General features: G+C 38.4%; 5 protein-coding genes across 6 annotated transcripts; 3 read left to right on the top strand and 2 right to left on the bottom strand.

Moving 5' to 3' along the window:
* Window positions 1–409: 409 nt before the first annotated feature.
* LOC117288363 (testis-expressed protein 49-like) lies at window positions 410–2,614 on the bottom strand. The gene is made up of 3 exons (XM_033769200.1): window positions 2,172–2,614; window positions 1,497–1,635; window positions 410–665 (listed from the first exon to the last, which is right to left on the bottom strand). The coding sequence occupies exons 1-3, from the start codon at window positions 2,434–2,436 to the stop codon at window positions 617–619; spliced, it is 453 nt and encodes a 150-aa protein (XP_033625091.1). The 5' UTR covers window positions 2,437–2,614; the 3' UTR covers window positions 410–616.
* A 300-nt stretch (window positions 2,615–2,914) lies between these two features.
* On the top strand, window positions 2,915–13,640 carry LOC117287807 (T-complex protein 1 subunit epsilon-like). Its single transcript, XM_033768328.1, has 11 exons — window positions 2,915–3,137; window positions 5,029–5,089; window positions 5,825–5,989; window positions 6,269–6,467; window positions 6,934–7,126; window positions 7,472–7,621; window positions 8,707–8,826; window positions 9,706–9,891; window positions 11,129–11,266; window positions 12,380–12,560; window positions 12,833–13,640. The coding sequence occupies exons 1-11, from the start codon at window positions 3,033–3,035 to the stop codon at window positions 12,958–12,960; spliced, it is 1,626 nt and encodes a 541-aa protein (XP_033624219.1). The 5' UTR covers window positions 2,915–3,032; the 3' UTR covers window positions 12,961–13,640.
* Window positions 13,641–19,630: 5,990 nt separating this feature from the next.
* Window positions 19,631–24,713, bottom strand: LOC117287806 (NAD(P) transhydrogenase, mitochondrial-like). 2 transcript variants are annotated; one of them, XM_033768326.1, is made up of 3 exons: window positions 24,554–24,713; window positions 23,022–23,824; window positions 19,631–22,447 (listed from the first exon to the last, which is right to left on the bottom strand). In XM_033768326.1, the coding sequence occupies exons 2-3, from the start codon at window positions 23,800–23,802 to the stop codon at window positions 20,025–20,027; spliced, it is 3,204 nt and encodes a 1,067-aa protein (XP_033624217.1). In that variant the 5' UTR covers window positions 23,803–23,824; window positions 24,554–24,713; the 3' UTR covers window positions 19,631–20,024. The 2 variants fall into 2 exon arrangements, with proteins under 2 accessions (XP_033624217.1, XP_033624218.1); XM_033768327.1 differs by having other exon boundaries at window positions 24,596–24,713.
* A 1,887-nt stretch (window positions 24,714–26,600) lies between these two features.
* Window positions 26,601–41,335, top strand: LOC117287804 (isocitrate dehydrogenase [NADP], mitochondrial-like). The gene is made up of 10 exons (XM_033768323.1): window positions 26,601–26,812; window positions 30,897–30,994; window positions 33,157–33,322; window positions 34,391–34,551; window positions 35,115–35,258; window positions 35,925–36,058; window positions 36,726–36,880; window positions 37,693–37,805; window positions 38,548–38,738; window positions 39,117–41,335. Exons 1-10 carry the CDS (start codon window positions 26,707–26,709, stop codon window positions 39,196–39,198), a joined length of 1,350 nt encoding a protein of 449 aa, XP_033624214.1. The 5' UTR covers window positions 26,601–26,706; the 3' UTR covers window positions 39,199–41,335.
* A 176-nt stretch (window positions 41,336–41,511) lies between these two features.
* Window positions 41,512–49,271, top strand: LOC117287805 (phosphopantothenate--cysteine ligase-like). The gene is made up of 6 exons (XM_033768324.1): window positions 41,512–41,884; window positions 43,242–43,332; window positions 44,093–44,233; window positions 45,355–45,569; window positions 46,424–46,609; window positions 48,195–49,271. Exons 1-6 carry the CDS (start codon window positions 41,684–41,686, stop codon window positions 48,369–48,371), a joined length of 1,011 nt encoding a protein of 336 aa, XP_033624215.1. The 5' UTR covers window positions 41,512–41,683; the 3' UTR covers window positions 48,372–49,271.
* The last annotated feature ends 1,936 nt before the right edge of the window (window positions 49,272–51,207 follow it).

The following is a 51,207-nucleotide window of genomic DNA, read 5'->3' as shown; positions in this document are numbered from 1 at the left end:
GTGTATAATGGCTTTAAGGCTAGTCATAAGTTTGGACGAGTAACTCGACCCAACTCAAGATAAGTCTAGTCTAAACTCTTTGTGAAATCAACCCAGGATTGACAGAGCTGACAAAATGATAGCAGACGGTGGTCATGTTTTGGGTGATCAGCCGTATACAATTTATATATGATAAAATAGCAAACCTGTAAACGGAATGCGATTTGGCGGTCGTAACCAATAACTGTTTCGGTCATTGGCCAGTGCTTAACCAATGGGCAACTCAACCGAAACGGTTATTGGTAACGACCGCAAAAACGCACCCCAGGCCTAGAATTTCACGGAGACCATGGCCTCTGTTGCCCTAGTCTTGGCCCTGGTGCCCTCAATAATACCAATGCTTAAATGTTCAAAAGTTTCCCATAGACTTTAAGATTTTCCAATGGAAGTGCCCTCTGCAAAATCAAAAATGGCCTTGCCCTCTTAAAGATGAAATTCCAGGCCTAGCACAAACATTGAGTAGGTTTGTAACAGGCTGTATATTGCTGCACCAACCCACCCCATGATGAAAGTATGAGAAGTGAATTTGAAGGCCCGAATCTGAGTGTCATCTTGCTTCAGCGGCAATCATAGAAGACTAGAAGAGCGAGAATTCTCTGTTGGTCAAACTCATTTCATTTACAAATCTGAAAAAGAGATAGAAAAATTGAATTAGAAAGGAAAACGTTTGCTGTTGTGGATAATTTACTTTGATTAAAGTCATAACGTTAAATTTAAGCTGTTCTTTCTTTCTTTGTTGACGTCTTTGATAAATGTATTTGCTTTTATCTTGATGAGCAAGATTTGGGAACAACCATTATTTTAGTTTCACAGTAACTCGATGAAATAATTTTTTTGTCAATAACTTCTTGGTACATATAGGGAGTACCCAAACCTTGTTCATAAGGATGTCCGTCACTTCGTATCTTGCGAAAGGTACAAAGTGTCCAGCGGTCAATGACCCAAACCTTGTTCATAAGGATGTCCGTCACTTCGTATCTTGCAAAAGGTACAAAGTGTCCAGCGGTCAATTTCACAAAGATAGTCCTAACTTAGGACTAGTACTATGATATGACTCTTTTACACTTTTACACTTTCAATCGCAGGCCTGATTCTTCATGGAGGCAACAAAGGCGATTGCCTCCATGCCCCCTGGTCATTGCCTTAGTGCCCATGAAATGCTCCAGTAGAAATGTTGGTACTCTTGCTCTTTCAAAACGATGCATACAGGCCTTTCTTTGAACTTCCTTTTCTTATATTTTTGAGTTAAGGCCGAGTAACAAAAACGATAACGGTAACGATACAAATAGAACGCATTCTATTGGTTGAATTGCTCCACGCAGAATACACACACGCTTATTCAACCAATAGAATGTGTTCTTTTTGCGTCGTTATCGTTATCGTTCTCGTTAGCGCTGCAGTGGGACCGGGCCTTTAGGCTGTTTTGCCATGTGAAGAGTTCTAGTTGTGACAGAGACCTTGTCATTTCACTGTTGACCATAACTCTCCTTGGTGTGTACGTCCATGGTTCCCTTTGACTGATCGGACTGTCTTTTTGGCTCCACCATCCTGGTACTTGAGAAGTTGTCATGGTCGGTCGGTTCAACTCATTGGGAGCTGGAAAAAAAGAAAAAAAATTGATCGTTTATTATTTACGTTAGTTTTAAACATTGACATAAAGGAAGAGAGAAATTGTATTCGAACTATACACACATACATAGACAACTCCTAGAACAATAAGGCTCATTCCGCTATCGTTTGTGGAGACTAGACGATAGAGGAACAAACCTCATCGTTTTAGGGAGTACTACTACACACAGAGCTTTCCCAGTATAGTAAATATTTCAGTATGCAGGTTTGAGGATGATGGTACCATACACAACAATTTAATAACAGATGTTAAGTTAGGAAGCATCAGGGAAGAATACAAACAATGACAAAGCACATATTATTTTTGCAATCTTTTCACATTTTTGTTTCTTCAATTATAACTTAAGCAATGGAGTTATTGTTAGGTTAGCGTGGTTAGGTTTGGTGCTCTGCCAGTCTGCTATTTTATTTACAAACAGCTGTTGTTTATAATATGATGTCATAAATAAATTAATTTAAAATTCGCAGAGTTTGAAACATGTTGATGCGTGAACTCTGCTCACCACTGGCTGTCCGTGTATGCTTGTGAAGTCGCTCTGTAAATTTCACATACGATCCACCATGTTCTTCATAACTTCCAGGTTTAATCACTTTGTTGTATTTGTGCATGTCGATCGGGGGTAGCTTTGATGTGGGCGGCCTGAAAGTTACATAGGAACCTTTGGGAATGTCTTGAACAAGTTGATAACGGTAGTCAGGATTGGGCTGCAAAACCTTCTCTCGAATGGGATCTTGATACCCAAGATGCGTCAAATTGAAGTGAGACATGTTGGGTCACAGCTGGATTGTTGGTAGTTAAAATCACTTGAGTAAATTTATTGATATCAGGCACGTATTATCTTCACATGAATTTGCAAAAAGATTTGCTGGTGAACAAATCCGTGCAACAACAACACGGCGCAACACACACCAATCTCGCGTCTCCCTTTGATGTTCCCAAGGAAACACCAGGGTCAGTGAACTTTGCTAACCTCATGAATATTCATATTTCTACGCAAGTCTGACACCTAATTTTGCTGTTGTTGCGGCATGTACAATTCTAAGCATAGGGTACCAGACTATCTTTGACTCTTTCAGTAATGGTTTTATTTATTAATCCCATCTATTCCTAAATTTAAAGAAGAAATAAATGCATCAGAAAAATATTAATTAAAAGCACTTTGGTTATTGCAAAAAAATATTTCTGCCCTTATGATTTAGGGATGTACCAATGATTTTGCAAAATTTGCCTGCGGTCGGTCGCGGTGGCCATTTTGTTTTCGAGATCTTTCTACCGAATGGGTTACATGTGAATTCTGAAAGAGGTCAATTAAATCCTGTTCCATCCTTTTCGTCTGTGGCTGAAATATCTTCAAAATCTCATCATGACTTCCGTCGGATCTCTTGCATTCGATGAGTTTGGTCGGCCGTTTTTCATCGTCAGAGATCAGGACCAAAAGACCCGTTTGACTGGGATCGAAGCTCAGAAGGTATGACACTTTTGTGTATGTAACTCATGCACATAAATTCGGCAGACGTACATTTTTGTTTGGGGGAAATTCATATTTTGGGTGTGGGAGGGGGGGGGGGTGCAGGTATTTAGTAAATAGCACGATGTGTGTATGCCTATAGTAATGAATTAATAGGTTTAATAATTAGGGCCTAGCATGAAACGCTCTCCAACATTCCATGTTTACGTCAATCAATTAATGGGAGACTTTCTGGGACGATAGAGGGCAGCAGACTTACGGGTAAATCCATTGTTCTCAGAATTATGCGCATGTTCAGAACTACGTAAACAATGGAAATTTACCCGGTATGTCTGCTGCCACCTAGCGTTGGAAAGTCTCCTATTGATAACAAGTCAATTACAATTTTGAATTGGCGCAGTAAGAAACTAGTCAACTCGCCCTGGAAAAGTTTCCCGTATGGCGCCACCACTTTTTCATTCGATGTGAAATAATATAGTATCTAATTTACCTCTATTAGATATCCCTTTTTGTAAAAATGAGTGAAAAAGTGGTGGCGCCATATGGAAAGTAATCCCTTTGTTTGTATTGTTGTATTGTAATGTAGGCCTACTTTTATTTATTTTAAAAATGTTTATTTTAAAAATGTTTGTCAACTTGTCAATTTAAAGCCATTTAATTTTAAAACCCCAAAATTACTGTACTTGATTGGGGTGATAGGATTATGACGACGTCTTTTACTATGTAACTTTATTTTATTTTCTATTTACATTTTACTTGTTTGTAAATTTAGTATTTATATGTAGACCCAGTAATTTGGCATTCCCTTTTTCGAAATTTTGACATTTTCTGTCATACTAGCGCCCCAGCGAAACCCAGCTTAGTTAGAGAAACCAACATTTTCTCTAAATGTCACACAAAAAACTGCCTAAATTGACGAAAATAACCAACGAATTACCTTCAAAACTGCCTACTGGCCTCTACATATGTTGAAGATCAGTTTAAGATGCAATGCAACACCAAGATTGAAATTGTACTTCGTCTTAGACTTATTTTGGTGCTCAAAAATGATGATTTCTGAGCATTCCGCTGGACCATCCATCTCTTCAAGCCTAACTAGAACCAGGTTTTTTTGCTGTGCACGGATGTGCAGTGCATTGTGGGTCCGGATCATTTATGTATATTTTTTTCCAGGACGAACGCGTGGACATGTTTTGTACACAAAACACGGATTGCGTATTTTTTTTTCTTTCTATGACGAACGGACGTGTGCAGATAATGGGTTAATCACCCACGTTCGTCCTGGAAAAAATATAAATCAATCATCAATGACCCGGACCCACAATGCACTGCACATCCGTGCACAGCAACAAAATCGGTTCTAGTTAGGCTTGTTTTGTTTCTCTAACTATGCACTAGTATGATAGATAATGTCAACATTTTGAACAAAAAGGATACAGCGCCCCAGTTACTGGGTTTAGTATTTATGTTAAAAACGTTATAATTTGCACTTCATTTGTTTAATATTTGCTTGAATTTAAAAACACTTTGTTCAATTGATTCACTTGTTTTACATTGAAGTATATATTTTTTATTTATTTTTTTATTACTTGCTTTTGTCTTGCTTTAAACATAATTTATGTCATTACATTTTCATTTCTTTTTGTAATGTTTGTAAAAATTCAATTAAACTGTCTTACTTATTAATTTTGAAAGCTGTTTTTGACAACATTATTTACTTTTAAACTTTCTTGCGGTGATAGGATGGTCATTAATTTTACTTGTTTATTATTTACTTGTTTATGTGATATCTCTTGGCTTGATAATCCAGCTATAATTCACAATTTTCAATTGAAAATATTTATTTCTATTTATTTCTATTACACTTATTTCTATAATTGTTTCTTTTCAGTCGCACATAATGGCTGCCAAGAGTGTAGCATCAACATTGAAGACATCTTTAGGACCAAATGGTAAAATAAATTGAACTCCTACACTTGTAATTTGTTTACCCAAACACCAATTGTGTAAGCACTGTAAACTTTGTACTTTCTCAAGTTCTGTGGAAAATATTCACAGGCATATTACTAGATTCAAACCCACAACCTTTGCAGTTTTGGGGCAGATTCCTTACCAACTAGACCACCAGATTGCCCCAAAGCTAGAGGCAGTTGGAAAGCTTTTGTATGAAAAAAAGTTGTGATTGGTTTTTGTATAAGCATGGAATTCAGGATTCCTTTCCTATCAGTTAAATGATATTAAAGGCCAGACACCATGCAAGAATAAATTCACCTCGAACCATTGTCAGGCTTGTCCTCATGGCCTAGCGCACTGATGTAGGTGAAACATCAAACTGTCATTCAGACATCACTTTAAAAGATGATTTCTAAATGTTACAGAATTTTTGGCAGTGTTGAAGACCGAAAAGTACTAAAAAGTCGCACAAGTTGTGTACTTTCAGATGCTTATTTTCGAGACCTCAAAATTTAATTCTGAGGTCTTGAAATCAAATTCAAGTTTTTTATTGAGAAATTACTTCTCTGTCAAAAGCTACGTACTTCAGAGGGAGCCGTTTCTCACAATGTTTTATACTATCTACAGCTCTCCATTGGTCGTTAACAAGTTAGTTTTTATGCTAACAATTATTTTGAATGATTACCGATAGTGTCCAGTGCCTTTGAGTTCTGTATTTTTGATTTGATATCAAGGTCTTGATAAGATGCTGGTAAGCCCAGATGGTGAGGTCACAGTAACAAACGACGGAGCCACCATTCTCAGCAAGATGGATGTTGAGCATCAGATTGCTAAACTTCTTGTCCAACTCTCCAAGTCACAAGATGATGAGATTGGAGATGGTACTACTGGAGTGGTCGGTGAGTACAGTTTAGTGATGAGATTTCTCCCCAATTTCTCCCTGTAGATTTTTAGTTTTAACACCCTATGAGGAAAATGTGAATTTCTACTGGAAATTTCGCCGTTTTTACCTCTGTGAAGTATCAGGCCTGGTTAGAACACTGGTCATCCCTCGCAGTTGAGTCTGTGGCAACCGATATTTTCAAGAAATTTTCTCGGGTCATTTCACCTACATACTGTTTGACGAAGAACCCGGTACATTATAACTAGTCTTTGATTGTCAATTTGTTTATTTGCAGTACTCGCTGGAGCCCTTCTTGAACATGCAGAGGGTCTTCTAGATCGTGGCATTCATCCAATCCGCATTGCTGACGGCTATGAGATGGCTGCCCGTAAAGCTGTCCAGAGACTTGAGGAAATCAAGGAAGCATTTGTGGTCAGCAAAGATCACTTGGAGCCACTAATCGAGACAGCTATGACCACACTTGGATCAAAGATGTAAAGTTTTAATGAGGACTCTTTTTTTTTTTTTTTTTTTTCATTTGAAACACAAACCTGAAGACTTATGACATACTTGGTTTAAGTAACTTCAAATGATTTAAGAGTTTGAGGTTGGATTTTTGTACCGGCATGGAATTCAGGATTCCTTTTCTATCAGTTAAATGATGTTAAAGGCCAGACACCATGCAAGATTAAATTCACCTCGAACCATTGTCAGGCTTGTCCCCATGGCCTAGCGCACTGATGTAGGTGAAACATTTAGCAGTCGTACAGCCAGAATGTTTTACAATTTATTTCTAAATTTAACAATATTTTTGTTAGCAGTGCCTTTTAAGACTGAAAAGTACTACAAAGTTTTGTGTCTTCAGCCACTTTGTAATATTTTGAGATTTTTAGAGAGAATATTTCTATATTTATTATAGATTGATGTTTTATCAGCTATTTTTATATTTTATATTCCTAGTGTGAACAAGTGTCATCGTCAGATGGCTAAAATTGCCGTGGATGCAATCATGACCGTTGCAGATTTCGATCGTAAAGATGTAGACTTTGAACTGATCAAGGTCGAGGGAAAGGTCGGAGGTCAACTTGAGGACACCATGCTGGTCAAAGGGGTCATTATCGACAAAGATTTCAGCCATCCACAGATGCCCAAGGTAATTTATATTGAATTTGGATTTTTGTATATTTATAAGCAAGGAATTCAGGATTCCTTTTCTATCAGTTAAATGATATTAAAGGCCAGACACCATGCAAGAATAAATTCACCTCGAACCATTGTCAGGCTTGTCCCCATGGCCTAGCGCACTGATGTAGGTGAAACATTATTAAGCATTCAAGTCGTTTTCTAAATTAAGCAATATTTTTAACAGTGCCTTTGAAAGATCAATCGTCTTGGTTACTGTTATTTTTAATTCAAAACTTGTTAAAAATATTTCTTTCCTTTTTCCTTGTATATGGCAATGGAAATAATTTTAAGTTTGTCAATTTTTTTTCTTCAGGAAATCAAAGATGCTAAGATGGCGATCCTGACGTGTCCGTTTGAGCCTCCTAAACCCAAGACGACTCACAAGTTGGATATCAAGTCAGTCGAGGACTATAAGAAGCTGAAGGAGTATGAGAATAAGAAATTCACTGACATGGTGGAGCAGGTACGTACTCAATGTGAATATTGAGTGTATTAAGAGTGACAGGCTGTGTTCAATATGATGGCTATGGCTACATTTCTGCGTTGGAAGTATAGGACGTCCTTAACAACACCCTTAGCAACAGCCGTAGCTGTAGCCGCCAATTCGGATACGGCCACACTGACAGCAAAATGGCTAGATAGCGCAGTTGGTTAAGCATCGGCACATTACTTCCCGAATCAAGTCTCGCTCTAGTCAAGTTTCTTTGTTCAACCGGAAATTATTTCAAAATTTGCCAAGTCAATTTCCCTTGTATTTCATTAATTTAAAAGTTGCATCCCTCTTAGGTGATCCCCTGGCTGCCGCTTCCCAGGTTGTATCATAAACTAGGTTGTGGTCCCTCAATTAACGGCAGCCACAGGTTGCTTGGTGATCTGACTGGCACCCTGAACAAAGATATTGACAAAATAAGGAGACCGCCAACGTGGGGCTAGTTAGCTCACCGGTAGAGCGCTGGTACGTTACACCTGAGGTCGCAGGTTCACATCCCGCTCTAATCAATTATTCTTTGTTCAATCCCTTGTGGTTTACTACTTGATGAGAGTGACGCATGGAATTCAGGATTCCTTTTCTATCAGTTAAATGATATTAAAGGCCAGACACCATGCAAGAATAAATTCACCTCGAACCATTGTCAGGCTTGTCCCCATGGCCTAGCGCACTGATGTAGGTGAAACAGGTGTTGGTTTTTTGCCAGGAGTGGACAAACCCTCCGAACACTGCGTAGGTTTTTCTATCTACGTCTATCTAAAGTGTTATTAACATTTTGATCATTATTGCAATGTTAATTTTTAGGGGAGGTTTTGCGGTAAACCCATGTGAAAAACTCTTTTGAGCTGTGTTGGTTCTGACAAGAACTGGTGGTTCCACACCTGAACCAATACTACTGTAAAGAGATTTACACATGGTGTTACCGCAAGCCTCACCTAGTTATTCTTACACCGTGCAAAGTTTCAAATCCTACTTATTATACTCATTGATAATATTTAGTGTTGGTTTAAAGTAGATATGATTTCAATTTGATTTTTTTCTTTGTATTTCTAATCAAGGTGAAAGCGACAGGAGCTAATCTCGCCATTTGTCAATGGGGATTTGATGACGAGGCAAACCACTTACTTCTACAGAATAAACTCCCAGCTATCAGATGGGTAGGAGGACCAGAAATCGAGGTAAATTGAATTCATTTCAACAATTTGAGTAAGAAAAGTTTTTCCTATTGTGAAGGATTTTATTCACTAATGCTGTAAGCATTATTATTGAGATTATTTTGGCATGTACAACGGATTTACGCGACTCCTAAAACATTGCCCTGTGATTTTCACTTTTCACTAAAAAACGAGGCGACTAATAAAGTAAATTATATTACATACATCTTCATTCACAGTGAGTAGGGATCCATGTCATGTTTAAAATCTTGATCTACAAAAGGTATCAAAACCTTTTAAGCTTTTGAATAAAACAAGATGTTTTGTCGTGTTGTGTTGAATTTTTTTTTACAAGCATGGAACTCAGGATTCCTTTTCTATCAGTTAAATGATATTAAAGGCCAGACACCATGCAAGAATAAATTCACCTCGAACCATTGTCAGGCTTGTCCTCATGGCCTAGCGCACTGATGTAGGTGAGACATTTAGCAGTCATCGGCATGTCAGTCAGGTCTTAATGACCTGAATTCTTAATATTTGAGTGAGAAATTTTTCTCAAAAACTATGTCACTTCAGAGGGAGATGTTTCTCACAAAGTTGTATACTGTCAACAGCTCTCCATTGCTCGTTACCAACTGAGTTTTTAACACTTTTTTAACACTTTTTTTTAGTAATACCCAATAGTGTCATGTGCCTCTAAGGGCAGGGGATTAGATGCCAACATCTACGTTTGAATCCTGAAGGTTCTAAAGTTTAAAACCCTACTTAACAGCTATATTGTCAATTGCCATGCATTTTATATTCACAATGGGTTGTAAATGACACAAATGTTTGTTATTGGTCTTCCCATGAATGAAAACTTAGCTTTTCATCGTGACTTATTTGCATCTTGTTATTTTCTAGTTAATAGCCATTGCAACGGGTGGCCGCATCGTCCCACGCTTCCAAGAGCTCACCGCAGAGAAACTGGGTAAAGCAGGCATCGTGAGGGAGTTGTCATTCGGCACAACCAAAGATCATATGTTGGTTATCGAGGATTGTCATAATTCTAGAGCCGTGACCATCTTCATCCGCGGTGGAAACAAAATGGTAAGATGGATTATGATTAGGCCTGGGTGACTAGTGTCGAGGTCAGGACTATTGACTGCTTAGTCGAGTCTCGACTACTGTTTTTCAACAACCCGGTTAATCGTGGTGCCACGATTACTAAAAAAAACATAAGTATTGTTTGAAGCTTTGCATGGTGTGGAGAAATAAGAAGAAACTATAAATAAATAGTGAACTGGAGGGTACAACCATGTGTAAATCTCTTATGGTGAGTGTTGGCTCTGAAAAGAGCCGGTTGGGTCTCCACGTTTCGAACAGTATACTCTGCTCTTCTTCAGGAGACTTCTTCTTAGTTTCTTCTTACTAAAAAAGTTGTGTGAACCAATCGTGTCTGTCACGACTATTCACACAAATTTAATTTACTAACGAAACTGAGGGCTCCCCTTTTTTCTGTCTCTGCCATTAATGGCCAGTCCGGTTTTTTTTTTAAACAGCTCTTGGTATTTCGGTATCAAACAATAACTGTGACTATTCGGTAATACCAATTACCGCCCAAGCTTACTCTAGATGATAAATCACCAAAATATTCTTGCTTAGTTGCTGTTTAATGACACTAAGCATGGAATTCAGGATTCCTTTTCTATCAGTTGAATGATATTAAAGGCCAGACACCATGCAAGAATAAATTCACCTCGAACCATTGTCAGGCTTGTCCTCATGGCCTAGCGCACTGATGTAGGTGAAACATCAACTTTATGAGTTGACTGATTCAAGTCGCATAATTAGTTAATTTTTCTTGGTTAAGGCTATCTTAATCATTGGACTTTCGCAGGTCACTTCTTTTTAATGTTAAGATATATTTAGATCTTAGCACGTATCTACCAAACAAGGTACTCAAGGCGCTGAGTATATACAAACTTTCAGAAAGATAGGTGATTGCAGTGATGAATTCTTAGACCTTCTAAGGGTTTACAAGGTGCTACGGCGCATACAGCAGCCACAGCCAGGAACACCGGGGCGAACCCCTTCTCTTTTCGATAAGTGCTCTGGGTTCTTTTACATGCGTTACACAACACGTGGAACCAATGGCCTAGGACGAAGGACGAAGCAATGGTTAAGTGTCTTGTTTATGAACACAAGTGTCACGGCTGGGGATTCGAACCCACACTCTGCTGATAAGAAACACCAGAGTTTGAATTTGGTGCTCTTAACCACTCGGCCACGACACTTCCACAAGTTTTGATGCTGAAGTAATTATTAATTGTCATTCAATTTTCAGATCATTGAAGAAGCTAAGCGTAGTTTACATGACGCCCTGTGTGTAATCCGCAATCTAGTCCGTAATAATCACATTGTATATGGAGGTGGTGCTGCGGAGATTGCATGTGCTCTCGCTGTCAGTAGAGAAGCAGATAAGGTGAGTGCCCCAAAATTGAAATTGTCTCTAGACAAACTTGAGCCTTTGTGGCTGGTGGTATGGGACTGTTCTTGTTAATCAGGGGGAACAATAAGATGGATATTAATTAAGTTTGTCTTTTCGGTTTTTTTCTTTTCTTCTTAAGGCAATCCACTACAAAAAGCCTTGGCTTAGTAGGATTGTTCCTCCACAATATGTTTGTTTTTTTTTTTTTTTTTTTCATTTTGTTATGTACTGTTCAAGATTGAAATAAATGTTATATATTGAAATAATTAAATTTAATTTAAAGGCAGTGGACACTATTGGTAATTACTCAAAATAATTATTAGCATAAAACCTTTCTTGGTGACAAGTAATGGGGAGAGGTTGATGGTATAAAACATTGTGAGAAACGGCTCCCTCTGAAGTGCCATAGTTTTTGAGAAAGAAGTAATTTTCCACGAATTTGATTTCAAGACCTCAGATTTAGAACTTGAGGTCGCGAAATCAACCATCTAAACGCACACAACTTCATGTGACATGGGTGTTTTGTTTCTTTCATTATTTTCTCGCAAGTTTGGTGACCGATTGAGCTCAAATTTTCACAGGTTTGTTTTTTTATGCATATGTTGAGATACACCAACTGTGAAGGCTAGTCTTTGACAATTACCAATAGTGTCCACTGCCTTTAATTGAACTGAATATTAATAAACTTGATACCATTTAAATTAGTCATTTGTGTAAGATATGGTGCATCTTGGAAAAAAAATGTGTGCCTCTCGAGCTTCTTTCTGATAAATCACCAACATTATTTTTTTGTTTCCCCCTAAACTTGTAAGCATGGAATTCAGGATTCCTTTTCTATCAGTTAAATGATATTAAAGGCCAGACACCATGCAAGAATAAATTCACCTCGAACCATTGTCAGGCTTGTCCCCATGGCCTAGCGCACTGATGTAGGTGAAACATTAATATTATTAGTTGACTGATCCAGATCACATAAGCTTGCTTCTTTTTAATGCATCAGATAATCCATTAACCATTGTAAGTTTGTAAGATACAAAGATTCTGTCTTAAGATTGTTCCTTTGACGATTGTACCAGAAAATGACTTGGTGTTATTTAATCCATACAGATTTCCACAATAGAGCAGTACGCCATGCGTAGTTTCAGCGATGCTCTAGAATCTATCCCCATGGCACTAGCTGAGAACAGCGGTCTACATCCAATAAGGACGCTAGCCGACATCAAATCCAGACAAGTGAAAGAGGGAAACCCAAGACTTGGAATTGACTGCATGGGAAAGGGTACTAATGGTATGTATTGAATTTCATCACGTTTTGTAACATGTTTTTATTTTCTAAGAGTAGTTTTGCGGACAACATGCTTCCGAGAAACAGTGTTTTAGTTTACTTTGTTTACTTTTGTTGTCCCTGACCGACACAGTATTGTTTTGTCCTGTTGTTTGGTATTGGAATTGGTGTCCTTCCAAGATGAATTCTTGTACTTGCTTGCCCATATATTGGAACACTTTATCCTTTATTGCTAAATTTGTAAATGTGTTTTATTATTATTATTATTTTCACAGACATGAAGGATCAGCACGTGATCGAGACGCTGATTGGAAAGACACAACAGATCAACCTAGCTACACAACTTGTACGGATGATTCTTAAGATTGATGATATTAGGTCACAGTTTGGTCAAGCTCAGTGAGGAGTTAATGTCATGGACTTGCACCCGGTTCAGACAGGCAGTCCAGAGTCACGCCGAACCAAACAGATTAAAAGCGACTCTCTAGGTCTACCCAAATAAATGTTGGTTTCAGACAGGCAAACTCAACATAACATTCACATTGGTTTGGCTCGTGACAAGTTTGACGTCTGAAACCAAGGTGCTCGAGAGTTGTTTTGATTGACTGCAACAGTCGATCTTTCGACTTCTAGTGCGTTCAGTGGCTCCTAACTCTTTCATACGTCAAACTTTTCTTGTATTTAATTCAGAATTTGGTTTGGCGCGACTCTTGAGCCTCTTGTGTTAGAATACTAGATATAAGCACATTATTATGTGGGAATGTACGCCAGTATTAAGTCTATTCACCTGTTGTAATGATTGATCGCAAACTTGGTGTCTAACCTGAAAATGTAAATTTTCCATTGAGCGTTCGTTTTTCTTTTCAAAAGCAGCAATGCATTGATAGTAGGCTGGATAAAAACGTTTCTTTGATTGTCTTCATGAAGTTGAAGATCTTTTTTGTGGTCTTGGGTTCATCTTAGTGGTATTTTCTTGCCTTCACTTACCACATGACCCGTTCTCGCCATTGTTTCCTCTTCATAATGACAGACACATTACACCTCGGTTTAAGTTTATGTCAAACTTTATGTACATGCAGTAAGCAATAGTCAGTATAAATACCAGCACTCTTCCTTAACAGTTGCTAGTTAACATTACTCTCCCAAGTGGTCTGGCTGGCTACCTTCAATAGTAAAAAGCTTCCCTTTGTTGTGTGAAATATGGACAAAGTTTGGTACAACTTTTACTTCGAGAAAGACTCTGCTATGGTCAAGCCATTAACTATTGTTTTGCAAGTAAAAGAGCACACGTAAAAATTTGAAAAAGTGGACAAGTGAAAAGACAAGCTAACCAGTCCAACTGGCTAGTCACTGAAAAATGTTGAGGGCAAAGCCTGAGGCCTGTTTATTATATTCTCTACATAGGCTCTACTCTATGAAGCCTATAAGTTACAGTGACAGGCATATGTGAAGATGACTTGATATTAACCACAGAGTTTTATTTGGTATAACAATTATGGAAAGAAATACATTCCCTTCCTCCAAAGGAATAAACCATGGAAGAAGGTCCATTGGAATAAACCATGGAGGAAAGAAATACATTTCCTTCTTCCATGAAATATCCAAGATGGGTTTTGTTAAGATAAAGCCATCTATTTGGGATAAAATCCTAATGTGGAGCTTCTGAACGTTTAGCCTGAACATCTGACGTCAGACTTCGAGGCTTGTGAATAACGCCAGAGGCCTGCCTGCAAAACTGGCGTGTAGATTCACCTTTGACCTCAGTCATTTCACATAGAGATACGCAGTCAAATTCTATTGCGGACTTGACAGCAATGACTGTTTGGGCATCTATGTCACTGCACGGTTATCATATCATTGTATCCGATGGAATCACTGGATCTAGCTGCAGGGACCTGTCTTTATCCTTGTGGATAAAGACAGGGGCCCAGTCTGCTGTATGTGCAGGATTACTGTTTAAGTACAATGTACATGTGTACAGTGATGATCAAGCTTAAACCACTAAATTTAATCCACTAGCCTTAAGCAGACGGCTATTTTAACCCTCCATTGTTTGCTGTCAATGAGACAGTTAGTGTGACTATCAGCCTGGTCACTCCATTGTGTAGGTTGCATAGGCATGCACCCACAGTGCTACACTTTGCTCCACATGTACACATGTATACTTCTTGGATCTAATTGTGTAATTCGAGACCTTTGTCCTTCTGTTTTTCAGTCAGTCAGTGGGCAGTTATATACACCCTCCATTGTTTGCTGTCAATGAACAGTTAGTGTGACTATCAGCCTGGTCACTCCATTGTGTAGGTTGCATAGGCATGCACCTACAGTGCTACACTTTGCTCCACATGTACACATGTATACTCCTTGGACCTAATTGTGTAATCCTGGATTCCAGACCTTTGTCCTTCTGTTTTTTCAGTCAGTCAGTGAACAGCTATTTACACCCCCAATTGTTTGCTGTCAATGGAACAGTTAGTGTGACTATCCACCTGGACACTCCATTGTGTAGGTTGCATAGACAACCTATGTCCCTTGGTTGTTGGTGCTCCACCAACTGAGCTTTCTATCTAGCCCACATTGGTGGTCATGGGGTGCCAGACCAATCTTCTTTTCCCACAATTTTGAAAGTAGTATCTAATGTTGCATTCACCATTGTTTACTTTTAAGTTGATTATACAGGAAATGGTGTGTGTTTTAACATTACTTTTGTGAGCCTTTAAGTACATGCAGTAAAACAACATTTAATGTTGGGGAAATTGAGATATCATTTTAAACCAAAGTTGTCATCTGCTTCTCTTTGCCCAGTGTCTATACAAAAACAAAATAAATGTACATTTTTAACGTTCATTGTAGATGATCAAAGTCGCCTTTTCCCTCAACCTGCATGCAGTTTTTTTTCTCTCTTCAATAACTGTGCCATTGATTACTCAATAACAGTATACACATTGTGTTGAGTAAGGCCATCTCCTTTTTTTGCAATAACAAAACTGTCTGCCTCAATGGAAAATGGTTCAATCTTCGATTGGTTGACAATCTGAAAAGGGTCACAGATTGGTTCTGTTTAACATAATCTTTCATGGGGGCAAGCCCGGGCAAGATTATAAAGACAGACGTCCATCCACGTTTAGCGATTGTGGGTGCTTCTCATGAAGTTAGTTTTTATGGTCTTTAATTTTTGAATACTCGCCAATCTATGACCCTATCTTTAAACGATATATCTATTGCGCTTGGAATTGTCTTGGCATTGAGTCTCTTCTCGTGTATTGAACGTACTACCATTGTCTTAAATAGAGTGTGAGTGTTGCTTGTGCATTATTTGATATTTTGTTTTGTACATTGAATTTATTAAAGTGCCTTTGTGGCAGCAGAAAAAATAAAATAGTTCTGATATTCAGGCTTGTTTATTTGAATTTAAAAAACAACCTATTTTTTTGCTTCAAAAAAATTGTTTTGGTACAGTTACCATGTCAGATTAACAGAGCCCAATTTCATGGCTCTTATTTGATAAACCTAACTGGAATCAAGGCCAACGTCTTGTGGCTCCAATTGAACATGTTCCTCAACGATGTCATCATGGGTTTACTTTGTGAACTAACACGGTCGACCATTTTATGGTGTCAAAATTCCACAAAAGACGACGTCGGCTCGCTGGAGGATCGCTCGGATGGCATGCCGTTCCCGCTCTCGTAGCTCCTTGCGAAGGGTCTTAGCCTTTCCACTGAGATGGCGATTCTCTCTGCCTTGTTTGGACTCGGATAAATGAATCTGTATTATTAAGTATTAAAGGAAAGGTATACGTGCGTCTGGTAATCACTCTTCAAATTAATGGCAGTTTGTGAAGACACTGTATTCAGCTGGAATCTTCACATGTGACTTTCGCTGTACCTTTCTTAAGGGCAAGGTATACCTTTAAAGGAACACGTTGCCTTGGATCGGTCGAGGCGGTCTATGAAAAGCGTTTGAAACCGTTTGTTATGAATTGCATATGGTTAGAAAGATGTTTTAAAAGTAGAATATAATGATCCACACAAATAAGCTTCGAAATTGCATGGTTTTCCTTTTATTTTGCTAACTAACACGGTTGTCCATGAGTCAAAAATTTTACTCAACAAAATGGCGTGCCGTGTACTTCCTGAGGTATAAGGAAAACCGTACAATTTTGAGACATATTTGCGTGGATCATTACAATCTACTTTTATAAATCTTTCCAACCATATGCATTTCATAACGGTACTTTCGGATGGTCCAAAGCAAAGGTCCCTTTAAAAGAGCCTTGATATAATTTTCGTTAAAAGAGGTTTGCCCCTTTGTTTCTGGCACCTTCACTGCTGAGTGCATCCATGCACCTTGAAAACGCTTAAAAGGCGATACATAAATTGCTCTCATTGATTGATAGATGCATGCACCATTTTATAATCAATCAATGTTACATGTCAAGAAATATAGATTGCTACAACTGAAGAAAATGGTAACTTTGGTTACAGACCTCTTTGTGGTAAACAAATTTTTTTGATCGTCCCAGCCAGACCGTTCAAAACCCCGACCCCATTTTTAATTTTTTTTTAAAAATCTCTCTTTATACTTTTACTGCCCAGATTTTTCAGCTGAAATTCTTTTCAAAATGTACAGGTTTGAAAAGATGTTTAAAGAAGGTTTATTCATGTTGGCAAAGCAAGAACAATTCTTCAAATATTTACTTGGGCTACACTATGCTTAGTTGTTTGAAAAAGTTTGCAGAAAATGTCATCTAGGAGTTCAATTTGTTTGACAAAACTAATGAAAACATCAAAAACACACAAACCCTCTGTTTTATAGTGATTGTGATGATTTCTTTATTCTTGATTTCATATTTGGCATGTCAACAAAACTTATTAAAAAAAATTAAAAACTCCCTCCCTCCCTCATCCGCCAAAAAAAAGGACGTTCAACAATTTTTTTATTAATGTGGCCTAATTTCCCCTTCCCACAATATTCAGACCTTGCAATGTTTAGCCTAAATTATCAAAATTCAGAATCAGGCAAATTTGACAACCATAACAACTGATACAAGATCCAAAGCAAAATAAAAACGAGAATTAAAAATTCTGGTTCATGTTGTTAATCATTTCTTTATTCCGTGTAATTGAGTTAAAGCACACCCTCACAGCAATCCTTCCCTTAGAAAAACAAAGGATGGACAAAAAAACTTCTAAGGTTTTTGAAATTCAGAATCTAAATGTTTACAATCATACTTTATGGTGGCCATTGTGTTTAATTTTCAAAATAGTGCATTGTTTTCAAACACTCACAATTTGGTCTCAAACTTAAATATCTGCATTCTTTAATTTGTTCTTGATTTTTAACATATTTTTAACATAAAGTCCATAAAATTAATTAATCAAATCATGCAACTTTTAACAGTGTTCCGACAAATCAAATAATAACAAAGGATTTACTTTTTTTTTTACTTTGAGGTGAATGGGCAGATTCTGTTTATCTACGTACCATTATCACGGGAGACCATTGGCCCATTGTCTAACACACTTTCAGATTTATACATTGTGTAGTTGATTAGTAGCAGATTTAGGCCGTGTCCGAAACGACGACTTCGGCTACAGCTACGTCTAGATCAGCGCGTCTACCAGTGTTGAAGAATAGCAGACGCGCGTGATCTAGCCGTAGCTGTAGCCGAAGTCGTCGTTTCGGACACGGCCTAAGTACATGTACACACCTATGTACGTTAGACTACATGTTCAGAATCAAAATTACAAAATTCTCTGAATGAAAGAAACATAAACATACTCCCTTGAAACTCCACAAGATAAAAGCATCCACCACAGTGTACACTATATTATTTGTTGTGACCATTATTTAACGTAAATTAATACATGATTTGTAATATATATTTTTAATGAAATAAGACATTTGTGATTCGCTTTGAGCAAAAGAACATAATTTAGCTTTATTTGTTTCCTACTTGAAATTATTTCCACCCAAAAAAGTCTTGAAAAGTACCAGTTTTATATTACTTTACAATTGCCTCCATTTGTGTATTATTAAAACTTGGAAACCTTCTCTTGGAAAAAAATATATATCAAAGCAAATAATTCAGTTAATCTAACAATGTTTTCTCTTCAATCATAAAGAGTGCCTTGCTTGTGTTGTATATTACTTTTAAAATAGAAAGAAAGCAAAAAAAGAAGATATAATTTTAAGTAAATTTTCAGAGGGTAACAGATTTGTTCTGTCGAGGTAAATGTATGTGCCCAATATTCTGCCAAGATACATTTACGCATGCCGAGGATTACATGGATGCCACGGAGGCCATGGCATCTACGCCTTGGTGCCCTTTCAACACTTTCCCATAGACTTTTATAATGGAAGTGCCCTTTGTAAAATGAACATGGCCTTGCCCAAAGATGAAACTCCAGACCTGACATTACGTGTCCAATAATCCACTAGATTACTCGACTTTTACAATTGTTTTGCTCATGGAACTTCATGGAATTTCTCAGAGGGATAAGTCAATTGAAACTAATGCAGTTTTATTAAACTTGTTTCTATACTTGTAAACATCAACAACTTCAAGCATCTCCTTTCACCCCCGCCTTGCAAGATGCATCAAGAAGCTCGTCTCTGTCTACTCTTAAACTTTACTAACATGCTGTGCTTAATGACAATTTCAACCTTGTGTCGTTCCTGAAACATTGGTTCAGCATTAGCTATAGACCTGTATCACGGTGCAGCCATCTTGAATTTCTCACACTGATATCAATGTTTCCAAACCGAGGCTGGAAGAACAAAATAGTCTGGTTCCTATTTTCAAAATTATTATTAGCATTCATTATTGTTATTCGATACGAGGAACATGACCAAGATGGAGGCAGCATGAAAAAGGTCTATATTAATGTCACGTGTAAAGGGTAGTTTGAATACATTACTGTACAATTGTCATTGTCGTTTAACCGACATACTACGTGAACTTATTTTCCTTCTGTGCACAGCCATAATCATGGGTACAATTTTTTTTAAATCCATTTTATGAACAGTTTGACAACCACTGATGTAGCAGTTATTTTAATGTTATTTATATTTTAATTAACAATTGCTGTGTCAATGATGAATCAAAAGTGCTTGTTGATTACAAGATCTGCAAAGAGTTACTCAAAATTTATCTGTTGCTCATACACTGTATGGTGTCTTTGTAACAAAAAGTGTACCGATGATTGTGGTTGTTAACACTTCTACATTCAGCCTGTATGTTAATGTGTTTATCTTGCAGTCAGTATACCTTAAAATAGGTACGGTTAATATCTAAATAATTCCTGTGAAATTACAATCAGAAGGCTGCTCACTGATTCATAAAAATTATGGTTATGGTTTTTGGAATCAAAACACAATTTTGTTTGACAAATTTCATGTTACTCTTCTTGATTCGCAATAATTTCAGAAATCTGAGTCTGTGTATGATTGGCAAGTTGTTCCTCTCTAGCTAGCGTAATAATCTTTGACCTTTGTGAGCAATGCATCGCATGATTTCTTAGCGTCGCCAAGCAACATGGATGTATTCTCTTTGTAGAAGATTGGATTGTCAACAGCCGCATAGCCAACACCGAGGGTTCGCTTCATCACGATGACATTTGTGGAATCCCATACTCTGAGGACTGGCATGCCAGCGATGATAGAGTTTGGATCTTCTAAGGCTGCAGAATTCACGGTGTCGTTGGCGCCGATGACAAGAACCAAGTCTGTCTCGGGGAAATCTTCATTGATCTCATCCATCTCAAGAACAACGTCATATGGGACACCAGCTTCAGCCAAAAGGACATTGAGCTGACCAGGCATGCGACCAGCAACGGGGTGAATTCCAAACCTTACATTCTTACCCTTCTTGCTAAGGAGCTCGACCATCTCAGCGATAGGATACTGAGCCTTAGCAACGCACAGACCGTAACCCGGAGTGATGATGATATTCTGGGCACTGGTAATCATATCGATAGCAGTATCGTCATTGATCTCTGTGTGGGTACCAGTGATTTCCATTGGTTTACCACCGCCTGTCGAGACGGTACCGTAACCCCCGAAGATGACGTTGGGAAGGGAACGATTCATAGCCTTGCACATGATGTAGGACAAGATGGCACCAGATGAACCAATCATAGCTCCGACAATTGTCATGAGGTTGTTGTTCAACATGAAGCCTTCTGCGCACAACGCCCATCCACTGTAGCTGTTAAGGACCGTGATGACAACAGGCATGTCAGCTCCTCCAATAGCAGCCGTAAGAGTCACACCCATGATGGAGGACAGAACACTGGTCGCGGTCAAGCAGCCCATATCAGCAGCATAGCCTGGATTGGTCAGATAGTAGCTCAAGGCTCCAACGTTAGCCAGCATCATGCCACCATTCAGGGCATTACGGCCGGGCAACAACAGTGGCTCGGAACTCAACATACCTTGAAGTTTACCGTAAGCGATCAGGGAACCAGTGAAGGTTACTCCACCGATGAATGTACCCAGAAACAAGAATACTTTAGTCATGGCCGCAGTGGCTGGATCAAGAGCAAAGTGCTGCGCCTCATTCATGTATGTTGACAGACACGTCAGGACAGCAGCCAACCCAACGAAGCTATGGAAAGCAGCAACCAACTGCGGCAGATCTGTGATGGCCATTCGTTTTGCAATGATGGTTCCGATCAGACCTCCGACACCAATACATGAAGCCATTTGTGTGTAAAGCTCTGGTGATGCCTTCAATGCAGCAAGAGTTGCTACCATTCCAGTAGACACTCCTGTAATACCCAAGGCATTCCCAACTCGAGAGGTCTTCTGAGAGGCGAGACCGCTCAAGGCTCCGACGCAACACAAAGACGCGGCAAGATAACCAACATTCTGAATATCATACCCTGACACATGAGCTGCCATATACGTACCAATCGCACCTGCAGCAGGTAAGGCGAACAGGTAGTTATACTCTGGTGGATCATCTGGGCGGCGGAACATGTCCAACATCCTCTGGGTCACGAGAAAACCTCCAAAGATATTGATGGAGGACATGAAGGCAGCGAGTGCCGCTAAAGAACTTGCGATGCTGTCTGGGTAGTAGCCACCACTCATGCACACCAGACCACCAACAGCTGTGATGCCAGAGATGGCGTTGGTAACGGACATCAAAGGGGAGTGAAGAGCTGGTGTGACACCCCAGACGGTATGGTACCCAACGATGCCGGCCAAACTGAAGGTAGTTAACATAGTGTTGAACGACGCACCAGGAGACAATACACCGAAGCCGTGCAGTGAAGTCAACCCTAAGGTATACATCAATGAACTCTTCAGAGTGTCACTGAAAGGATTGGCTACAACCGGAGCTACTTCTTTCTTAGCAGCTGTAACAACTGGCGCCGCAGCGACTGGGACTTCCTTAGGGGGTGGTGGAGGCCACATCATCTCACCTTCATGGAGAATGATGGAGCCTCGTACAACCTCATCTTCAAGATCGACATTGAAATGCTTTTGTGATCCCATGGACAACAATAACTTAGAGATATTATTAGCATATAAGGTACTAGACTGTGTGGGTAATCTACTTGGTAAATCAGAATAACCTATATGAGTAACCCCCTTGTACTTATACAACTCCCCGGGTCGGGTTGTTTCGATGTTACCACCTGCTTCGGCCGCGAGGTCGACGACCACCGATCCTTCCTTCATGGATTCGATCATCTCCTTAGTGATGAGGGTTGGCGCTTTCTTGCCGGGGATGAGGGCAGTAGTGATGACGACATCAACCTCTTTGCATTGTTTAGCGAACAGCGCCATCTCTGCTGCGATGAACTCGGGGGACATCTCTTTAGCGTAGCCGCCGGTACCCTCGCCGGATTCCTCAAACTCAAGCTCAAGAAACTCAGCACCTGAGATTATAGGAATGAAATAACTGTTTAAATACAAAATTAAAAACTTCATTGAAACAGATGAAACACAAACGCACAGTTTTCAGGATTCACAGGGTTTGCCCCCAAGTTCTTTCAGTGACAATCCAGCGAGGCCAGTTAATGTGGTTTCTCATGCCAACTCAGCTTTTACACTAGTCCATATTATTTGTCATTAAAAAGAAATGAGAATTTTGACTGGTCCTTTGGCGTTTGAACTAGTATTGGAAAGCGAACCACTGATAGGACAAATGCTGGTTCATATATTCTGTATTATGTTTTTGTCTGCACATTACTGTTGTCTTAAAATTGTAGATCATTTTGTCAGCAGAAAATAAACACTGTTCAGACATAGAGCTCGAATTGTACAGTAGCTCAAAACTTTTACTGGACCAGAGAATTTGTTACAAGACAGTAATCAAAATCAGTGAAGTTATATTAATAAAAAACAAAAGACCGCCGGACTTAAAGGGTCCTAAGTTTACTGGCCCAAGGCTGAAATCACTGGCCTCGGACCTGCGGTCCTGTGTTAGTTTCGAGCCCCGAGACAACTTACCAAGGGACTGCACCTGTTCCTTAACAGCAGCACGTGTATCAAACCCTCGGACGATGGCTCCCATACTCTTAGCTGTTCCCATGGCTGATAGACCAGCTACACCCCCGCCGATAACAAGCACTTTAGCAGGTGGAACCTTCCCAGCTGCGGTAATCTGGCCTGTAAAGAACCTTCCAAAGTTATTGGCAGCTTCTATGACTGCTTTGTAGCCAGCTATATTAGCCATTGAGCTGAGTGCATCAAATACTTGAGCTCTGCTTATACGTGGTACACAGTCCATTGCGAAGACTGTGGACTGACGAGTGGCCAGTTTATCCAGAAGTTCTTTGTTCTGAGCTGGATACAGGAAACTGTAGAGATTCTTGCGCTCCTTGAGTAGATCCACTTCGTCCAACGCTGGGGCACGTACCTTGAGAACGATGTCAGACTCAAAAGCTTCCTTTCTCCCTTGTATAACAGCCCCAGCCTCTTCATAGTCTTTGTTGAGGAAGTTAGCAGACACTCCTGCTCCATCCTCAACAGAGACTTTGTAGCCATCCTTCGTCAGGAGTTTCACAGCGGCTGGAGACAAGGCTACTCGCTTCTCATTCAGGAAGGATTCCTTAGGTACTCCGATTTGTAGATTGCTGTATGAAACACCTTTAGGTGGGGGTGCATCTTTAGCCTCCGCGCTTCGGAAGAGGGTTGTCTTCAGACCTCTTGATCGAGTGGTGACTAGCTTGTGGATGCGAGATGTTGTAGCAACATCTACATGGTTGACGGTCCGTAGTAGGCGAAACATGGTTCTTGCTCCAACTTTATTCCTGGGAAAGAGAAAAACATGTCACAAGTAAGATTTTAACCCTGAAAAATCAACCCTGCAAAATAAAGGTAAAATTCTTTTTCACTTAAACTAAAGAAATTGCAAAAAGTAATAAACAGACTCCACACAAAAAGGAATATTTTACTAATAGATAAGAGATTTTTCATAAAAATTCAAATAAGGCAAACGATATAATTATAAAACAGGCTTGCACAACAAAACCAAACTAACTAAATCGTTAATTAATTAATGTGCTCGCCCAAAAAATAAATTGCGCATTGATAAGTGACAGCAACTTGGTTTTAAAGCCTATCTAGCCCTAGATGGTTTACACATGTATTCAAAGTTTCATTGTTGAACCCCAAATTATTCATGAGTTTTTAATTTGCATACAATTACAATACAGATTTGTGTTTCACCAATTCCGTGAAAAATACATGAAAACAACAAACTTTTTCAAACAAGCTATTTATTTTAAATAGAGTGACTTATTCTATCACTGATCAAGAAATATACAACGATGTGTAAGCAATCTTTGAAACCATCTTTCAGAGGGGAGTTTGGTGAACTTCCCAAGTTAAAGTTTCCATATGGGTAAAGCACAATCCTCAATGACCATTGGGGGTGTCGAAATCGAATGAACTTTTTACGCCAGTTACTCTAAAAAATGTCAAGGGTTTTTATTTTCGAAGACGGTAAACCTTAGCAAACATGGTAAAAAGCTCGTTACCCAGTTGAAGTTTAAGTTGGCAGCCTACACCAGCGTACACACCTTACACCTTATGGAACAGAAATGTGGCTTTTGGGGACGTTAATTGTGAAAACCCGCCGGTGTTTCTAGAGCCCCACGTCTGCACTCAGTCGCTCCATCAACGTCCACGCGCGTTGAAAACCGGTCGCGACGGGTTGCTTATAAAATCCCTTTATGAAACGTGTAGTACATGAAGTATGGTGCCCTAACGTAATTTTCGAAGTGAAGCCGTGCATTTTGGCATTCGATATTCCTGAGTCCTAAAAAACCATAGAGTAAGGACAGAGTTACTCTATGAAAAAACAAATTGCGAATGTAAAGAAACTTAATGAACTATCTCCCTGATATATTATTGTTTATCACTATTTTGAAGTTAATATTGGTACACTCGTTTTTGAATTGAGTAAACTCGTATAATGCCCTAAAAGTTCTAAAGCTAAAAAAGCACAATAATTTGTTCCAGGAGTACCCCCCCCCCCTACAACTCCACCTGTCCTTCACCCATGCTTCACCCTAGCATCCATGGAGGTGGTAGCCCTACGTAGGCTAAGTGTCCTCAACCTGTCCTCCACCTTTTCGAAAGCCCCCCCCCCCCCCCCCCCCGGGTAAAAAAAACCCAGACAAAAACAAAAATATAGAAAACAAAAAATCGAAGAGAAAAAGAAGAAAAAAAGGCGAGAGGAAAATGCCTCATCATTTAAATTTAAGTATCACAAGGCCCCAACAATATTTTGTGGACAAACTTTTACTGCATTATTTGTATTACTTATAAAGTCATTATTTCAGATTAAGTTAAGGGTACATCCCAAGAAATGGAGGCTCTGAAAAGGCCTAGCCTTAGATTGCACCAGAGAGCATCTACGACTTACCATTTTCCCGGGGCCCTAAAGCGGGCCTCGGACCCCACGCCTTAATGGCGTCGTGCTCGCGCTCGCAATTTCAGATTTTGTTAATGCCCCTACCCTATATTTTTTTCTGAGGGTTAGAACCCTGCTTGCAACATACGATTATCGGTCGGATCTGGGTTAGCCGCCCACTTAAATTCATTTGCCGCCCAGATAACAAAAGTACATGTACATTTTGGGCGGTTTACACCGCCCAAAATGTTATTTAACGTCAGCAGTAGGCCTTTTTAATAATCTTATAACAAAAACGCTTGCCGACGATGTACAGCCTCTTCATTTCACTGAAAGACTCAAGAGATGACGTGTTTGATTACAAAGTGTTTCGTTACCTCTGTATTTAGTAGGCACACGGAGGCTTGATTGTTCGACACAAAAACTCCAAAAGCTCAGAGCTCACGGGGGCTTCGCCCCCTGGACCCCACGTATGGCCGGCCCCTGAACCCCACCCCTTAAATTTCTTGGAGCCAAAAAAACAAGTATTAAGACTACAAAGTTTCGCCCCGGTTAAAAAAAATCCTGGATCCGCGCCTACATCATCCCGTTCCTCCTCCGAACCTTCTTCCTATATAATATAATTATGTGTAACCACTAATGCGGGCCAATTATTCGGTCCTCCTAGCTTAATTCTTCTATAATCCATCAATAAAATGCCACCCACCTAATCCATACCCAGCCATCCTTGCTCTATGAATGGCATGGAATGACAATGTTTATCAATTCAAAGTAATTACACAAACTTTTGTATAACAATTGCAGGAGTTGTTAATTCTAATAATAATTTATAATGATTACAGTTTAATTTCAATTTCTTTATATTTTAGCATAATATTTGGAATGCGCCCGTAAACAAAAATAGTTTTCGGCACTCAAAGTTGTCCTCCAAAATGCAAACAAAACCCCCTGGTAAACCGTACTGTGTATTTCATAGAGTGTAGTTGGTGTAACTCAGTTAGACTGATACCACTGCCAAACAAGGAATGAAAAACGCCGCTCGGTCGATTTTTTTCCATAAAAAGATCAATGGGGTGAAACTGGTAACCGATTCCCGATGCCCAATACCGTTAACTCGATACGGATTTACAACCGTTAAGGGGATCAGTACCAGTCCGAATTTCTAAGGTCAATTAATCCCTGGGCCTACGCGACGTTTGTTCACGTGCATGTATTGAAAGCCGGTAGCGGGTCTTTTCTCTAAATTGCTGATAAGCTCACAACCAATCTGGAAAAATGGCTGGAACTGTCGCTAAATTATGCCGGTCTGTGGGCAGCCTGGGTCGTTTGGAGTCTTCAAAATGCGGCATGTTAGCCATGGCCAATGTCAGTCAACGGAATTGTGAGTTTTAAGTATTATTTTAGACTTAAACATCGGATTTTTATAACTTGTCTTGGATTTTTGGAATACCGAATTGGAGACTCAACTCAATTTAGGAGACTCGATTTAGATTTGACACAACATGTAAGCTCGCATATTATTTTACTGGCAGATTTTCTAGTACAGGGTTGTAACTTTTCACCTAAATAATACCATTGAAACAAAGGAGTGTGTTTGAAGTTTCCCAAGTCTTTTCTAGCCAGAAAAGAACTTTGCATATTGATAATAATTATTTAATTTAATCAAAACTAAGTGAGTGTTTCAAACATCTGTCAGTGTCAGTGTCACGTACCAAACAACCACAGTTTTGTCACAACAAGGGTCATTCTTGTCACTGGGATTCTGTATTTTGTGACTATATTTTAGCGTACTATTTGCTCAAATTGATCAATTCTCAGTATCTGTTTTGCATTTTACCATTGAGTTGAAATACAAATTGAAGTAAATAATGGTGTATAAAACTGTCCATGGTCCAACATATGTTTGCAAATGACAATTGTTTGTTTATTGATTTAATGATTTTTTGATAACCTTCTTTTTTTGAGGTCAATTGTGGGATTAAAATTTACTGACTAGTGACTACTGCATAGTTTTAAAATTGACAGTGAAAGCATTTTCAATTTACAACAATAATTGTAAAAACATGTCACTGGTGGAGGGAAAATTAGGAATTAAGAAAGATGCTTAATCTCTGAGTCAGACTGGCACTTTTCACTCAATCATGTATATTGTCAATAATTGTGGAAATGTTTTGTGGAAATAAATGTAAATTGAATTGAATTTAATTGAATGTGATTACGATCCTTGTCATTTGACTGGTCCAAAAGCTTTGACCAGTTACGGACCACTTCAATTTTGCAACAGCCACATGATGATGATGGGCCTTTTTCCCTGGAAAAAAGTGTTGGTTGAAAAATTGCTGAACTACTTCTCATCTTATATTTGAATGCCTGGACGAATACAATTTATGTAAAATTATAAGAATGAATTAAGAACAATTTGAGGAAAACACTGAGCAGTCATGTTGCTTTGGTTTTTGGGGGGGTCGTCAGGTTTCTGTGCTGCTGTTGAAGACACTTACTTGACATTCGCTTGAGAAAGGAAGTCTGCATCCATGCCATTGCCAACTAACTTTACTGAAGTTTGTGTCTTTGGAGACAGTTTATGGATGGGAATAATGGGTTTGCATAGACCAAGCTTGTAACAGATCATGAACTGGTCAAATGGGTGACAATGTATTAATACATTTTTTATTTTATTTTTTCAATTTAACTTACAAGTTTGCACCAAAAAAAAGGGAACTCAAAAAGTGATCCTGAACTGGTCAAATGACTGTATTACCATAGTAAGATGTTTTTGGTTTACAAGGATTTGGGTACTTTTTCAAAATGTCCATGCAGATTGACATTAAACTTACACTTACAGGGTTTGAAGATAATGATAGTTGAAAGCTTCCTTCCCTTTAAATATTACTAACTGAGGTTCTGTAGTTTTTTAGAAATGAGTAAAACAAGTCACAAAATAATGTTTGTCTCACACAGACAAAAATTATTTTAGCATGTAAAATCCCATTAACCAGTTATGATATTATACCAAAACCATAGCATAACTGGTTAATACGTTAATACATGCTAAAACTGAAACGAAGATTATTTGTTTTACTCATTTCTCAAAAACTAAAAGTAAAATTTCAAGGGAAGCTTTCTACTATCATAATCTTCAAACTGAGTAAGTTTAATGTAAACCTGTGGATATTGTGTTTTGTGTTAGTTTAGGAAAAAGTACATCTATAAACCCTTTAAACAGTAAAACAGCTCCTTCCCAAACAGTCATTGTGAGTCTGTGGCACGGGTCTAGGATCATGGTCAAATTTGAAGGAAAAAATCCTTTTTTGTTTCTAATTAATCACCAGAGAGTTCACATTATTGTGACAGTGCATTTTTTACTTTTAGACTACAATTTTACAATACATAGGAATGTATTTAAATTAAATACTTCAAAATAGTATTTTTTTATTTTTATGAATATTTTTGTTGATTTGGTTTGGGTACTTCTACTTCTTGTTTTTGACACAAAACACGATGTCCACAGATTTACATTATACTTAAACAGTTTGGAGATAATGATGGTAGAAAGCTTCCCCCTAAAAACATTTCTTGCTGAGTCGGAGGTGCTGTGGTTTTTGAGAAATGAGTAAAACAATGTCACAAAATAATTTTCGTCTCAGTTATAACATTAAAATAATAATGTTAAAAAAAAAAAAATATTATAATTAAGATGAAAATATTTGCAGAGTAAGGCTTTTTAAACCAAAGATAAATGAATGTAAGCAGGCTCCACTCTCAGTTCAGGTTTTCTTTTCCAACAATCCTATCACATCTCTCCCTTAGAACTTGGGCCGTACTCCCCACTCTCTGACCACACTCACAGGATACCCTGTATTAAACATACAGGATACTGACTAATTCCAACAAGCGCATGATGCAGATTACTATCAAGTGATCTTGAACTCTCGGTTCCCCCATTGACTGGTTGAGGAACAGGCTGTTAAAGGGTCAATGTGACTGCAGGGGCAAACTTAGGCATACAAAAAAAATATGGTATGTTGGTGTAACGGTCCCCTAAAAATAGGGTAGGTAGGTAGGGATTTTTGTTTTTCCCCTCCCAGCATTGAAAATGACATGTTTTCTAATTGTTTAAGCCGGTAGGATACACGATAACCAAAAGAAGACAAGGCTACACACAACAAATATTATATTTTTAAACTCTTGATGACATTTATTTTATGTTTATGTCTTTAATAGATTTTAATCATAATATTTCTTCCCTTGAAAAAATAAAAATATCCAGGGTCGGCCGTATTTTTAGGGTAGGTCGGGTTACACCAACATAACATTTTGTTTTTTATGCCTTACTATCTTGAGTATCGCTGCAACATTCACAGACAACACAAATTGGATTGCTTGTGAACACCGATCTTACAATGTACAACTTACAAGCTCTCAAGTATCACTCAATTAACTTGTTATTTGAAAAATGTGCACAACATAACATTGTACATACACAGTGTACAATAACTGCATGAATAATGCTGTAGACATAGCCGACTGGCATCAAGATTGGTACCATATGTACCATTGATCTGGGTAATTTTGCTAACACATGGCACTTCATTTATCTTAAAGTGCTAATTATGCACTAATTTTCCAATGAATAGAGTCCTCACAAGCAGGACAAAATAAGAAGGCTCTTAGTTAACTTCAACTTTAATCAGTAAATGTCATTTTATTTGATACTCTTTCCGAGAGTAGTTTAAAATGTGATATCATCCAAATCCAAAACTAATGAGTCTGTACAATCCAGAGAGAAGTTTAAAATTTATTATGCCAGTCAAAATGTCAAATCCAATGCCATTTTGATTGAATTTCATCAAAATTCATGAATGAACTGAACATTCTCTGTACAGGCGATTATATTTGAAATGTGACATCATCAAATATTTTGGATTTTGACAAAAGTTGCACTTGCAGGCAGTTTTGTTGTAGCCGTACCGGGCGGGCCTGCCAAGAACTAACAAATTTCACCCAGCACTCTGAGCAAAAACACACTATGCTGCCAGATTTCCTCCAGAGTGCACTTCAGTAATGATGGCCCCATTTCTAAGCATATAATTTTGTTGCAATCGCTCGCCCTTGTTGGACTAAATTGGGATAAGATTCCACCACATTGGTCTACATGTGGCTACAACACCATTTTTTATAAGGACTCTTATCAGATACTGTAAAATGAGTGGATCACAAAACTGAGTTTGACCTTGGGCCCCTCTTCAAATAAGGAAGTGGACAGTTCTCGGTTATTGATGATACATTTTTGTCATTTGTACATGTAGTAATGTTCTTCATAGAGCAAGGACAGTACATCGACCAGTTGAGTATTTAAATCAACTTGATGTACAATTGAGTGAAATAGTACTTCAGCATGATGATACTTGAAAAGCAATATTTGAGAAATGGATTTATGGATTTTTGAATTGATTTTGTTTCAGATTCCAACAAAGGCAGCCGTATTGAAGTAGCCAATCCAGTGGTTGATTTAGACGGTGATGAGATGACACGTGTTATCTGGGAAAAGATCAAAGAAACGGTACATCCTTTGCTTTGGTGTTATTTTATAGTTAGCAACCAGTTACACAATAATATATTAGTTTATAAATAAGAATAATAACAAGTTCTTATATAGCGCACTTCACAATAACTGTATCAATGCGCCTTACATTATTAATAATAATAATAATAATAATAATAATAATAATAAACCGTTTTGATATAGTGCTTTTCACGCCCGAGGGGTGTCTCAAAGCGCTTCCGACATTATTACCCCTGGTCACTTAGCCTTAAATCATTCCTTAAACAATCTCAGCTCCCTGGGGAGTATACAGCCTGTGCGCAATATATGCGCTACTCAGCTAAACCAATTACAAGAACCATCTCTGCCCTCACAGGTACCCATTTACCCCTGGGTGGAGACAAGCAATTATAGTTAAGTGTCTTTCTCAGAGACACAAGTGTCACGACCGGGATTCGAACCCACACCCTGCTGAACAGAAGCACCAGAGCTTGAGTTTGGTACTCTTATCTGCTCGGCCACGACATTATAAAGAATACCTATAGATTTACAGTAAAGAGCAGGCCTCATACTTCACAAAGACAACCAAGGCGAGTGTCTCCATGCCCCTGTCCATTGCCATGGTGCCCTTGAAATGCTGCAGTAAAAGTATACAATTTCCTGATAGGGTGCACTACCTTTACCAAGAAAAAAAATGCCTTGTTGCCCTTGCCCTTTCAAAAACTAAGCATATAGGCCTGAAAAAGAGAGAGGCCATTTTGAGGTACTACTTACTTTCATACCAAGTCTGTTTAAAGTACAGATAGTGCAGACTTTGTTTAGGGGGTCATGAAGTGCTCCAATACTAGGAAGGTAATAGTGCTTTGAGGTTAATCATTTGAATTGTTGTCCGCCCTACTGCATTTATCACTATCTTTGCTTTAGTGGCAGTATGCCATAGTGCAGTGCTGGTGAAGTGTGTAGGTAAATATTAACTTACCCAGGTTATCAATTTACACTGTGCTGGACTATCAATAAATTACAGTTCAATATGTAACTTGGGTGTACCTAGCGATAACGTATCAGTCAAAAAAGGGACAACTGTGTACAGTGATGGTATTGACCATTATCTGATGTGTATAGATAAATCCAATTATGATGCTCCTATAACCCATTGAACTTTTAGAAAGTTTAGCTCAACTCAGTCATACTCTAATTATTGTGGAACTCTTTTGGTTTCCTGATTCTCTAAACATTGAATGCTGCTTGTTTATTTGTTGTGAAATCAGGGTGCAATATATTGGCCTTTGTTGCCCCCGGTCTTGGCGCAGGTGCCCCGTCAAAAGTTTTCTGTTGACTTTAAGATTTTCCAACGGAAGTTCCCCTTTACAAAATGAAAATCGCCCTTTTACAAAATGACAAATCGCCTTGCCCTTTCAAAGATGAAATTCCAGGCCAGAAACTGTATTCACCTACTGACACTTTATGGTGTCAGTTGTTAAAAGGTGAAACAATTAACTAAATTTTGCATGAAAGGCACTGGATTTCTTTGGTACATGTCATTGGCGAAGGCCAGTGTTCTCATTTGGTTTTTCCCAACATGCATACAATAACAAATCTGTGAAAACTGAGTCCAAAGTCTTTTATTATTCGAGTGAGAAAATACTTTCTCAAAAACTAACTTAACTGTTCTATACTAACAACAGCCCTCCATTGTTGGTCTCCCAATAAATTTTCATGGTAACAATTATTTTTGAGTTTTTACCAATAGTGGCCAGTGTCTTTAAAGGCAGTGGACACTATTGGTAATTACTCAAAATAGTTATTGGCACAAAACCTTACTTTGTAACGAGAAATGGGGAGAGGTTGGTGGTATAAAACATTGTGAGAAACAGCTCCCTCTGAAGTGACCTAGTTTTGGAGAAAGGAGTAATTTTCCACGAATTTGATTGCGAAGACCTCAAGTTTAGAACTTTAGGTCTCAAAATCAACCATCTAAACGCACACAAATTCGTGTGACAAGGGTGTTTTTTCCTTTCATAGTTATCTTGCAACTCCGACGACCGATCAAGCTCAAATTTTCACAGGTCTGTTATTTTATGCATATGTTGAGATACACCAAGTGAGAAGACTTATCTTTGACAATTACCAATAGTGTACACTGTCTTTAAACGAATTATTGTTTTGTTTTTGTCTTTTAGCTGATCTTCCCATACCTGAAGCTAGACATCAAATACTTTGATCTTGGTTTGCCTTATCGAGACTCGACTAATGATCAGGTGACCATTGATTCTGCTCATGCCATCTTGAAATACAACGTTGGAATCAAATGTGCAACCATTACTCCAGATGAGGAGAGAGTTGTTGGTAGGTGGACATCATCCTCTTGGGTCGTATTTTTGGTTGCGTGAGGGCGCTCTCAATAATACTTTATCACTTCCGGGGGTATATGCGATTCGTTTTATCATCAGTTTTATCATCGGCATTCTGTCACTTCTGTGCGCTGTGATTTTAATTGTCCGTGATGGATTTGTCTGTGGTGGTAATGTATTCCAGTCTTTAATAGTTATTATGGGTATGAATTACCCTTGCAGTGATAAAAAAATAGTTTAAATGCACCCTCACGCTGTGAAAAAATACGACGGATTTACAATTTTATGCATCTGAAATCATCTGGTAACAAGTCAGATATGATTGGAGAAAAAAAGTTGAATCCCCTTTTAAGGTGATTCCCAGGTTGTATCGTAAACTCGGGTTTGATCCCTACACGGCAGTTAACGGTTGTATGGCTTCTGACTTGCACCCGGAACAAAGATATTGACGAAATAGGGAGATGCTAACATAGGGTTGGATAGCTCAGTTGGTTGAGCGCTGACATGTTTATCTGGAGGTCCTCGTTTTAAATCCTGCTCTTGTCAGTTTGTCTTTGTTCAACCCAAATCTATTTTAAAATTGACCTTTTCATTTTCCCTTGTGGGCTATTAATTGATAAGATTGACAACGCATGGAATTCAGGATTCCTTTTCTATCAGTTAAATGAAAGTAAAGGCCAGACACCTTGCAAGAATAAATTCACCTCGAACCATTGTCAGGCTTGTCCCCATGGCCTAGCGCACTGATGTAGGTGGTACATGTGTGTTTAGTTTCCATTGGTGTAGTTTCCATTGGTGTCTATTTCCCCAACCCCAAATCATTTAAAATTTACCCAGTCAGTTTTCCTTGGGGTTTATTTATTGATGCATGATTGTAAATTATTAGAATTTGTAGTTTGTATTTCAACCTGATCAACAGAAGCAAATTTATTTTAATATTAATAATATTAATACTAATATTAAAAGGGTACTTAAATAGCGCCTTATGCCAGGCCTCAAGGTGCTTAGCAAAATAGGTGTACTTTAACACGTCATGTTATTGACTCAATTTGTTCTTTTATAGAATTTGATTTGAAGCAAATGTGGAAGAGTCCAAATGGTACAATTAGAAACATCTTGGGTGGTACCGTGTTCCGTGAGCCAATCATGTGTAAGACAATTCCTCGTCTTGTACCTGGATGGACAGAGCCTATTGTGATTGGTCGTCATGCTTTTGGAGATCAGGTAAGGGAGCCATGGCTGCTGTGCAATTGTAACAAATACACATAGATTTTTTAGTATGGGCTCGTATTAGTGTTGAGGTTTTTTTATCTATGTATTTCATTGATGTGTGTTTGCCTGATAACTGCAGTCGCATACATGAAAGTAAAAGTATTGCACATAAATGAAACATAATATAAAGAAAAAATTGTTTTATATAATATTAGCCTGGTATGAATGGAGAGTTTGATAGTATAAAACATTGTGAGAAACGGCTCCCTCTGAAGTAATACAGTTTTCGAGAAGGAAGTAATTTTCCACTAATTTTATTTCGAGACCTCAGATTTAGATTTTGAGGTCCCGAATTCAAGCATCTGAAAGCACACAACTTTGTGAGACAAGGGTGTTTTTTCTTCCATTATTATCATGCAACTTCGACGACGAACTGAGTTCAAATTTTCTCAGGTTTGTTATTTTATGCATATGTGGAGCTACACCAACTGTACAGACTAGTCTTTGACAAATTACCAATAGTGTCCAGAGTCTTTAAACTGTCCTTCTTTTTATTTCTGTCCTACCTGGATTAGTACCGTGCTACTGACTTCGTGGTAGACCAACCTGGGAAGTTTGAAATGGTGTTTACTCCAACTGATGGCAGTGAGAAGACAGTCATCCCCGTTTATGAATTCAATGCTGGCGGCTGTGGGCTTGGAATGTACAACAATGATGAGGTGCATTATTATTTTTATTGATTTGTTTTCATTGTATTGTGTCTTTTACCAACTTAGTTGTGAGATATTGTGCTTTATAACTTTTGATTTGAAGAAACAATTCACCTCGGGTAACTAGAGATTGCGAGTGAAAAGTGTGGTATAATTCAGAGCTCAGAAAGCACCTAATTGACATTTGCTATAAATTGACCATTGGATTGAAAAATAGCAACCACTCAAGCCTGATTCTTACTTCTTGCGAATGCGATAAAAATTTTGACATCACAGCCCTGTTTTCTCAGCGAGTGTTTCACAGGAGTGCAGCACAAATCAACTGATGCGAAGTATTTGTTGCAAATTTGTGAACTTCGGTGAAACACTTGCTGAGGAAACAGCCCTGTGACATCAAAATTTGTGCGCATTCGCAGGAGGAAAACTCTTGTCCATTTTAAGTCTGAAGTTGAAGGTTGTTTCAATCTGTCTCCCTTGGAAACATCTTGCCTTGAGCGACTTAAGCATTTTGGGAATGATTTTAAATGTAAAATTGTTGTAATTCAGCCTTTGTGCTGCGAGCACATTTTTTTAATAAACCATTTTATCAATCCGTCTTTCAATTAATTATCAAGCCAATTCAAACTTTATTGATGAATTGAATTCATTATGTGATTCCTTTTAACTGTTTTACAGTCTATTGAAGGATTTGCTCACAGTTGCTTCCAATATGCACTGGCCAAGAAGTGGCCTCTTTACCTCAGCACCAAGAACACCATCTTGAAGAAATACGACGGCCGCTTCAAGGACATCTTTGAAGCTATCTACCAGTAAGTCTTGATTAAACAAAGTGTAGGCTTGATGCTTCGTTCTTAAAAGGGCAAGGGGCACTGGGGCGTTTTTTCCTTTGTAAAGGGCACCACAAGAGAATATTGTACATTTCTTTTGGAATGTTTTAAAGGGCTTCAAAGCAATGACTAGCACGGAAGGGATTTTCTCTATTGGGTCCACGAAGCATCAGGCCTGAAAGTTAAGCTGAATCTTTGTCACAAAATGAAATTAAAGTTATTAAAGTTTAAACTTAGTTCTTTGGCTATTTTAAAGTCACTAGACACCTTAATAGGAAGTGTCAAAGACCAGTATTCTCACTTGGTGTATTCCAACATTAGCATAAAATAACAAATGTGTGAAAATTTTGACTCAATTGGTCATCGAGTTCCAAGAGAATAATGAACGAACATAACACCCTTGTTGAACAAATTTGTGTGCTTCCAGAGGCCTAAAAAGGGCTTAAGGCCTGAAGACTCAAATATTTGAGTGAGGGTTTACATCTTCATCAAAAACTATGTTACTTTAGAGGGAGCTGTTTCTCACAATATGTGATACTATCATTAGCTTTCATCGTCATTATCGAGTAAGTTTTTATGCTTACAGATATTTTGAGTAATTGCCAATGGTGCCTTTTATAATTGTTGCTGTTTAATTTGTATACCACAGGGAAAAGTACAAGAAAGCGTTTGAAGATGCCGGTGTTTGGTATGAGCATCGTCTTATTGATGACATGGTTGCACAGGCTCTCAAGTCATCCGGTGGTTTCGTCTGGGCGTGCAAGAACTACGACGGTGATGTCCAGTCTGATGTCGTTGCTCAAGGTAAGGGCGTTTTAAAGCCTTACTCGGAGTAGGCTTCGGTAAATCATAAGATGAAGTTTATTTTCATCGAGTGTTGAACATGAATGCTCTTGTGAATCCCACTGTATTACCTTACATGATAATTAAACCATAAAGGTTGTGTACTTCAAAGAAATTCATTGTTTCAAAAATTTGTTGTAAATAGTCTCTAGGTAAAAACTACGCGCATCTCTCCACAGGCCTGGAGTTTCATCTTTGAGAGGACAAGGCCATTTTCGAGTTGCAATGGGCACTTCCATTGAGAATCTGATACACTTTAGATGGGGCATCAAGGCGAAACATGGGCAACTGAGACCATGGCCTCTGTGTAATTTCAAGCCTGTCCGCAAGAGTTCAAGTTTTAAGAATGTTTGCTTTAAAGATTGGGACACAATTGGTAATTGTCAAAGACCAGTCATATAACTTGGTGTATCTCAACATATGCATAAAATAACAAACCTGTGTATTTTGAGCTCAATTGGTCGTTGAAGTTGCGAGATAATAATGAAAGAAAAAACACATTGTCACACAAAGTTGTGTGCTTTCAGATGCTTGATTTCGAGACCTCAATTTCTAAATCTGAGATCTCAAAATTAAATTCGTGGAAAATTACTTCTTTCTCGAAAACTACGTTACTTCAGAGGGAGCCAATTCTTACAATGTTTTATACTATCAACCTCTCCCCATTACTCGTTTTCAAGTAAGTTTTTTATGCCAATAATTATTTTGAGTAATTACCGATAGTGTCCACTGCCTTTAACTAATGCTTATTGTATGTCCTTATTTTGTAATAGGTTATGGGTCTCTTGGCCTGATGACGAGTGTGTTGGTTTGTCCCGACGGTAAAACAATTGAGGCGGAGGCTGCTCATGGAACAGTGACCAGACACTTCAGGGAGCACCAAAAGGTAAACCACACTACGGCCGTGTCCGAAACGGCGACTTTGGCTACAGCTACGGCTAGATCGCGCGCATCTGCCTATTCTTCAACACTGGTAGACGCGCTGATCTAGACGTAGCTGTAGCCGAAGTCGTCGTTTCGGACAGGGCCTAAGCTTCTGCATTACTCCATCGATTCAAGATGGCTTCCCACTGAACAGTTGACTCATGTTTATCACGCACTTTTAAGAAAACTATTTCCATTCCATAGTACACATCTTTTTAGGTTAAAACAGGTAATTGTTCAAAGCTGGAACATGTCAAACTCCTGCTTATTTATCTGAACTCTGTTTACCATTATTCCCCTACTGGAACTTTAAGATCATTTCAACAGTCATAATGCTCGCCACAACTACAAGAGCTTCTTCCAGTTTCTACAATCAGAGATCATTTTCTTACGCTGCTTGATTTCTTTGGAGTAGTCTTCCTGTGTACATTCGCCAGGCTAGTTCTGTACACTGTTTTAAAAGTCTCTGTTAGAAACTCATTTGTCTGAAGCTGCTTATTTGTAATCTACTTGAGGTACATACCTTTCAATCAGTGTATGTTTCACTTTTCTCTTTACGCCTTTAGAGGATTTTGCATTAGGTTTTACAAATGTGTTTGGTATAATTATTATTATTATTATTATTATTATTATTACATATGGCTGAAGACCCAAAGGCAACAAAATCTGTTTGTTTATGGCTTCGATCTGCCTTTTATTATCAGGGTAACCAAACCAGCACCAATCCCATTGCCAGTATCTTTGCCTGGACGAGAGGTCTCGAGCACCGAGCCAAACTTGATGACAACCCAGCATTGGCTCACTTCTCTACCACATTGGAGAAGGTCTGCATAGACACTGTTGACTCTGGCTTAATGACCAAGGATCTTGCTGGTTGCATACATGGACTCAAGAAGTAAGTAGTTATTTGTGATTTCAGCTTTCAACTTTTAGTATCGGTGGAGATGCTTTTGAAATAATTATTATCTTTTCAGTGTATTTTTTATGTTGTATTTGTTTTGACTTGTTCTAATTTAACAATTCATAGAATCTACAGTGTGAAAGGAATTTCACAAAACACTTAAACATTAAACATAGCAGGCCTGCTACTTCACGGAGGCAAGTGTTCTTAAATTGCTCCAGTAGAAATTTTCAATTTCCTCATAGGGTGCCCTTTACGAGGGAGAAAATGTATTGGTGCCCTTGACCTTTCAAAAATGAAGCATGCAGGCCTTAAACTCACTTCCTCCTTCAATCTCGCTACAATAACATTATTTTTTGTTTTCCTTTTTAGCGTCAAACCAGAGCATTATTTGAACACCATGGACTTCCTGAACGCAATATCCGACAACCTCGGCAGGGCGTTGAACAAGTAAATAACTTGTGTACACTGAAACAACCTCTGATTACCAGGGCCCAATTTCATAAAGCCTGTAGTCACAAAAACTTGCTAAGCACAACAAATATTGCTTAGCAGAAACTGGTTACCAGCAAAAAGTCTATAACGTTTACGTTATTGTGACTGGTGCCCCAACCATTTTTGGCATAGCATAGAAATTTGCTGAGCAGTATTTTCTGCTATATGAAACTGGGCCGTGGCCCAATTTTATGGCTCTGATTACTGTAAGAGAAGAATTGGCCCTTACGGAAGCAGGGAATTATGTGCTTTCGTCAAGCGTATTTCACAGGTTAGCAGGGAATTTTGACTTGTGAGCGTGTGTACTCCACATATTCTACATTCTTCTCTTACACAGCTAGCGCAGAAATTTGGTGCTTACAAAGTAAGCGGACAATAGTGAGCGCAAGCACAGAATTTGGCAGTAAGCAGAGCCATGTAGTTGGGCCCTGATTTGAAAGACCTGAGGTGTTTCCATGGAAACTTGTAATTTCGAGGTCAACAATCAGATGACAATGAGTATTGGATACTTTTCTGAAAATGCAATATGCAATAAGGTGTTTTAGCAAATTAACAGAGGCTCTGTGCCTGTTCATTGTTTTTAGAAAACCAAAGACTTAGAAATCCCTGAGATCAAATCGTGCTGTGGTGTTCCATTTACAAAGTGTTTGAAATTACTGTGTGATCGGTAGAGAAGATTAATCCCACAGTGCACTAAAATAGCATGAACCTCAGGAAAAGAGAGACTTAAGAGAAAGTTTATCTTCCCTTGAATGATTATGTGTTTCAATTATTTAATGTAATCACATAAATAAACATTTAACTTATTGTGAATAGAGCTACATGTTTAACGGAGGTAACAACCATGGTCTGTTGCATTGCAATTAAGCACCGTATATTGACCTTTTCATGTAAGCTGGGATTTCTGCATGTACTGGTTGTGACAATTGTGATGATGTTAAAGTAATGATTTACAAAATTAAACATTGCTAAGTAATTCAGGTCTGCAATTTCATCTTTAAGATGGCAGGGCCGTTTCCATTTTGCAAAGGGCCCTTTCTTCATTTGAATCTTGGAAGTTTATGAGAAACTTACGTCTGTGTGATTTCAGGCCAGCAATATTTAGCTTACTTCATTGGTGAATTAGGTTATTGTCACTTTAAAAGTCACAGTAAGTTCTATTTTTTTGAAAGTAAATTTCTCAATCATTATTTTAGTCGTTAATTGTCTACTTTTCCTAAAAGGGCATTAATCTTTTATGCAGTTGTCACAACTAGGGACTTAATTGAACCCTAACAGTCTTAATCTCTTGAAATCAGTATTATTATTTTTTCATCTTTTGGGACATTTATGTGGCAAATATTCGGACTAGTTTGGATATCTATGTATGCTGTGATGGTTTCTGAAATCAATGAATACTTTGAAGGCAAAACATTTTGGTTATAAAGAAAACTTGGGATAAACTGAAAACCTTCTTTTTCAATCAGTAAATCTCGCCTGGCTTCACCTGCACGTTGGTGTCAAAGAGAGGCCGGCTATCCGTGAGACTTTCCTGACTAAATGCTGCAGGCTTTGCCTAGTCGTGGTTTTCCTCTTGGTTTTTGATTGCATTCCCTTTGTTATTATTAATCCGTAAATACTTGATAATCAAAGTGAAAACTGACATTTCCTGATGTCTTCATCAATCTTTTGTCAAGGAAACATGTACTTTGAATTATTGCAGTTCCGCTGGGATAGGTTTTATATTTATTATCAAGTTTATGTTAAACTTGTTATTTCTAAAGACAATTAACAAAACAAAGAAAATCATGTTTCTAAACCACCCTGTAATGCTAAAAAGGTCAAGGTAGTTTCCCCCTGTGCTGTGCATTTTTTGTTTTGTCAAAGAACTTTTATTTTCGGTCACATCAAAATGTTACTTATAAATCTTAATCTGCAAACCTGAATTAAACAAATATTTTGCTGCTGTTGTGTTTCTTTTATAAATATTTTAATAATTTCAACTAGTACTTGAAATTGTACAATACCTCACACAATAGTATAAAAGGTCACAAAGATGAAATACAAATTAATTGATTTGTGGAAACAAATAAAGTTGCTGTGCAAAGTAAAAATTATATGAGTTTTGTTAAAGATTTTTATTTATTTGTTCATGGAGGTAGTAGATACTCCATGATTTGTTGAAGTGGTATGTTTTTCACCTTATGTTTTTCAAGTTAAATACTTTGTTCTGTGGCCGTCAACAGAGGGCGCTATATACTTTTCAGCTAGAATCTAGCTGAAAACACGGATCTAGCCTGATCCGTGTCACAGTTCCGGGTTTTGCGGCGACTAAAGTGAAGTTTGTACACGTTGAGTATGTGTTTTAAACTGTAGTATTTACTATTTAATAGCATTTATGAATTTATACCTGGTTAGTAATGACATTCTTAGAAATGCTATGATGTTATTGGCGTCGTATAAACATGTCTGAAAGTACTAAACAAAGTGGGGACAGAAATTGTCAAGAACCAACTCCCACATGTCCCCAAAATGCTAAGAAGGATGAATGGGAGACTTTTTTTGAGAGTCATGACGCACCGCCTGGGTTCGCAAGTAAAAAACTACAAATGCATGAATTTGCTCAAGGTCATTTGAAAAATGGAACCAATGTTGTCCTCGTTACGGTAAGTTTTGGAGGTTTGTTTTCTTGTTGAGTTCAAATTTCAAGTTCAGTTGAATAAATAAATTAAGGAGTTAATAAAGCCACATTGAGGGTTTTTTAATCATCAAGTGATTGATTGAGCAGGAATATCCGAATAAACAAATGGAGCTCAAATTCTGAAGTAACTGGTTACTGCCAAGTGCCCTGTGAAGAACGTCTTTAAAAATCAACGTCTTTAAAATCATTAAAAGAGCAATCCGGTTTAAGGTTTTAGGCAGTTTTTGGTGATGTAGGCCTAATAACTGTTGGAACATTACAGAATTGGTTTTGCTAGCAAAAAAAGTTGCTGGCAGTAGGCCTATAATATAAGCACACCATACCCTATAAATAAACAGACAAACCCGCAGAAGTTTGAGATCGATCGGCCATCTGGGTCACGAGAGAATAGTGAAAAACCAATTACAAATTTTGCATTGCATCGATGCCAAAACAAAAATGAATAAAACGCTCACTGAGCGATCGATATATACTCCAAACGCGAAATTAGATTATTTATTTCTCATCAAATAGTATGACATTTCAGACAGAAATAGTTCAAGGGATGTTTTCTACTACCATCATCATTAGACCGTGTAAGTTTTATGTTAATCTGTGATCTTCACGATTTTTCTTTCTTACCAATTCTGTAACGTTCCTTTAATACATAAAGAACAGACAAAACAGCACAAGTTACACTTACAGGTTGAATGGCTTTCACTCCTACCTAACTGGCACCCCCAAACAAACATTGACAAAGTAGAGAGACCTCGTAACGTAACCCTTCTCCCGACAGCTGCCAGGAGGAGGGTTACGTTATCGCAACTAAGAGACCTCCAGCCAACAAAGAGGTTGATAGCTCAGTTGGTCTAGCACTAGTTCATGTCGAGTAGCAGGTCCCACTCCTGTCATCGCCTGTCAATTTTATTTTGTTCAACCTTCAAAATATAGTAGTAATAATAGTAATAAAAATTATTATTATAGCGCATTTCACAATAACCGTATCAAATCAATGCACTTTACACTAGTCATGCTAGTGCGCTTGTCATCTGGTCATCGGGCCAAGAACATCCCCTTTTTAACAGTTTAATGTTTCTCAGCTTCCTTTGGGAGTACAACCTGGGAGTACAACAGTTTATGTCGCTCCAAAGGCTTTTTCATTCACAATATCAACCTCTACCCTTGCAGGTACCCATTTATACCCCTGGGTGAAGAGAAGCAATTATAGTAAAGTTTCTTGCTCAAGGACACAAGTGTCTCGACCGGGGTTCGAACCCACACCCTGGTGACTTAGCATGATGAGTGCATTGATTGATTGTGTTTTTGTGACTTTCTCTCGACAGTCCGGAGGTACAGCAGTTCCTCTGGAGAGCAGAGTTGTTCGCTTCATCGATAACTTCAGTTCCGGCAAACGTGGAGCTTCATCAGCAGAATATATCCTTTCAACCAAATTATTATTAAGTTCTGTGCATCATTCTTTTGGAATAAAGGAACACGTTGCTTTGGATCGGACGAGTTGGTCTTTAAAAAGCGTTTGTAACCGTTTGTTATAAAATGCATATGATTGGAATGGAAAGATGTTTTAAAAATAGAAAACAATGATCCACACAAATTTGCCTCGAATTTGCGCGGTTTTCCTTTTATTATGCGAACTAACACGGTCGGCCATTTATGGGAGTCAAAATTTGACTCCCATAAATGGCCGACCGTGTTGGTCGACGAGATAAAAGGAAAACCGTGCAATTTAGAGGCATGTTTGTTTGGATCATTGTATTCTACTTTTAAAACATCTTTCTACCCATATGCATTTTATAACAAACGGTTACAAACGCTTTTCAAAGACCAACTCGACCGATCCAAAGGCAATGTGTTCCTTTAAATATAGAGAAAGTAATTTGGAGAAAGAAGGTAGTATTTTATGGACAAGATTTGTTTGGGGAAGACGTTTAAAATGAAAAGTCGATTGTAACAAAACTTACTCGATTGTTGCAAACTGCTTACCAATGCAAAAAAATAGTTAATGGCTTGATGTTTCAACCCAACCAGAGTCTTTCCATAGCCTTTGAGAAAGACTCTGTTATGATCGAAACGGCAAGCCATTAACTATTATTTAACTAACATACAGTCATAGTGTGTACTGCTGTAGGTCTAAAGGCATGATTTATTCTATTTTTCCTTAATTTGGTAAATACACATTTCTTAGCAGAGGGGTATGCCGTCATCTTTCTTCACAGACATAAGTCACTGCAGCCTTATGAACGACACCTTTCTCATACCAAATTAATTGATGTACTCGACGTCCAAAATAAACCGAATGGAGACCAAACAATTGTTGGTGAGAATGTTGGCTTCTTATACTTGTACATGTAAAGCGTTAAAGGAACACGTTGCCTTGGATCGGTCGAGTTGGTCCTTGAAAAGCATTTGTAACCGTATTTTAAAAGTAGAATATAATAATCCACACCAGTATCACTCGAAATTGCGTGGTTTTCCTTTTTCCTCGTCGACTGACACCGTCTGCCATTTATGGGAGTCAAATTTCTGACTCCCATAAATGGCCAACCGTGTTTGTTCGCCACGTATACGGAAAACCATGCAATTTTGAGGCAAATCTGTGTGGATCATTGTATTCTACTTTAAAAACATCTCTCTAACCATATATGCATTTTATAACAAACGGTTACAACATTTTTTAAAGACCAACTCGACCGATCCAAGGCAACGTGTTCCTTTAAAATCTGTCTCTCAGTGATGCTCATGGCACTGAAATTTTATTACCCCTCGCTATGGGCAATTTCTTTCATTCCTAAAATCATCTCAGCTCCCTTGGGGTGTATACAGCCAATGCTGCCAAATATGTAGCGCACTACGCTAAATCAATTACAAGAACCATCTCTGCCCTCATATGTACCCATTTATCCCTGGGTGAAGAGAAACATTTACAGTTAAAGTCTTTTGCTCAAGGACGCAACTTTCATCACCGGGATTCGAACCCACACCCGGCTTGAATATGATGCTCTTAACCACTCGGCCATTACTCGGGTGATTTGGGTAGGAACGTACTATGAGGAGAAAAGTGGCATCTGAAGTTAACTTGCGTTTATACTGCTACATTTATATTATGTTTACCAACCATTTTTAATGGTCAATATTCTACTCTAAATTGTGATCAGGGACCAATTTCAAGAAGCTTCTGTTAAGCAGAGAATACTGCTCAGCAAGTTTCTCTGCTAAGCAAAAAGTGAGTGGGGCACCAGTAACAGCGATGTAAACTTAATGTCATTTTTGGCTGGTAATCTTTTCCTGTTAAGCAATACTTTTATGTGCTTAGTAAGTTTCTGTGCTTACAGAAATTGAGATCATATTGACATCTATCCCACTTTTCACTTGGTTGATCTTCAACATTACACACACCCAAACCCATTGATAATTTCATTCCGATTTTCTTCTTTTCAGCAAATCAAGCCATGTTTCCCAAACTTCTGTCAATCTTGAAGGTGTATAAAGATGTACGGGCCAGCAATAGCCTCCTGCTTGTTGAATTTGTCATGCTTCAAGAATACTTGTACCTGCTACAAGCAGCAGCGGAGGCACTGTCTTTCGCTGGGACACAAACAATGTTCTACTTAGCAGCTGCAGTTTCAGACTTTTACATTCCAAGCAAAGAAATGGTGAGTTTGCAAATAACTGTACACACTTGGGAATATTTAAAGACACTGGACACTATTGGTAATTGTCAAAGACCAGTCTTCTCTCTCGGTGTAACTCAACAATAATGCATAAAATAACAAACCTGTGAAAATTTAAGCTCAATTGGTCGTCGAAGTTGCGAGATAATACTGAAATACCATTGTCACATGTAGTTGTGAGCTTTCAGATGCTCGATTTCGAGACCTCAAATTCTAAATCTGTGGTCGAAAATTTTTAAAATTACTTCTTTCTCGAAAACTATATTACTTCAGAGGGAGCCGTTTCTCACAATGTTTTATACTATCAACCTCCCCCCATTACTCGTTACCAAGTGAGGTTTTATGCTAATAATTATTTTGAGTAATTACCAATAGTGTCCATTGCCTCTAATTATTTCAACACTGTTCAGTGTATTCAAGACATGCCTGATACTTCCAGGCGGCAACAAAGGCAATTGCCTCTATGCCCCCCTGGTTGGTGCCCTTGAAATGCCCCAGTAGAAATTGACTGAACTTCCTCATACAAGAGTCATAGGGTGCCCTTTACCGAGGAGAAATGCCTTGGTGCCCTTTCAAAAATTAAGCATTCATGCCTGCAAGATTTAAAGGCAGTGGACACACTTGGTAAATTACTCAACTAGACTGCAAAAACTTTCATGCATGTCTAGTTTGGAAGACACTGCTCTAGAATTGCAAAGGCCAAGGGTTCAAGTCCCACCTGAGTAATATGCCTGTGATTGTTGTCACAGAACTCAAGAAAGTACTGAGTATACAGTGCTATTACACATCAGTGAAAGGGTAAAACCAAAATTACCATTTTGTTTATATACTTTCAGTCGGAGCATAAAATTTCTTCCTCCAATGGCCCACCGATTATCAGCTTGAAAGTTGTTCCTAAGATGTTAACGCCCTTGGTGCATCACTGGGCCCCTGATGCGTTTGTGGTGTCGTTCAAACTGGAGACGGATCGAGCGTTGCTTTTGGAAAAGGCCAGAAAAGCTTTAAGGGATTATAATCATGAGGTACAGTACAGCATGGAATTCATCTTCATTATTATCTTAAAGACAGTGGACACTATTGGTAATTGTCAAAGACCAGTCTTGTCACTTGGTGTATCTCAACATTATGCATAAAATAACAAACCTGTGAAAATTTGAGCTCGATTGGTCGTCAAAGTTGCGAGATAATCATGAAAGAAAAAAATACCCTTGTCACATGAAGTTGTGTGCTTTCAGATGCTTGATTTCGAGTTTTGAACTCAAATTCGTGGAAAATTACTTCTTTCTCGAAAACTACGTTACTTCAGAGGGAGCCGTTTCTCACAATGTTTTATACTATCAACCTCTCCCCATTACTCGTTACCAAGTGAGGTTTTATGCTGAAACTTATTTTGAGTAACTACCAATAGTGTCCACTGCCTTTAAGAAAGGTTTGCGGTAGTTTTGAGTAGTGTTGGTTCTGAATAGAACTGGGGGTTAACGACCTCTTTTAGAACCAACACTATGCAAACAAAATATTCACATGGTGTTACCACAAACCTCTCTCAGTTATACTTACCACCATGCAAAATTTTAAATCCTACTCATTATTATTGTATCCTGTCAAATATCAACCTCTAACAAAATGGCAGCCAACTTTGCAGTCTGTCTGCATGATTGTTTTTATCTTTGGCATAACAGCTGTGTGTGTTCTTGTTACCCAGGTTACCTTAGGTTAACCTCTTGATCTTTTCCAATAAACTTCATAAAGCTCAACGCACCTATTGACCCCTTGCACGCACGTCACACGCGACTGTGCCACGCTCACCATTTTGGTGGTCAATAGGTTTACGTGTAAACGCCACGTCGCCTAAAATGTGCACTTCACTGAATATCGCACAGTTACATTGCCCACCGGTGTGGCGGTTTCAAGATTATTCTGCTGATGACGTCAGGTGAATTTGGTCAATAAACCCATTGCACAACATGCACAACAGTTTTGACTCCCAAAATGATGGACATTCTGCGTTGTGCATTGGGGTTGTAGAAATCAGTAGACCTCCTTGCATAACGCTAAATGTACCTATAAACCCATTGCACAATTCGCAGCGCACTCACACGCGCCTATCCTGTGCGCCATTTCGTTCACAAACATATGCACAAAACATTTGACTCCCAAAGCGATGGACATTGTTCCGCATTGTGTAAGGGGGCTATCAAAATCAATAGACCCCCCCTTGCATAATGCAAAACAACACAAGTACGTTGAGGTCACGCGCATGTTTTTACGCACTAAGGACAGCTATCGTCCAATGAGCTGCCTCCTTTTGGCCTCAGGGATTGCGCTTCTTGTGAGTGTGATGTCATATGCAAAGAGTATATATCTCCCCAGCGGGCACTTCTCCAAACCACATTACGAAATAGGGGAGCTTCCTCTAACAGACACGGGGTTGGTTTCAAGTTACTCATCCCAACTTGGGACTAGCCTTAAGTTTTTAAGTAACTCTTTGTGAAATCGACCCTTGTACTATAAATTATGAGGTGCTAGTTAGATTGCAATTTATAAAAAAATTAATTGAGTTTATCATCTACTAAATCTATGTCAATGTCTTTTTACCTTTTCTTGCAGGTTGTGATCGCCAACATACTTGAGGAGCGAAACGAATGCGTAACTATAGTAACGCCAGACGAACACCACAAAATTTGTATCACCGACAGTCGTGGGACGCGAGACATTGAGGAATTGATCATTAAAGAGCTGGTAACCAAACACACTGTCTTCATTGTGGAACATGGACCTGAGTGAGGTGGTACCAGTTTTTTTTTTTTTTTTTTTTTTCACTACCTTACCTGGTTTTTAACCTCCAAAAGAAAGGGCAACTTGGCCTCAAGTTGGTATGGGGTTGTGATGTAACTCTAAAATGACATCTCATCTCAACAAAATTTAGTCAAAATTATTTTGGTAACGAGCAATGGAGAGCTGTTGATAAAATAACACATTGTAAGAAACGGCTCCCTCTAAAGTAACAGTGTTTGAGAAGGAGGTAATTCCTCACTTCAAAATTGAAAGACTCCAGGCCAGGAGACTTTTTTAGCCATCTGAAAGCACACACAAAAATTGTGCAACAAGAGTGTTTTTTTCTTTCATTATTCTCTTGCAACTTCGATGACCAATTGAGTACAAATTTCCAAAGATTTTTAATTTCATGCGTATATAGTGATACATCAAGTGAGAGTACTGGTCTTTGACAATTACCAAAGGTGTCATGTGTGCTACATGTATAGTGATCATGTAACAAAGCTGTTTTTGACTTCCCATCGAGTTTTGTTGTACTCACTGTATTAATTTATAATGGACCATTTTATACCACAAAACTCAGGTTTTATGCATATTGTTTTTACCCCATGGAGTTATTGTTATAATATATAAATTGTACATAAGAGTACATTCTTTAAAATAAAAATGAACAGAAATCAGCAGCTGAGTCCAGTTTGAGCACTGATGATGAAACAGTTTTTGTGGTCGGGTTGCCAAAGTTAAGTGGTTCATTTTCTTGCCTTCCATTTCAAGGACCCTGGTTCGAATCACGCCTGTGTGTTGAATCCTTGTATTTGGCTATCTGCATAAGACATTAGAACTTAAAGGCACTGGACACTCAAAAAAAAATTTGGCATAAAACTCACTTGTTGGTAATGAGCAATGGAGAGCTGTTGATAGTATAAAACATTGTGAGAAATAGCTCCCTCTTTTTGGTAATTTGTCACTAAAATATTAAAAGACTTCATGCCTGAAGTCTTCATTACGCAACTGAAAGCACACAAATTAATGTGCAACAAGGGTATTTTCTCTTTCATTATTCTCTTGCAACTTTTATGACCAATTGAGCCCATATTTTATGCATATGTTGGGATAACACCATTGTGAGAATACTGGTCTTTAAATAAGACAACTATCAATAGTGCCCAGTGCCTTTAATATTAAGACACTTCTTTACTCTTCTGTATTCTGGATCAACTAGTCTTTGAAAATAATGTATAAACTCACTCAGTATTTATAATCCATGATTTTTAGGTTTTTATGGTGCACTACTGAAAATTTGTATATATTAGTGGTAAAGGAAACATTAATTTATATATTATTGAGTATTACTCGTACCTCAGGGGTGTAGTTGTGTTAATAGAGTTATTTTTAATAACTTCTTGAAGGAACATGCAACAGTGGAATTAAATTGAGTTAGTTGGATTTGAAACTTTGCTTGAGGGAAGTTTAACTAAGAGAGGTTTGCAGTGTTAAATGTTCATCGGGGATTAGTAATATTCCTTTTTTTTTTTTTACCCATTGTTACAGATGGGCTTTCTCTCCCCCTTATCCTGTTCCTTTTGTTATGACATATTTGTTGGTCTTTAAGAACATCTGTGGTATTTGGCAAAACAGGTCAGTCTGTTGCACAATGTGTATTGTTAGATGTTATGCAACGGTCATAATGTAACATTGTGTCCTTAAGGTGTTGACACTCCAAACTTATTGTTAATGTGCAGTGGACACAATGTTTAGTATAATTGCCCACTGCATTGTGTGATGTTTCTAGCCTATAAAATACTGGGTATGCCTCTTGCTGGGTTACACTCATCACTCCGCCACCACTGAGTCAGCCAGGGGCTCTGCCCAACCCATACATTGATGGGTGTCACCACTCCAACCGTCGGCCACACCATTGTCCAGTGTTGGTGTTTCAGCCATATTCCAGCTATAGAGGCAGTCAGTCAAAACTGTGCTCTTTCTCCTTCAAGTTGATGGCTTGAACCACCCAGTTCTTGCGCTCCGATGGCCTAAAACCCACGCCCGGTTTTGAGGCTCTTCCTAGATGGCCTAAAACCCACGCCCGGTTTTGAGGCTCTTCCTAGATGGCCTAAACCCATGCCAGGTTTGAGGCTCTCCCCAGATGTACCAATCTAGTGCCAGACGTCAATTTAGAAGAGACACCGTGTAACCAGCACATCAAACCCAGTCATCAAACTTCCGGTAGCTATAATCTTAGAGTCTCTCATTTGAATTGTATTAAATCTGCCATGTACATTATTAATTGTTCTATTGTTTTAAATATTGTTGTTTGAGTAAAATAAATTATCATCGTGACTATAATCGCTGGTTAGGTTTCACTCTTCCTTGTCAAATGTCTCTGTCGTGCTTTAGTTCCTTTTTGACATTGTAATGGACTAGGCGCACGTAACACCATACACCGATGTGTTAGCACTGTATACTCGGTACTTTCCCGAGTCCTGTGAAAAATTATCACGGTCATGTTACTCGGGTGGGATCCGAACCCACGACCTTTGCAATTCTAGAGTAGTGTCTTACCAACTAGACTACCGAGGTTGCCCGGTAGCTAGAATCAGAATTAATAAGTATTAACCTAAAAGAAGTTATCACATTATCTGCTTGTGACAAATGTTGGCTTTGATCAGTCAACTTATTGCCTGAATAAAAAAAAATGTTTTTAGCATAAACGCTTAATTGACACATTTGAGTTTATAATGAATATAAAGTATTTCTAGTGAACCTTCTACTATTGAAACCGTGTTTGATTTAAAGGTTGACACAACTGCACAGTACCCATATGGCCAAATCACACGGGCAATTC

The sequence above is a fragment of the Asterias rubens genome, chromosome 3 (assembly GCF_902459465.1).
Source record: "Asterias rubens chromosome 3, eAstRub1.3, whole genome shotgun sequence".
NCBI classification, from domain to species: domain Eukaryota; kingdom Metazoa; phylum Echinodermata; class Asteroidea; order Forcipulatida; family Asteriidae; genus Asterias; species Asterias rubens.
The sequence above is the reverse complement of the archived record's forward strand: the minus strand, read 5'-3'. Positions and strand labels throughout refer to the sequence as shown.

Coding starts and splice junctions, on each gene's coding strand:
- LOC117288363 (XM_033769200.1), bottom strand. CDS start 2,436: ATGTCTCACTTCAATTTGACGCATCTTGGGTATCAAGATCCCATTCGA. Junction 1,636..2,171: donor GCATACACGGACAGCCAGTG/GTGAGCAGAGTT, acceptor CTTTTTTTCCAG/CTCCCAATGAGTTGAACCGA. Junction 666..1,496: donor GTCAACAGTGAAATGACAAG/GTCTCTGTCACA, acceptor TCTCTTTTTCAG/ATTTGTAAATGAAATGAGTT.
- LOC117287807 (XM_033768328.1), top strand. CDS start 3,033: ATGACTTCCGTCGGATCTCTTGCATTCGATGAGTTTGGTCGGCCGTTT. Junction 5,090..5,824: donor GACATCTTTAGGACCAAATG/GTAAAATAAATT, acceptor TTTGATATCAAG/GTCTTGATAAGATGCTGGTA. Junction 8,827..9,705: donor TAGGAGGACCAGAAATCGAG/GTAAATTGAATT, acceptor GTTATTTTCTAG/TTAATAGCCATTGCAACGGG.
- LOC117287806 (XM_033768326.1), bottom strand. CDS start 23,802: ATGTTTCGCCTACTACGGACCGTCAACCATGTAGATGTTGCTACAACA. Junction 22,448..23,021: donor GGAACAGGTGCAGTCCCTTG/GTAAGTTGTCTC, acceptor CTATAATCTCAG/GTGCTGAGTTTCTTGAGCTT.
- LOC117287804 (XM_033768323.1), top strand. CDS start 26,707: ATGGCTGGAACTGTCGCTAAATTATGCCGGTCTGTGGGCAGCCTGGGT. Junction 35,259..35,924: donor GAATGTACAACAATGATGAG/GTGCATTATTAT, acceptor ACTGTTTTACAG/TCTATTGAAGGATTTGCTCA. Junction 36,059..36,725: donor ATCTTTGAAGCTATCTACCA/GTAAGTCTTGAT, acceptor TGTATACCACAG/GGAAAAGTACAAGAAAGCGT.
- LOC117287805 (XM_033768324.1), top strand. CDS start 41,684: ATGTCTGAAAGTACTAAACAAAGTGGGGACAGAAATTGTCAAGAACCA. Junction 43,333..44,092: donor TGGAGCTTCATCAGCAGAAT/ATATCCTTTCAA, acceptor TGGTAAATACAC/ATTTCTTAGCAGAGGGGTAT. Junction 44,234..45,354: donor TGGAGACCAAACAATTGTTG/GTGAGAATGTTG, acceptor TCTTCTTTTCAG/CAAATCAAGCCATGTTTCCC.